The following is a 72,089-nucleotide window of genomic DNA, read 5'->3' as shown; positions in this document are numbered from 1 at the left end:
TTTGGGTTTTTTTCTGGGCAGCTTGCAGGATCTCAATTCCCTGACCAGGGATTGATCCTGAGTCACAATAGTGAAAGCCCAGAGTCCTAACCATGGGCCACCAGAGAACTTCCCTTTATTTATTTTATTGTTGAATATTTTGACTTAAAGTAATGGAGAATATATTAAAAATTCAGATAAAAGTTAAAATTAACTGTAAGTTATGTGAGGTCATTGTACCAAAAAAAAAGTTGGGGGAGATATCTTCCAGTATTCCAGAATAGTAAAAACAATTACTCCTTAGTAAAGAAGAATGAATGAAGTTTCAACATAAGTCTTTATTGTTTCACTATCTTCTTACTGGCTAATGAAAACAAAAATAGCCAAAACTCATTTTTTAAAAATAGGCAAAGTATATGAATATTTTAATAGACATAAAGGTGGCAAATGAGCAAAAGAAAAATGCTTAACGTCATGAAACATCAGGGAAGTGGGACTAAAACTACAGTGAGATATTGTTATACACATTTACTAAAAGGGCCAAAACTTTAAAAGTCCAGCCATACCCATCTGTTGGTAAAGATATGGAAGAACCAGTCTCTCACTGCTGACAGAAATACAAAAGGAAACAACTTTTAGGTCACAGTTTGATGTTTCTTGAAAAGTTATATATTTATTATCCTATAACTCAGGTATCACACTGTAAGGTATTAGACAAGAGAAATGAAATATATCCATATTGAAGAATTGTACTGAGATGTCTATAGCAATTTTGATAGAGCTAAAAACCAGAAACTATTCATATATCCAAAAACAAATGAAAGAATAAACAAATAGTGGTATACGCAGAGTATCATACTCCTCAACAACATAAAAAATGAACTACCCACATCAGAACCATTGATGAATCTCAAAATAAATACACTGCATGAGGAGGACACCAAGGGGAAAAAAGACTAACCACTTTATATAATTCCACTCATAAGTTATAGAAAATGCAGAATATTTTATTATAAAGTAAATCAGTGTTTTCCTGGAAGGCCAGGGAAGGCAGACAGAGATTATTAAAAGACATGAGGTAAATATTGTGTAATGTATAGGTTAATTATCATGATTGTTTGATGGTTTCATGGGTTTACATGAATGTCAAAATTTATCAAATGGTACAGTTCAAATATGGACACTATTGTCTATTAACTATACCTAAAAAGCTTTAACAAACAAAAATTCTTACTGTTTTAGAAAAATAAAGCTTAGCAAACCTCTGTTGACACCACCATATCCCTTGTAATGCCCTGGGATCAGCACCTTGCCTCAATAGTAGCAAACACTGGTGAGCAGTGAAGACCATTTACAATTGAGTCAGTAGGAAGGAATGCAGGCTGGGTCACAAAAACCATGTCATTGGACTAAGAGATCTTCCATCGTCTTCTTGTTTTCCTGTCTGAGCAGCAGTGGCCTTAGGGTGTACAGCCCAGAGAAGCTACAGGAATCCCTAAGACCATCAGATATTTTCTGATGAGGCCCTCAGCTACACAAGACACACAGTTCTGAAGGTCCTGAGAATTTGTGCAGCTCCTCATCCTTCACAGCCGTGGCACCTGGAGCACTGTGGATGCCCTTTTAAAAGAGGAACATTCCAACCAATCTGCTGTAGTCTCCTGTGCTCTCTGCTCCTGGAAAGATTATCATTCCCCCTGTAATCTTTCAACCAGTGACACACACTCCCAGACATACAGAATTGTGGCCATCAGGGCTCATGGCTCCCCTCCAGGACCCGGGGAACAGACTTCCCTCACCACTGCTGAGCAGTATCTCCTATGAAGAAGAGACAATTTTATGCTGTTTCCAGAAGTATTTGAGGTTGTCACACTCTTCCCCTTAGGATATACTCTGTCACAAAAAATTCTAGCATTCTGACTCAAAGCAAGGCAAAGCAAGCCCAAACTGCCAAGAGAACTGCTACCATTCCACCTCCCACCACCCCCATGAGGTACACAAGGGTCGGCATCCCATGAAATCTGTTTCATGTATTTGGGCAGAATCTACTTGTTTTCAAACTACCCCATAAAGTGAATAGAACACTCAAGATTAAAGCTGATTGAAACCATAAGGCCTTTGTTACAACAGAAAACCAGAACACTGGAGGCAGGCTGCTCCTGGGTCCGTGCTTTGGAGGCTGGAAATTCCAACATGAGAGTCATGTCAAACCAACAATATCCCCCCAAAAGGTACTCCATCTTTTCAGGTCACCAGCAGAACTCAAATGGAGTCCTTTGGATCACAGCTGTGTCAAGTCCCTGCCCCAACTAATCAGAAAAGAGGGTATTCCAGCCTCTCAGGAAGTCCCCAGGGGAATGGGGGAACACTGCGATTTCCCGTTCCCAACATACTGGGGTGGGCGAGTGATGCACAGTCTGGGCGCCTGCGGGGTGGTAGAGATTCAGTGCCTTCTGTATCTCTACAGAGCTGATACCACAGAAAGCTGGCAAGGGTACTGGGTAGGTTAACTGGGACTTCCCTGGGGGCTCAGCAGTCAGACCCCACACTTCCACAGCAGGGGGAAGGTATTCGATCCCTGGTTGGGGAACTGAGATCCCAATGGCCCCATGGTGTGGCCAAAAAAAAGGGCTGGGTAGGTTAAGGTGTGTTATGCACCTCCCACATCCCTGAATTTATGTTGATGTAGGAGGTTCAGTTCAGGCAGATGATGCCTTCAAGAGGCATGTCCTTGAGTGTTATTTTACTGAAGGAGGAAATACAACATTTTCTGCACATCTGAGTTGATTCTCCTGTGTGAGTTTTGTAAGCAAGCAGGTAAGTCCTTTGGCTTATGGCTTCCTCACATTTAACACACTCATAAGGCCCATTCCAGTGTGAACTCTCTGGTGTCAAGTGAGGTTAGAGCTTTGGCTGAAGGATTTCTCACACTGGTCACACTTAGGTCTTTCTCCAGTGTGAACTCTTACAGTCACTGAAGCTTCCCCTAAAGGATTTTCCACATTCACTGCATTCTTAGGACCTTTCTCTTGTGTGAATCCTCTGGTGTTTCAGGAGGTTGGATCTTTGACTTAACAATTCCCCCATACGTTTCTTCAGTATAGTTTTCCAATATAGAACAAAGCTGCTGTTTGGCTAAAAGATTTCCCACATTCACTGCACTTAAAAGGCTTTTTCTCCAGTGTGAACTCTGGTGTTTCATGAGGTTGGATCTTTGTCTAAACAATTTCTCATATTCCCCACACTCATAAGGTTCTTCTCCAGTGTGAACTTTCCAGTGGTTACTGAGGCTGTAGCTTTGGCTAAAAGGTCACCCATGTTGGTTGTACTCTTAACACTTTTTTGCCAGTGTCTAATGAGGCTTGAACTTTGGCTAAATGGTCTCCCACATTCACTGCACATGTGACATCTTTCTCTGGCGAGAACTCTCTGGTGATGAACAAGTGTGGAGGAAACCACACACACACATGGCCACATCAGAGTTGCGCTCTCAGAAGAGTGTTTGTGAGATCAGCTTCCTTAATGTCGGTAGGAAGGGATGTCTCCTGATTCCATGGGAGGGTGCTGTTGGCCTACCTGAGTATCTCCAGGGAAGACAGGGAATTGAAACTGCCTGAGAAGGGATGAGTTGGACTGTGAAGAAAGCTGAGCACCGAAAAATTGATGCTTTTGAACTATGGTGTTGGAGAAGACTCTTGAGAGTCCCTTGGACTGCAAGGAGATCCAACCAGTCCATCCTAAAGGAAATCAGTCCTGGGTGTTCATTGGAAGGACTGATGCTGAAGCTGAAACTCCAGTACTTTGGCCACCTCAAGCAAAGAGTTGACTCATTGGAAAAGACCCTGATGCTGGGAAGGCTTGGGGGCAGGAGGAGAAGGGGACGACAGAGGATGAGATGGCTGGATGGCATCACTGACTCAATGGACATGGATTTGAGTAAACCCTGGGAGTTGGTGATGGACAGGGAGGCCTAGCGTGCTGCGATTCATGGGGTTGCAAAGAGTTGGACACGACTGAGTGACTGAACTGAACTGAACTGAGAAGGGATGAGCAGGAACTCCACTTAATCCTCATGAGAAAGAAGACTGTTGGGTTAGGAGACCTTGTGTGCAAGAGCAGAGTGAGGAGAACCAGCACTCAAGCCATTTGAGGTCCTCTTGGTTTTACAACACAGCACTGTAGTACCAGCCTTAATTTTAGGCCTTATACCACAACCTGGCAAAAACACCCTGAGTACGCTTTGCCAATTCAGACACGATTGAATAGTTCCAGGGATGTCTCATGATTCCCTGAGCTGCAGCAGCCCCAAATCTTTCTATGGAGTCCTCACTAGTCGGGGCAGTTCCTTGCCTCAGACTTTGCCATTCAGAACACATCTGGTCTAAGACACATGTGACCCTCTCCACTCATGGGCTGCACTCTCAGCCATCACAACTTTCTTCTATTCACCCAACCCACATTGAAAGTTCAATCCCATTTAATGGAACACTCCAGCCCTCATGACTCTCATAATAACCAGGTTTGCCCTAGACTTTAGTCTCCAGGCTGAAAGAAGCACCCCAGATCCTAAGTACTCACAGAATCCTGGTAAGTGCTTGAAATGGTGAATAAGCACCAGCCCCAGTCTGAGTGACATCTTCAATAATCTTTTGTTTCTGCATTCACACATCCATCTAATGCCTATTCTTCCCTTGGAAGCCTAGCCATCTGCCAGACTATCCTGTCCCTGACACATTCCTTTTGAGGCCACTTACCTGCCTCAGTGTGTTTGTAAAGCCCCAAACCAGGCACTCATACAAAAAACCTAGTGCACAGTCTCCACCACCCCCTGTCTGCCCCCCTAATAGCTTTACCACCATAATCTGAAGTTTGTTGCTGTTTTTGTTCAGTCACTAAGTCCTGCCTGACTCTTTGCGACCCCATGAACTGCAGCATGCCAGGCTTCCCTGTCCTTCACTATCTCCCAGAGTTTGCTCAAACTCATGTCCATCGAGTTGGTGATGCCATCCAACCATCTTATCCTCTGTCACCCGCTTCTCCTCCCATGACAGAACAGAAGGTAATCTGGAGTATTTTGTCCCTCACCAAATGTACATACACTGGAAACTGACTTTATGCTTTGGGGTCAATGCATTTGAATGGAAATAAGATAAAGTTTATTAGCTCATGCTAACAGTGGGCATGTTTTATGTTTGAAAGACTCTACAAATAATCTTTTTTATCTGTAGCCTTGACGTGGGTTGCTAATGCTAAGTTGCGTCAGTCGTGTCCGACTCTGTGTGACCCCATAGACGGTAGCCTACCAGGCTCCGCCGTCCCTGGGATTCTCCAAGCAAGAACCCTGGAGTGGGTTGCCATTTCCTTCTCCAATGCAGGAAAGTGAAAAGTGAAAGTGAAGTCGCTCAGTCATGTCTGACTCAGCGACCCCATGGACTGCAGCCTACCAGGCTCCTCCGTCCATGGGATTTTCCAGGCAAGGGTACTGGAGTGGGGTGCCATTGCCTTCTCCGTGACGGGGGTTGGTTGACGCCAAAAAATAGTATTTTTGGCCTCTGGGAGCATGCTTAGCTTCACCGAGTCTGAAACATGTCTCCAAACACTTGGGTGATCAGCTGCAGAGAGCACTTGGCAGAAATGCAATCATGATCCCTTTAAACAGGGGGCGAAGCTCACCTGTATGTGCCACTTCCCAAACTCCCCTCCTGGCCACCTTTGCAAGAAGCCCAGTCCCCGCTCTCTGGGGAATCTATGGGGACTACATTACCCACAATGTTCAGAGTCGAGCGGCAGCAATGCTACCCAATGAGAGCTTAGAAAGAGGAGGCCGCGTAACGTGAGGGAGGAACTTCCTGCTTCTTCCGCTTGGGGGCCATGTTAGCTGTTCGCGGTTTTGTTTAACCGGTGTGAAAGGTTGGGGAATTCTGGGCCAATCCTGAGGTGACGGAATTGAAGAAGTCCGAGAGAGAGTTTCTGTCCCCGCTGCACAGAGGCGGGTCTCAGGCTCGACGCCGCCGCCGGGGGTGCCCCATCCCAGGCCTCGGATCGGGACCGCCGCGCCCGTCTACTCTCTCCTGTCCTGGCCCCGCTCCGCCCCCCAGAGTCCGATGGCAGCGGCAGCGGCAGCGGCGAAGAACCCGCTTCAGGTAAACGCTGGTCCTCCGAGCCCTGACCCCACCAGATATTAAAAACCTAGGGTCTAGGACGTGAGGCGGTCGTGGGTGGGACCCTGTTTCTGATAGTGTGATGGCGCGTGGGAGAGGGTGACAGGCAGAGGGACACCTGTTAAAAGGGCGAACCGAGCGCTGCGGCACCGAGACTGAATGGGTACCAGCGTCCCAGTCTTCAGGGCCAAGCAGGGGTATCGGGAGGCCTGAGCCCATCGAACCCCGCCATAGACTCATCCCTCAAGAGTTGGCGATTTCCACATTTCCTACGGCTACAGAGGCACTTTTTTTGGAGCCAGCACGCCAAGTGCTGTTGGGAGGGTGTCCCATTTCCTCACTGGCGCTGACCGCCAGCCACATGTTCTCTGGATTGTGGTTTCTTGAGATCTTTTGCTGCCTTGTCCCCAGTTTGGGATCTGGAAGCCTTGGAGAAACCCCACGGCCAGGGTTATATGAAGGGACTTTTGTTTCTGACAGCCATCATAAACAGGTATGAAAGGTCTTGAGTCTTCGTTGTGCGTGCAGGATTTTAGTTGTGGCACGAGGAATCTTTAGTTGCAGCATGCAGACTCTTAGTTGTGACTTGTGGGATCTAGTTTCCTGACCAGGGATTTTACCCCCGGTCCACTGCATTGGGAGCTTGGAGTCTTAGCCTGTGGACCACCAGAGAAGTCCCACGTTGTATTTTCTGATGTGAAGGATGAGGGAGTAAAACAGGATTCAGGTATACTTCTTGCGCATTGTTTTGTTTTGAGCAGGTATGATAATGGGAGCTCTGATGAGGAAGTTGGTAACAGGAGTAATATTCTCCAGAGATATTAGAAACTTCCAAGATGTTTCTGAGAGCATTAGGTGGTGGCATTAATTGAGCAGCTAAATACACAAGTCTAGAAGTCTGGGGTGTGGGACAGTGAGGAGGTGGTGATTATAGTCATGTTGCTGTTTGATCCAATCTCATAGATTATGCATACCTGAAAAGGGAATATCCTTGATGACACCAGGGTCCTGGAATTGGGACTTATGTGACCTGGGCCACATAAGTGGAATATCCAGGCACGAGTGTGTGGATCCCTCTATGCCAGGTCAACAACTTTGATACCTACCTACCCACCTCTTCCTGTAGATGACTGGTTCCAGTGATAAGTGGGACCATTTGAAGACGGTGGCATTAGTGGTGCCAGGGCCTGATTTCTTCTCTGAAATGGAGAGTTTGGGAGGGTGGATGTATGTGGGGGGGGGCGGGCAGTGGGGGGTGGGAGGGAGTGGATAGTTGTTCTTGAGAAGGAGGCTATTTATGATTTCATCTGTCCTCATCTTGCCAGGTCAGTGTGACCTTTGAGGATGTGGCTGTGTACTTCTCCTGGGAGGAATGGGGTCTCCTTGATGATGCTCAGAGATGCCTGTACCACAGCGTGATGCTGGAAAACTTGTCACTTGTAATCTCCTTGGGTAAGACTGTCAAACTCATCTCTCCTTGAACTGTCTCTGCCCTTTTTTTTCCCAGGAGCATTCTGTCCTCACATCAGGACCCTGGACACTGCTTCCTTCCCCAGTTCCCTGGGTTGGTGCTGTGGTTGGTTGGGCTGAGATTTGTGCACTGTGTTCTCCTTCCTTTAGCATATCCAACACTAGCCTTCCTGTCAACTTGCACTCTTATTATTATTATTTTTTTAAATTCTTTTCATTATTCTTTTCCATTATGGTTTATCATAGATTTTGAATTCCTTGGTTCTTGTGTCATCAGAATGCCATGTATTTGATCATTGAGAGGGTGGAATTGGGTTGGAGAGCCCACAGAGTTTCACAGGATGTATATGAATCAAGCAAGATGGCTCAGATGGAGCCTGGCCCTGCATCGTAGCACATAAGAGACATGATGACAGTGCTGTATTCAAACTGCAACAGAAACCTATTGTCTTTGACTAGAGTTTTGATTCCAGTGGCCACACTTCATTTGTGTCTTTCCTTCTTCCCCTTTCTTGATACTTTGCTGATTCATGACTTCTTTTGTCACTTATACTGTTACTTCCAACCTGTGGTTAACCTCACATTTCTGGACTTCTCTCTCACCTGTTTTTCTTACCACTGCATCTACAGTGCTTTCCATATTGGCCTCTGTGTATTGTTTCATGAGGTGTGCACACATTCTTAAATAGTCCTGCAACACCAGGTGCCCTATACAGTTGTATTTTCTTGGGTCTTGACACAGCTTTTTTAAAATTATTATTTAATTTTTATTCTTTTGAGTGTGTGTATGTGACACAGCCTTTTTATACAGTGTTCATGTGTCACCAAAAGACAAGTTCCTTTTGAAAGTTGGTTGTTGAGGAATGAATTGCAGACCCTGTCTCTCTGCTTTGTGTCCACCACATGGTTGTGCCCTTCACCTTATAAGGTCTCTCCCATTCTCTGATCTTGATAGCCCAGTAGTGCTAAGCAGCCCCATCCTCAACCAGAACCAACTCTTTGTTCCTGCAAACAATCGCATGGAGAGGTTCTTGGGTTTATCACACTGAACTTGTGTAGCAGTTACCGCCTCCCACCAAAGTCAGTGTGCACTTCACCAGCATTACTTGTTTTCAGGTTGTTGGCATGGAGCAGAGGATGAAGAGGCAACTTCTGAACAGAACATTTCTGTACGTGGACTGTCACAGGTCAGGATTCCCAAAGCAGGCATGTTCTCCCAGAAGGCCCATTTTTGTGAGCTATGTGACCTGGACTTGGGAGACATTTTGCACTTGACTGAGCATCAGAAGCAGAAACTGTATGATATTGGGGCATGGGAGAAACACTTGTATTTCAGTGTAAAACATCAGCATCGCAAGCAGCACATTGAAGAGAAATGCCTCAAAAGCAGGATGGGCAAAGCCTCATTTATGAACAACTGCAGATTTTTTGTGTTGGAGAAGTCAGTTTCCTGTGGGGAGTCCACACACACCAGGGATAAGTCAAACAGGAGAACTGAGTGTGGAGCAGCCTTTCACAGGGGGAAAACTCGTTACAGCCCTGGAGAATGCACTGAAGACTTCAGTTGCAGACATATACTTTCTCAGCACCAGAGAGTCCCCACTAGAGAAAAATGCTACACGTGCAGTGAATGTGGGAAATCTTTTAGCAAAAGCTACAGCCTCAATGACCATTGGAGAGTTCATACAGGAGAAAAGCCTTATGAGTGTGGGGAATGTGGGAAATCCTTTAGACAGAGCTCTAGCCTCATTCAGCATCGGAGAGTTCACACTGGAGCAAGACCTCACGAGTGTGATGAATGTGGAAAATTATTTAGCAACAAATCCAACCTCATTAAACATCGGAGAATTCATACTGGAGAAAGGCCGTATGAGTGTAGTGAATGTGGGAAATCCTTTAGTGAAAGCTCTGCACTCCTTCAACACCGGAGTGTTCACACTGGAGAAAGGCCTTATGAGTGCAGTGAATGTGGAAAATTCTTTACCTACCATTCCAGTCTCATAAAACACCAGAGAGTTCACTCTGGATCAAGGCCCTATGAGTGCAATGAATGTGGAAAATCCTTTACCCAAAACTCTAGCCTCATTGAACACCGTAGAGTTCATAGTGGAGAAAGGCCTTACAAGTGCAGCGAATGTGGGAAATCTTTTAGCCAAAGCTCTGCACTTCTGCAGCATCGGAGAGTTCACACTGGAGAAAGGCCTTATGAGTGCAGTGAATGTGGGAAATTCTTTACTTACAGCTCCAGTCTCTTAAAACACCAGAGAGTTCACACGGGATCAAGGCCTTATGAGTGTAGTGAATGTGGGAAATCTTTTACTCAAAACTCCAGCCTCATTAAACACAGGAGAATTCATACTGGAGAAAGGCCTTATGAGTGTAGTGAATGTGGGAAATCTTTTAGCCATAGCTCTAGCCTTATTAAACACCGAAGAGTTCACACTTGTTAAAGGCCTGATAAGTGCAGTGAGTTTGGGAAATCGTTTACTCATAAGTCCAGCTTCAGTGACCACTACAATGTTTACATCGGAGAAACGCTTTGTGCGTATTTGCATGTGGGAAATTAATCTTTAGGCTCCTAAAACAGAATAATGTCACGTTGGATGAACGCCTTGTGAGTATGGCAGACATGGGAAATCATGTAGCTTAAGTCTAGCTTCAGTATGCTCCAGAGAATTCAGTGGAGAAAGGCCTTATAAGTTCAGCAAATGTGAGAAAGCCTTCAGCTGAAGAACGTATCTCACTGGATACCACAAATTTCAAATGGGATAACTACCTTCAATGTGCAGGTATATATGATTTCTTTGTTGAGTGCAACAACACTGGAGGAGAGCCCTTATGAAGATGCCATTTGCCTGTTTTGAACCTCATTCATCCAAACATCCACTTAATTTCAGGTATGTGGGAACTGTGTTGCAGTTTTTAACCTGTCCAGAACCCGTGCCAGATTGATGTCACTGCCAGTTCTGTAGCAAAAATCATATCACCCCTAACCACCAGGCAGATTTCTATTGTGTGCAGCATTCACCCAGCCTAGTGTGTTCAGGGAAGGAAAGCCCAGTGCTGACCCATTTGTGGGATGATTCATGAGCAGCTTGAGCACTTAAGTCTTTGCCAGTTTTTTTCCCTCCATGAGTTAAGACATGGACCTTACCCAGTTTTGGCCTAAAGGACTCTGCTGGTGATTTGAAAAGATGGGCTACACTTTTCAAGGATATTATTGGTTTCATTAGACTCTAGTGATGGGATTTTCCAGCCTCCAAGACATCAAACCGGGGAAGTCAGCCTTCCCTTGCTCTTGTTTGTAGAATAGTAAAGGTCTTACTGTTTAAGCCACCATTTATCTTAGCAGTTCCTTCACTGTATGGGGTGGTTTGTTGTTAATTGGGTTTGCTAGCCTAAAGAAATGAAATGCTCTGGTGAGGATCCCAAATTGTGTGCCTCAGTGGAGACGGTATGATGGCAGAATATGCCTCTCCAATTGTGGCCTAGGTTGTATTGCTGCTCAAAGCCTTCAACAAAAAATTGTAGGGCTTTTGGTCCTAATTTATAAATTGTATGCCATGCTATTTTTCAGGTTCAGAGTTCAAACTGAGGAAGGGGCTGTTTCTGATTGCTGTGACTACTCTCAGTGCTTCTGAGAGCAACATAAATTTGTTCTCTTGTTCACAGGCGATACTGCATCTTGCTCAGCACTGTTGAAGGAAATCTGTTCCCCAAGTTCTGCAGTGGAGCCCTGTGCCTTGATGTCCTGAATTCTGTAGAGTAACATCACTGATTTTAAGATTATAGAAACACTGGATTAGTGAAGGAGACTGCAGCATACTGATTAGAATGTGCGTCTTTCAAAAGGTCACTCAAAATGTTTAGTCACTATGGCTTTGGGGGATAAGCAGGTATGGAAATTCTCAGGACTTCCGAAATCTTTTATCTGTATAACTTAGGGCCTTGTCAAGGAAAATAATATAAAGGTTTTGTGGATTCCTCTGGCCTTTCTGGGCTGTTCACCTAAGGCCATTGTTGTGCCTTAGAACAAGGATAGAGAGGAGAGAGCTCCTTAGTCAGCTCTGTGAGATTTGTGACCCATCCAGTATCCATGTTGAATGAAGTTTCCACTTCAAAAATTGCTCACAAAAATTGCTCACCTGTTTTTGCTGCCACTGAGGCAAGTACTGAACCTGTCCGTTGAGTCAGTATGGTTGCCAAACCTGATGTTCTAAATGAGGAAATCCTGTCTCTATTTAAACTATACAATTTGGTGATTTTTTACATTTATGTAAGTCCATGAAACCATCAAACAATCATGATAGTTTCGGTCACCCCATACTTACCTTGAATCTCTTTGTCCTCCAAGCAGCCATTAATTTGCTTTTCATTATAACAGATTAGTTTGCATTTTCTAGAATTTTATATAATTGAAATCATGAAGTGTTTAGTCTTTTTTTTTTCCTTTGGGTACCCTTATATGACATGTTTATTTTGCAATTCATCAGTGGTGCTTATATGAGTAGTTCTTTTATATTATTGAGAATTATGTTCTATCACTGTACCACAATTTATTTATTCATCTGTTTATGGATATTATTTCTAGTTTTGGCTGTTACAAATAAAAGCCATATAGAAATTGGATATAGTTCTTCATATTGAATCGTTTCCTTTCTCTCATGCTGATACCTCAAAATGCAATACCTGAATAAGAGTGTAGGTGAATATATAACTTTTCCAGAAACACCAAATTGTCTTTTAAAATGATTGCTCCCTTTTGTATTCCTGCCTGCAGTGTGAGTTCCAGTTCTCTTATATCCTTGCTAAAGTGAATATGATTTGCTTTTAAAAATTTGACTGTTTGATTAAATGTATATAGCATTAGAGCACTGTGGTTTTAGTTTCATTTCCCTTATATTTCATAATGTTGAGCATAGTTGGTATATAGGAGATACAGAAGAAGGGTCAACATATTAAACAGTTCAAAAGACTCAATAAGCCAAATCTGGATCATGGCAAATTCTAATGAACAAATGGCAAGTGAATAATATGATTAAAAGAAAATGGTAAGTGGGGGATTTCCCTAGCCATCCAGTGGCTAAGACTCGGCACTTCCACTGCTTGGGGTATGTGTTCAATCCTGGTTGGGGAACTAAGATTCCCACCAGCTGCATGGCCTGGCCAAAAGAAAGCCTCCAAGGAAATTCCAATAGATACTTCTACTCTAGGAGAACTTACCCTACCCACTGCCCACTAAGAGTAACTGAACTAATCAGTTTACCTTGAATACAACAGTTTATGGCCAAAGTTCTCAGCACGGCATTTTTTTTAAAAAAGGTGAGTGGTACATAGAGGTTAAAAAACTTGCAAGACACACCTACTTATTGCCTAAGATAAATTTTATATCCAGACTGCAGTCAGTCTACATTAAGTAATGAATGCAACTGACACAATTCAGCACTTAAAATTTTAAATATTTTGATTTTATGTAACAAAATTATTGGAATTATATAAGGATCTTTACATTTTAGAAATACCTCCTGAAGAGGTTATGTGTGAAATGACATGGTGTCTGTGATTATAAATAAAATAAACCACTAAGTGCATAGGGATAGATAAAATAAGAACAACCATAAAAAGATAAATAGGGAATTCCCTGGCAATCCAGTGGTTAGGACTCCATGCTTCCACCGCAGAGGGCCTGAGTTTGATCCCTGGTTGGGGAACTAAGATTCTGCAAGCTGTGTAGTGTAGGATAAATAATGACAGACGTTACTTCCTAGTGGTCTTCTATTTTTGGATATATGTGAAAGCAGCCATTACAAAGGGTATAGTATGTGCTGTTAACTTTGGTGAGAAGGATAAATTTAAAAGGCCAGGAGGAAACTGAGTTTTGAAACTCTGACTGTAAATGTCAAAATGGATATTTTAAACATAAGCAAACTTGTCACTTCCTGATCTTGTTTTTATTTTAATAGCTATCATTTTTCGTGTTTATGTGGCCATATTATTCCATTTTATTTTATCTGATACACAAAATCCTACATAGATTTCAAGGTCATTTGTAACTTTAAAGTAGAAAAAATAGTATTAACATAAAAAATGAGAACAGGAAAAAGCCTTAGATATCATGATTCCCACTTTCCTTCTTAAGCAGATAAGTAAATTAGGGCCCAGAAAGGAGAAGTGAGTGACTTGGAGAGCTTGTTAGTAGCAGACTTGGAAATAAACCCAGGCTTAGTAACCCCTTGGTCCAGTGTTTTGTGTTTTTTCATATTCACAGTTTTAACTTTTTTATTTAAAGTTTTTATTTTTTAGAGCAGTTTAGGTTCATAACAAAATTAAGAGGAAAGTGTCCTGCTGCTGCACATGCATCACCTCCATTACCAACATCCCCCACCAGAGTGGTCCTGTTATAATTGAGGAACCTACACTGATTCATTTTCGTCACCCAGTGTTTATATAGTTCATATGAGGGTTTACTGTGGGTGATGTATATTCTGAGTTTGAATATATTTGAACAAATTTATAATTGGTGGCTTAGTAGTAAAGAATCTGCCTGCCAATATGGGAGACACGGGTTCAATCCATGGGTTGGGAAGATCCCCTAGAGGAGGAAACGGCAACCCACTCTATCAGTATTCTTGCCTGGGAAATTTCATGGACAGAGGCGCCTGGTAGGGCGTGGGGTTGCAAAGGATTGGACACAACTTAGTTTCTAAACAATAACCAGTGCATCACTATAGGATCACATAGAGTAGTTTCACTACCCTAAAATTCCTCTATTCTGTGTATTCATCCCTCCCCACATTGCCTGGGAGCCAGTGATCTTTTATTACATCTCCATAGTTTAGCCTTTCCCAGAATGCCATATAGTTGGAACCATACAGTATATGGCTTTTTCAGATGGCTGTTTTTACTTACTAACATGCATTTTAAGTTTCCTCCATAAAACAAATCAAAAAGTTTCCTCCATCGTGGCTTGATAGTGCGTTTCTTTTTAAAACTGAATGATGTTCCATTGTCTGGATATACCACCATTTATCCATTCACCTATTGAAGGAGACATCTTGGTTGCTTCCAGATTTTGGCGATTATGAATAAAGCTACTATAAACAATTATGTACAGGTTTTTGTGTGAACATAAGTTCTAGAGTCCTTTGGGTAGATACCAAGGTGTCCTATTGCTGGTAAGAGTATGTTAGTTTCCTAAGAAGCTGCCAATGTTTCTTCCAAGGTGGCCATACTGTTCTTACCAGCAGTGAATGAATGAGTTCCTGTTGTTCCACATTGTCACCAGCATTTGGTGTTTCAGTGTATATATAGTTTGGAGTTTAATAGATGTGCAATGGTACTCATTGTGAAGAATTTTTGCATCAGTGCTCATGGTCTGAAATTTTCTTCTGGTATCTTTTGTTTGGGTGTTATGGCAATGCTAGTCTCTAAGAATGAGTTAGGAATTATTCCTTTTGTTTCTGTCCTCTGAAAGAGAATTTGCATAATTTCTTCCTTAAACATTTACTGGAATACACCAGTGAACCCATTTTAGTATGTTGTATTCTGTTTTAGGAAGTTATTAATTACTGATTCAGTTTTCTCTGTTGCTTTATCTTTTTCTATTCCTATTACTCATAATTTACAGCTTTTGCAGTTGTCCTACAGTTGAGTATTCTGTTTTGTCCCACCCCCAGTTTTGGTGGTTTCTATTGAGATACTCTCAAGTCAGAATCTTTTCTTCACTATATCCAGTCTACAAATAAGCTTATTGAAAGCATTCTTTACTTTTGTTACAGAATTGTTTATCTGTATCATTTCTTCTTGGCTCTATGGTAGAATTTCCATTGCAGTTAATATTGCATGTCTGTTCATCTACTTTATCCAGAAGAGCACTGAACATATAAATTGTTTTAAATTCCTGGTCTCATAATTCCATATGTCTGACTTGTCTTGAGTCTGATTCTGATACTTGCTCTGTCCAGACTTTTTTTTTTCTTTTTCTCTTCAAACTTTGAAAAAAAATTTCATTATGCCTTATACTTTTTTCTTAATAGCTAAGTATCATGTACTCAGTAAATGGAACTACAATCAACAGGTGATTTTAAGGTCTGGGGAGAGGGGAAGTGTTCTGTAGTCCTATGATTAGTTATCAGTATTTCTTTTTCTTTTTGCATTATAACTTCCTCATTAACCTATGGGATCCTTAAGAATGATTTCTATTTTTTTTTTAGGAACGATTTCTTAAAAGTTCCAAAACATAGGAAGTTTTGTTTGTGGTTTAAAGTTTTAAGTTAAAAAAAATAATTTAAATTGACACATAACATAGATCTCAATGTATTTGCCTTTTCAGTCTCTCCTCTGCATTAGGTGGAACAAGGTGGCTGGAGTTGTGCATTTTCCTTCTTCCAGGTCACTTAGGCTCTGATAAAACATAAGGCTCTGCTTTAAAAGTTCCTCCTTCAGCACACTTTGTGTAAAAAACAAAATGCTTTGAACTAGTTGAATATGGTTCCTTTTCCTTTCTCCTGGCTGAGATCACTCTTGGAGATAAAAATGTCAATAGAGGTGTGGGTTTTCCCCCCATGATTTGGTTCCCCTGAGTTTTTGTTTCTCTGAAGCTCAAACAACCGCACAATTGCATGCATCTCACGCTAGTAAAGTAATGCTCAAAATTCTCCAAGCCAGGCTTCAGCAGTACGTGAACCGTGAACTTCCAGATGTTCAAGCTGGTTTTAGAAAAGGCAGAGGAACCAGAGACCAAATTGCCAACATCCACTGGATCATTGAAAAAGCAAGAGAGTTCCAGAAAAATGTCTGTTTCTGCTTTATTGACTAGGCCAAAGCCTTTGACTGTGTGGGTCCTCACTAGGAAGTCTATCTAAGCCCGGTCCCTCTTTGTCCTGTTTGTATCCCTCTCGTCCACTCTTTCGCTTTCCTCTACAGTGTTCTGAATTGGCTGAAGTACTTCAGTGTGTCTTGAATTTGCAGTTTCTTGTGGAGGAGACATTCTTAGAAAATGGATGTTCAGTCTGGTTGTTCAAATCTCTGGCATTCTCAGACTTCTCAGATTCCAGGTGGGAAAATAAAACTTTGCTAGATCATTCTTCCCCTCTGCACATACAGACACTCCCATCTTTTAACTGACCCAAGAGCTGCAAACTATGATTTGAAAAAGTCTGCTAGACCTCACTTGAAATATATTTGTAGGTTAACAAAACTCAGGTGAAAGGAAAAGAAAACTTTTGAAAAGGATGTGTTGATGATATCTGGGGAAAAAAATTGTCCTAACATAGGATGAAAGAAAGATAGCCATTAATCTTTTTTTTTTAATTTTTATTTTTGCCATTAATGCTTTACAAAGATTAGGCTCTTTATTTTTTATTTATCCTTTATTGAATTACAGTTTACAATGTTTTTTGGGCAGTCTGTTTATATTGCTACATAAATTCTTAGTGAAAGATATTTTTGAAGGAAAAATGATTAAAATGTGATTTTGAATAATGGCCTTGACTTTCAGGTTACCAGATAAGAAGAAGCAGGAAACTCAAGAGAATTTGCTTTCAAGAGTCTTCAAACATTTTTTTATGTATGTAGATGTTTACAAATTATGTATTTTTAAAGTTGCTCATCATATTGACTTTCTGAACAAATTAAATTGATTTAATAATTTTATTTGACAAATGGAATTACCTTTTGCTGATTTTATCACCATGTTTAAAAATGTGTAATCACAGTATTGTAGTTTAATAAGACTTAAGATTTAGTTTCTAATGATTTCAGATTTATAAATTACATGCATTGAATTTATGGGTCAACTAAGTTATTTCCACAAATTATTCTATTTCCTTAGTTCAATGTCTGAACATGAAGCATTCTTCATTCTGTCTCAACCCCTCTATCTTTCCTGAATGTTCACTCAGCTTCCCAATACCAACTTATCTCTCTCACTGGAATACTCTGCCTAACACTCAATATATAGTAAGTTTTTCTCAAGGTATCTTTTCTTCAGCCTTCAGACTAGGTCAAGTCCACTACTTGTATTTTGTCATAATCACCGAAACTTGACCTTCCAGCATTTACAGTAATTTAGATTATGTAATAATTGGTAAGACTGTGCACTGGCTCAACTGTCTTTTTGTTTTTTAAACCAAAGCTAAGATGCCACCAATTATAAAACAGGCCATTCTTTTACAGTGCATGCATGCTCAGTCGAGTCAGACTCTTTGTGACCCCACAGACTCCTGTCCATGGAATTTCCCAGGCAAGAATACTAGAGTGGGTTGCCATTTCCGTCTCCAGGGAATCTTCCCAACCCAGGGATCAAACCCCAGTGTCCTGTGGCTCCTGAATTGGCAGGAGAATACTTTACAGTAAGCCACATAACCTGTTGTGCTCTTAAATGCTCAAATGAATCCCTGCCTTTTCCTTCTTAAATTGCAGCACCTACAACTACATCATTTATAATTTTTATTCACCTTACAAAGAAGAAAATATTTTGAATTGCTGACCCCTGGTTTTCCACACTGCCTATGACCCTCTCCAGCAGACCCAGAAACTCCCTTAGTCCGAGTCAGGGAGATGGTGGTGTTTTGAATTGTTAAAAATATGTATCACATAACATTATTTTGCTATTTATAAGTGGCAGTAAGTACATTTACATTCTCCTTGTGTTAAAACTATTAAATCAATCTTTAAAACAGCCCTAGTGGGAATTCCTTGGTGGTTCAGTGGTTAGGTTTCAACATTTCCCCCACCAGGGCCCAGGTTCAATCCCTGTTCGGGAACAAAGATTCCATAAGCTGTGTAGCTCGGCATAAAAATTAAAAAATAAAACATAAAATGCCCTTGTATCACAACTCAGAGTCATACTTGGCATAAAGAGAGCACCCACCTTCATTCAGAGGTGCCATTTGTGGGGTTCAGTCATGTTTATCCATCTTCCTTTCTCTTTTCAGTGGGGAGGAGGGAGAGTGTGACATTCAGAAGTGGCTAGATGGTAGTGTAAATTCAAAATGACCTGCATATCAAATCAATACACATTCAGAAATCTTTCAGAGTCCCTTAGAGTCTGACCTTAGAGTCAGTCAGTCCCATGTGCTGGAGTCCCAGTATCTATAACTAATCTCCGTGTTTTTCTAACCTTCTCTTTCCCTATTTTTGCTTGATGGTCCAGTGACTAAGATTCCATGCTCCCAATGCAGGAGCCCCAGGTTCCAGGTTTAATCCCTTGTTGGGGAACTAGATCCCACATGCCAAAAGTAAGACCCAACACAGCCAAGTAAATAAATAAAAATTTTTTAAAAAAGGAAAGAAGGCTTCTATTTTAAAAAAGTGAATTCTGATGCTTACAGACAACTCACTGGTGTGGAATGTTGGTAGGAGAGTGGCAAAGGAGAAGGCTCTGAGTTTCTCTCTCTCTGGCTCTTGTTTGTGGGGAGTGGGGTTAGGCAGGGACCAGCAGTGGCAGAGGAGGGGGCATTCTGGACTCTCTATTCTAAATTTTACTGTGAACCTAAACTCCTCTTTAAAAAACGCAATACAGAGTTGAATTTTTGTGAACACTTCTTTCAACATACACGCTTTCAGTATTTTCACCTAACATCCCCAAATCGCTCCCAACACTGTTCTCTCTTGCCATTGACACCAGCGACTTATTTGGTGAACATCACAATGCTCACTTGCCATCTATCATTGTACTGGACTTCCTAACAGCTGTACGGAAGGAAAAATTCTCTCCCCTCTTAGTGTCTGTGGCTGGGCCCAGAGTTGAAACTGACAAAAGGCAGATTAACAGGAGTAGGGCATACATATTTTATTAAATGTTTACGTGTCCATGGGAGCATTCATGAAAGAATAAAGACCCAAATATGCCAAGAACAGTAAGCTTCTACACCTCTTAGTCAAAGGATCAATTTTTGAAGAATTGAGAAGGAAAGGGGGTTTGGGCTGTGGGTATTTCATGGTGAAGAAATAGAAGATAGGGATGAGATTAACAAGGTTTGTTAAACTGAGCACAGACTGCTCAGTCCCCAGTTCTCCCTTTCACAACCGTGTTTCCTGTCTCTGGTGTTTAAAAATGTCTTCCTCCGGGGAAAGGGAGGGTGCATTTCACATGGGAGCTTTATCTCCTGCTCTCAGGAAGACAGAGGAGAGAGCGTCCTCCTCGCACCTGCTGCGTCATAGCTGCCTGGAATTCAAAATAATTGCTGTGCCAGGGCTTCCCTGGTGGTCCAGTGGTTAGAGAGTCCACCTGCCAATGCAGGGGATGTGGTGGGGGGTCCCTGGTCTGGGAAGATCCCACTTACCACGGAGCAGCGCAGCCCATGTGCTGCAGCTACTGAGCCTGTGCTCTAGAGCTGGTGAGCCCACAGCCCACACTCTGAAACAAGATAAGCTGCCGCAGTGAGAAGCCTATGACCCCAGTGAAGAGCAGCCCATGCTCACTGCAATGGGAGAAAGCCCACGCACAGCAACAAAGATCCAGCACAGCCTTAAATATAAATAAATTAATCTTTAAAAACTAACAAGCAAAAAAAATTTGATGTACCAAAGTGTGGGGGACACTTAGGGGTGAAATGTCCTGGTTTCCTTCAGAGCAGTAGGGGTGAGGGACTTGCTAGCCTTGGTTTCTTGGGTTCCTGATGCTAGATACTTCCTTCATTGTTGCCTTTCTTGATGCTCCTACATAGCACTGCTTGCCAGCATCATCTCCTCCGCCTCAATGTTAAAACTTGAAGTGCTCCACCCTGGGCCCTAAAGTCCATAACTGAAATGATTTTAAAAATAACCTTAGTGATCTAGTTTGTTTTAAGGCATTACGACCCCCAGATTTTATCTCCTTCCAGAATGAGCTATACAACCATCTGGTTGTGTTTTCTGACTTGGATGCTTCATAGAAATGACGTATTAAAAGTGGTCCAGCACGAAAATCCTGTTCTTTCTTACCCTGGGTGGGCCACAGACTGTGCCGTGTCTGAATGGATTCCACCACTCTTCACCTAGTGACTCTGTTCTAGACTCCAGAAGTGTGCCCTTATCCTGTATTTCCACATGACATAGACAACCCACTGCCCAGTCCTGTCCATTCTTCCTTCCAGTTGTATCTCCAAACACTTCTAGTTCCTCAGCTACCCCCTTGTTGCTGTTGTTCAGTCACTAAGTTATGTCCAGCTCTTGGCTGACAATATTGAGTATAGCACTTAACAGCAGCATCTTTTAGGATTTTCAATAGCTCACCTGGAATTCCGTCACCTCCACTAGCTTTGTTCCTAGTAATGCTTCCTAAGGCCCACTTGACTTCACAGCTACCCCTGCCACCAACTAATTTATTTAACCACTCCTTGAAGGAATCCATGTTTCCAGTTTGGTGCTCTGATGAACAAGAGGTGCTAAGGCCATGCAAGTTCAAGATTTTTCGGGATGATAAATGTTATTCATCAGGGAAGGATTGGGGGAGCTCCTCCAGACCACCATCCTATTTGATGCCTCACTTCCTAGAAGAACTCACATGATCCCACAAAGGACTTCCTTCCTGCAGGCGAAACTGCTATCCAATGGTCCACGGCCCAAGGCCCTGCAAGTTATTAGCCTCAACTAAACAAGAACACTCATCAGGTATTCCAAGGGCTTCCTGAGAGCCAGGCAAGGCCAGACTTTTCTTTGGAATGTGCAGGTTTTGCACATTGTAGACCTGCTGAGTCAATCATCTACTACACTATTTTAATTTGACTGGGATTGAGTTTCTGGATTGTGTGGTACTTGGAAGGTTTTTTGTTGTTTGTGTTTGTAAACCACCACTGTTTTCCATAGTGGCTGTACCACTTGACATCACCACTAAGATGAATGATTGGATCTTCCCTTGACCTCAGCATTTTGCTACTGTTCTGTATTTTGTTTCAGGCATTCTGAGGGATCTGCCTAGATTTTCATTTGCATTCCCAGGAAATGCCTCATAGCTTTTCATATGCTTATTTGCCATTTAATTGTATCTCCTTCTCTTGGGTAAAATACATTATGTGTGTTTTATCTATTCTGTATTTGGATTTTTTTTTAAGATAACACCATGACGTTTTGAGAATTTTTCATATTCATATCTGACGTGTGGTTTGCACATGTTTTCTCTCCTGGCCTTTGTCCTTGGTCCTTTCATCCTCTTCACAAGGTACTTCAGAGCCTAGGCTTTTAATTTTGACAACTTTCAGTGTCTGCATTTCTTTTTATGGGTCACACATCTGGTGTCAAATTTTAAAATCACTGGGCCTGACCCTGGGCTTCTCTGGTGGCTCAGTGGTAAAGAATCCGCCTGAGATGCAGGAGTCACAGGAGACACAGGTTCTCTGCCTGGGTTGGGAAGATCCCCTGAAGGAGGAAATGGCAACCCACTCCAGTATTCTTGCCTGGAGAGTCCCATGGACAGAGGAGCCTGGTGGGTTACATTCTGTAAGGTTGCAAAGAGTTGGACATGACTAAAGTGACTTAGCATGCATGCACACCTGACCCTAGATCCCCAGTTTTTCTCTTGGGATTTTTTTTCCTCTAAAGTGGAAAACTACAACTAGAGAAACCTTGTGTGCAGCAAGGAAAACCAGCACAACCAAAAAAAAGGCCTCTGCTCAAAATGACAGAATTCATTCATCCAGGAAATCCCTGCTGGTTCAGTGGTTAGGATGCGGTGCTTTTACTGCTGAAGACCCGGATTCAATTTCAGGTTGGGAAACGAAGATCCTGCAAGCCATGTGGCTCTGCCAAAGTAAACAAACCTCACCTTCCCACAAATGAAACCATTAATTCATTGTTTTTTATGAATCCTTATATTTTTTTAAAAAAATAAGGCTCTATTTATTTATTTTTATTTTACTTTTTGGCTATGATAGATCTTCATTACCCTTCATGCGGGAGTGCGGGCTTCTCATTGCGGTGGCTTCTCTTGTTGCAGGGCACCAGCTCTAGGCAAGGGGGCTTCAGGAGCTGCGGCACATCTGGTCAGTAGCTGGTGCCTCATTGTGCTTAGTTGCCCTGTGGTGTTTGGAATCTTCCTGGACCAGGAGTCCAAGCTGTGTCCTCTGCATTGGCAGGCAGACTCCACCACCAGACCACCCGAGAAGCCCCCTTGAAAGCGTCTAGCTGTACGCTGCCTGCTGCAGAGTTTATTTAAGCCCTTCCGGGAGCCTGGGAACTCTCTGGCCCCACTCTGGGCAGCCCGCCTGAGGGTCCAGGGCTCAGAGGTGGGCCCGGAGGAGGCCAGGGCTCCCGGTGGCCCGCGGTGTGCCCCTGCCACCCCCGGGTCTGGGTCCGTCCCATTGACGTTCTTGCCGGTTGTCGGGTGCCACCTGACAGCCTCTTTTTTATCGTCCCTTCCCTCTACAGTAGTGGTCCCCAACCTTTGTGGCAGCAGGGACCAGATCTATGGAAGAGAATTTTTCCACGGACAAGGTAGGGGTGGGGGTGGTTCAGGCGGTAATGAGGCAGGGGGTAGATGGGTCCCAGGTAAGCATTGGAGATTCATTCCCTGTGGACTGAAACTGCAAGATGAGAATAGCAGGACAATTTAAGGAGGAGGCTGGGCCCTGCCCAGACCACACATTTCTCAGGAGACCTGTCTGACCGCATGTACACAGAAAGTCTCCTCGGAGGTCAAAGGGGAGTGATGTTAGCTAATGCCAGGCTATCCACGGGCCTCTTCGCTGGAACCCATCTTGGCTAAGACGAGTGCGCACATCCAGGAGGATTCTGAGATGCACTAAATACGACCTGTGAACCAGGCAAATCAAAATGATCCGCCGAAGGAAACCCGGAAGAAATGCCCCAATTAAGTAAGTCAAACTGCCGCGAGGGTTCGACTCAGTGACTCCGTCTCCCTCAGTCGACCGGAGCGTTTATCCGGGCGCACTGTACTCGCTCCTCTTAGTAAATACTCGTCTCACTACTTTCCGTCTTTGCAGGCATTCTTTTCTGCAAAGCGGAAGGGTTAGGACCCTTGTCACAGACCACTGGTGGTCTAGGTAGTATCCGGTGCTTTCACCGCGGCAGCCGTCCTCAGCCTCTGGCTGGGAATCAAAGCCCGCGAGGCCCGCGGGGCAGGCGGGATCTGCTGGTTGTTGCTGGGCGGTGGGCCTCCTCCTCTCTCCGGAGGTTGTGCCGGCAGGTTCTCGAGGCGGAGGCCGACACCTGCCCCTCGGTCCAGGCCCGGGTGTGGTGCTGCCCCGCTGATCGACCAGCCTCCAGGCCCGGGTGTGGTGCTGCCCCGCCGATCGACCAGCCTCCACCGGAGCCGCTCCGGCCGCCGCGGGGAGCGGGAGAGGGTCTCCCGGGACCGGAAGTGGGAACCGGGCCAGGCCTGGCTGGGAGGCCGGGGGCGAGCGGGGCGCGCGAGGCTGCAGACTCTCCTGGTCCCGGTCTGTGGACTCCGTCCCCTGCAGACACGACTCCGAGCGCTGGGCCTCCTGGGCCCCGCGTCTCCAGGGAGGCAGGGACCCCCGGGGCCCAATGGGCTGTTTGGTTCGCTCCTGAGACGGTGCTGCGTACGCGGCTTTCAAACCCTGTGACCTCTCAGAGCTGGGCCTCTTTACATCTGTTTCAGCATCCGCTGGGGATGTGCCGGTGAGGGGGTCCTCCGCCCACAAAATTTGTCTTGATTTTTAGCGAGGGGACTGCTGGTGCATTGACGAGGAAAGCAACTCACCGCGTGGGCACTGGGGCGTGCCCCCTACCCTGGCAATGTGCCCCCACCCACCTGAGTCCTTACAAGGGGCCAGGTCTTATGTGTGGCCTGGCGACACTTCTGCACTGCCCTGAGACTTTCCCAAGTACTTTCCCAAGTGTACTCTGGCCTCAGACATGTTGCAGTGGTGTTTCCTCTTCTTTCATCCCCTAAATCTCATGCCTGCCCTTTCATCACATCTAGACTGGAGTACGCTTTTACCCGTTTTTAGTTATTATGTAATTTATAACCCAACCCCCTGCACTATTTATTACACTAAACTACCCTTTCTCCTTGGAAATTTTCATCCTATTAATTTCTTCTCTTCATTCCCTGTCTTCCTGACCTTTTTCCCCCCACCTCAGGGTTTGCACAGACTGTCACAAAGGAGGCCCTACAGAGCAAGGCCAATGCATGTGATCCAAAGATGTCACTGTGAAGAAAAACCAAGGTCATGATGGCAGAAGAGGTCACCGAAGGACATGATCCAGGGGAGGCCAGCCAGCCAGGAATGCAGCAGATACGGTGAGGAAAGGCCAAGGTGGCCAGGGCACACAGTGGCCAGGTCACAGGGCGAAGGAGGCCAGTGCCCATCCCTCCTGCTTCTTGTGGCTCTCCAGCTGTGAAGGGACCCAGCCTCATGGCAGGAGGAAGCACAGGAAGCCAAGTGAGTCCAGGGAGGACACCCCATGGGCTGGAGCAGCTCCCTGGAAGCGTGGAATGGACCTGGGCAGGCGGCGCTGGGAGCTGCTAGCCCGGCCTCCCAGGCCCGCCGGCAGCAGCAGGGACACAGCCGCATGGAGCGGACTGTAGGACGCAGGCAGCTGGCGCCCAAGGTCATGAGGTCAGAATCCTCCCTCACTTATTAACCACAAAGGCCTCCTTGTTTTTTTGTCTTCTCCTGCGCACCACACACTTGGACTAATGTGTGGCACACAGTGGTGACTGGTGTGTGTGCGTGTGTGCTAAGTCACTTCAGTTGTGTCTGATTCTTTGCAACTTCATGGATTGTGTAGCACACCAGTCTCCTCTGTCCATGGGATTCTCCAGGCAAGAATACTGCAGTGGGTTGCCCTGCCCTCCTACAGGGGACCTTCGTGACCCAGGGATTGAACCTGCGTCTCTTACGTCTCCTTTGTTGTCAGGTGGGTGCTTTACCTCTAGTGCAACCTGGGAAGCCTGGTGATTGTAATAGGTGTGTTCAAAAGCAACAAATGCACACTCTAATGTTCAAATTGCCGTTTTGGGTGGTTTTAAGTTTTTTTTTTCTATTGTGGAAGTTAGTTAAGTTTTGAGGGGGGACTTCCCGGTGGTCCATTGGCTAAGACGTTATGCTCCCAATGCAGAGGCTTGATATCTGGTCAGGGAACTAAGATCCCACATGCTGCAACTAAAGATCCTGCATGCCACAGCAAAGATCGCCCCTGTGCTGCCACTGACACCTGGTGCAGCTAAAGAAAGGTAAGTCCCCAGGCCACTTAAAAGCAAAAGTGTTTTCTTCCTGAATCCCCTTCCTCCCCATTTAAGTACTTTGCTGGAGTTAAGCTCTGTCTTATTTCTGTATCCTTCCCAAATTGTTGTGATGTGCCAGGGACTATTTCTTAATTTTGTTGTCAAAATTCCAACTTCCCAAACAAGTAAATTACTTCAATAGAGTCCATAAGCAGTTTTTCCATTCTTAGGTGGGATTCTCATTATAAAGAAGTACACCTTATTACTACAGTGACCTTAAAAGTCTTGCCAAAATCAGCACTCAATTCTTTCCCTTGGTGTTGCACTTAGTATGTCTGGCAAAAAATTACAAGTTTTGACTTTTTTTTCTGTGATTTATGTTGTGCAGGGACATCATCCACATTGTAATTACAGTGATTGTAGTGAAGTAACTCGTAGGTACTTTTTAATACCACACGAAAATGATACCAGGTTCTTTCTCCCCCTACTCCTTTGACGAGCTAGTAATATTGAATTGGCACAAAAATTTGTTTAGGTTTTGCTATGAAGATGTTATGCAGAAACCTGAATGAACTTTTTGGCCAACTCACTGTGTGCGGTAGGTCCAAGCCACTGGCAGCAGTGATGGATGCTCTCAGCTGGGATGCCCCAGGCACTCACTGCAAGACCTTATAACTTCATTGAGTCCTACTGCCATTCCCCCTGCACCAGGGCCAACACTGCCCTGGTGCAGTACTTGTGGTTCTTACTATGACTGTAGGAAGCACTTCAACAAAATCTGATGGGAAACTTGAAGAACAAGACATTACTGAGAGACTGTTGAGGGTGTCCTGGGGGCATGCCACAGTGAGGTGGTGAAGGGAAAGGAAGGAAGCAGACTTGAAGCTCTGCCTTTATTAGTTTCCAAGGGTGGTGGTCTCTAGGGTTTCATGGTTTTCACTTGTTCTGAGTAGGTTTAGAGAGCTCAAGGGTGTATTAGGGTGCAGAAGACTGGAAGGGAGGGCTTCTTACACTGGAGCACATACAAATACTTGAATGCTTTCCATGCTATGCTGAGTGGGGGGTAGTAAAACAGATAAATCATCAGCAACTTCCAAAACACCTAGCTTACAAGCATGGGGACTGGGTGCAGTCAGTATGTTTAAACAGCTTCAGGGAGAGACCAAATGAACCACATCTAGAATGTGGTAAATTCTATTGGAATGATGGATGAAATTTATGAAACATAGAAGCTTTAAAGATGTATTTTACAAGCAGCTTGGGATACCTCAGCACTGTATTTTGTGTGAAAGTTACTTGGAACAATGAAGGTTCTTTATCTTAGTCCTGAGATGTTAGGTATTACAGTCCACTATTATAGTGGGCCTAGTGGAGCTAGATGAAAGCAGAATGCCTGTAAGCTGAAGCTCCCGTAACTCATTCTTTTCCAGCGGTTATAACATAAGGCTTTATTTGTAACAGCCAAAACTGGGAACAAGCCAATGTGCAATTAGGTGGGTAAACAAACTGGGGTACATCTCTAGAGGAATACTCAGCTGTGAAATGAAGTTACTTACATAAGCAACATTGTGAACTGCATGGGGAAGAAAGCACAATCTCTTTGAAAAAGTAAACAGTTTAATGATTCCAATCATAAAGTTTTATAAAACAAGCTAATTTACTGTGAAAGAGTAAAATCAACAGCAGCTGTGAGGGCAGAAGGGAGAGTTTTTAAGAGTACAAATAAGTTTCTTGGTAGCCTAGAGGCTAGAATCCTGTGTTTCACTGCCACAGCCCCAGATCAACCTCTGGTTGAGTTGAGATATCCCAGAAGCTATGCAGTGTGGCTAAAAAAAAATGAAAGGGAACAAGTAAACTATTTGTTGTAGATATGTTTTTTAATAGTTTTATGGGTGTACAAGTAAACTACCATATTGTACAATTTTAATCAATTATATTTCAATAAAACTTTGTAGAAATTTGTTTTATGTAGAAATTTTCCTTTTCTTCATAACCAGAGCTTTGGAAACCTGCCTTTCCCTGGCAGGCCCTCCATCAGGGAAAAAATATACTGGTAAAGACTGTTTTTGAGTCAGCAGGAAGCTGGTCACAAAAGCTATATCCCTGGGCTCCAGCATCTCCATTCGTCCCCTTGTCTACTCTTATTGTCTGTGCAGCATGATGCTTAGGGTGAAAAGTCCAGAGGCTATGAGAATAAACAAAGCTTTATTTGCTCTGACAATGTTCAAAGGAAGAACACATAATGGGAGTGAACACACTCATCTAACACACCACAGTCACTGGGACATTTGTGGAGGTGCCTTTAGAACAGGCACATCCTTTCCTTGCCACAGCCTCCTCCAGTGCATATAACCACATCCAGCATTTCTGTGTGAAGTAAGATTCTGGCTTCACCCTTGAAATCATTCAGTAACACCAGAAAACCCAGTTCGAGACCTGAAGGCACATGATTTTTGCAGTACCTGGAGCTTCTCCACAACAGTGCTCAGCATTATGTGTAATACTGGGGAAAAGGGAACTGATTTCTATGCTTCTCATACAAGCACCAGGTGACCTCTGGGTGCACCAAATTCCTTGCATCCAGGCCATAAACTAGGGCCCTTTACTAAAAGCTCTCTCTCTTTCCTAGGAGACTTTGGCAGCTATGCAAGCTGGGCCTCTAGTGGAAGGTGGTAAACCTACTGCTGTCAATGTTACCCACACTTTGCTAAAACTGGATTGAGCCCTAATTTGTCAGAGGGGAAGGAATACGAGGTACACCTGAAAATTATTCATACTGTTTTGTAGAGAATGGGACAGAGATGAGACATCTCCCTCCCCTGATCAAACTGCCAGGACTGATACAAAGTGTTGAAACCTGGAAGCTACTGGCTGGTAGGGCAGAGGCTTCTGCCACAGAAACCAGAAGGGATATAACTGAGGAAACAGAGCCAGCAGTGAAATATGCAGAAAGGCTCCTAAAAGCTTCCCACCAACCTACAAACTCAAAGGGAATGTTTCTGCTGTGTATGTTCAGCTGTATAATGCTCAACTTCTAGGAGATGGCCCTTCACAAAGAAACCCATGTTTCCTGTTGGGCTTAGACCTTTAAGATGGTTTTCCCAAATCTGCTGCATAATTTTCTTGTTGAATACAGACACTGGCTGTGACTGGTTTTCTCACAGTCATTGAGTCATTTGTGAGGTTATCTGGTATGCAGTTTTCTGTGTTGAATGATGTGGGAGCTCTGGCTAAAGGATTTCCCACATTCCCCACATTCATAAGGCTTTTCTCCTGTGTGAACTCTCCGGTGCTGAATGAGATTGGACTTTTGGCTGAAGGATTTCTCACACTCATCACACTTGTAAGGTCTGGCTCCAGTGTGAATTCTCTGGTGTTGATTGAGGGTGGAGCTGTGGCTAAAGGATTTCCCACATTCCCCACACTCATAAGGCCTCTCTCCAGTGTGAATGCGCAGGTGCTGCACAAGTTTGCATTTGTAGCTGAAGGATTTTCCACATTCAGTGCATTTATAAGGCCTTGCCCCACTGTGGATCTTCTGGTGTTGAATGAGATTGGAGCTTTGGCTAAAGGAATTCCCGCACTCACCACACTTATAAGGCCTGGCTCCAGTGTGAACTCTCTGGTGTTTAATGAGAGTAGAGCTGTAGCTGAAGGATTTCCCACACTCGCCACACTCATAAGGCCTCACTTTACTGTGAATCTGTAGGTGCTGCACAAGTCTTAATTTGTAGCTAAAGGCTTTCCCACATTCATTGCACTTATAAGGCCGTGCTGCAGTGTGACTTCTGTGGTGTTGAATGAGTCTGTAGCTTTGGCTAAAGGACTTCCCACATTCGCTGCACTCGTAAGGCCTTGCTCCTGCGTTATCAGGTCTCTGGCAATTGATAAGGAGGGAACTTTGGTTAAAAGGTTTCTCACAGTCATCACAGTCCTGGTAGTTTTTTCTAGTGAGAATCTGCTGATCCTGAAAAAGTGTGTATTCACAGCTAAACAGTTTCTCATACTCGCTGCACTTGTACTGACTTTTTCCATGAAGAAAGGGCTCTGCACACTGAAAGCTGCTCTGTGGCTTTGTCCCTTTGAGTGTGGCCTGATGCTGGAGGAGATTCAGCATAGCCAGGAAATCCTTGCTCACTTCCTCACAAGTGAAGGGCTTTGCTGATACGTGAAATCTGTAACTTCTCACACATGCCTTGTCTGTGTCCCTTCTGGATGGCTTCTCATTGCTGGGCTCTGGGTAGAGGTCAGGGCTGAACCCTGGTTGCTTCTCACACTCCTCACAGGGGTGTGAGTTTTGCTCAGGATGCAGGCCTTGGTGCTCAGGCAGCTGTAGACCGTCTCTCCTGGCCCTGACACACCCCTCACAGGGCTGAGTCTTCTCAATGGATGGGTCTGGAATTACAGTCTTGCCCCGTGATGTTTGTTCTACAGGAACACTCTCCACAGAAAATGCCACTGCCTCCTCCATTCCATACCAACAACCTGAAAGCACAGACGTGCGGGTGAGATGCATGTCGTCTGTGGTGGAGGGGGCAGCCTCTACATAATTCTGTGTGAGACTCAGCACAGCCCATTGGATTGCTCTCAATATGAGGCTGATGTGCAGTATTGGGGCTCTGAAAGTCTTAAGAATTAGGAAGGCCTCATAAGATAAAGGATGTAAGGGGGGGGTGCAGAAAAGAAACAAACATCCAGTTCAAGTTCTCTACCAACACCCTTCATGAGAGCCTTGGCTGAGTGACATTTCAGTGCTATGTGTGAGTTTTATCAACAGTGGCCTGTGACAGTGGTTGGATTTTTTGGCAGCACAGTTAGAGGTGGCAGGCTCATGAAGAGGTAGCTTAGCCCAGCCCTGTTGACCCTAGTGCCTATTAGCCAGGCATTTAGGGAAAGGAGGCAGAACCTATGTCTAAAGTGAGCAGAGTTGAGCACAAGGTACTGGGGTGGGTGTGAGGGCCTTACCCAGTGAGGTCACAAGTGCAAAGTTCTCCAGCATCACATCGTGGTACAGGCATCTCTGATTCTCATCCAGGAGACCCCACTCCTCCCAGGAGAAGTACACAACCACATCTTCAAAGGTCACACTTCCCTGCCATGATGAGGGAAAGATGAAATCAAAGTCTCCCAAAGACCACAACCCCTCACCGACACATCTACCCATGCCCACCTTCTCTCCAAATCAGGGGAGACGAAACCAGACCACTGTCTGCAAAAGGGCCCACTGATCACTGGGGCCAGAAGTCATCAAGAGGAGGTACACAGACAAGAAGATATGGCACAGCTGTCAGGCAATGTCCCTAACTTGTGGATAAATCATGTATGTCTCACACTGGGGCCCTGAGACTTACTCCTTCTGCAAATGCACATCCTTCTTAATATGGTACATCCCTCACATCTCTAGACACACAGCCACACATGTCCCAAGCCACCATCTGACCACTCCACAGCTTAAATGCCTCTCTGGTGTCCCTATAAATTATGGTAGTTCAATCATCTCCTACTTTACCCTCGTGGGGAGGATGGCGTCATGTCCTATGGTTATAGAGATGACCAAACACAGGAGACCTAATGTTGGTCAGATGAGATCAACAGCAATTTATTAATCATCTACTCAGTCTGGGAGAGGAGGAAACCACACACACACAGAGCCAGAGTTGGGCTACATGAATGAAAAGAGTGAACAATGATCCTCCAGGGGCAGGCAGGGAACTGAAACAACCTGAGAAGGAATGAGCAGAAAGTCCACTTAATCCCTGTGAGAAAGAAGACTGCTGGGCTAGGAGACCTTATGTGTAGGAGCAGAGTGAGAAGAACCAGCGCTCAGGCCATTCGAAGTCCTCATGGTTTCACAACACAGCACTTAAGTAACACTGGCTTTAATTTTAGGCTTATACCACAACCTGGCAAAAAACATCCAGAGTATACTCTGCCAATTCAAACAGGATTCAAATACTCCCAGGGACTTCTCATGACTTCCTGAGCTGCAGCAGCCCCAGATCTTTCTCTGGAGGCCTCATTACTTAGATGCAGGTCCTTGCCTCAGACTTTGCATTCAGAACATGTCTGGTCTCAAGACACACGTGGCCCTCTCCACTCCTGGGCTTCACTCTCAGCCATCACAACTTTATTCTGTTCACCCAAGCCACATTCAAAGCTCAGCCCCATGTAGTGGACCACCCCAGGCCTTGTGACTCTCACAAATGACCACACTTGCCCAGGACCTGGTGCCACTAATATCACTCTCTCTTCAGGTCCCATGAATCACTGTATCCAGTCCTCAGCTGTAAAAGGCAAGTGGGCCAATAGTTATCATCTAAGTGCAAGGCCTTGCTGGGGGTGCCTAAGCCCTGCCAGTCAGGCCCCATCCCTAGGGAACCCGGAGGGTACCTCCCAGGTACAATCACATGGGCTCAACCTGTACTTGTCAGTCCAATGCTGAGGATGTGGAATCATCAGCTCCCACTACCTCTCCACATGCACATCTCATCTGCAGGCACAGGTGTCCCAATCATCTCTGTGACTCATCACACAGCTTAAAAGGCCTTGATAAAGAGAACCCCCTACTGCTACAGCCCTGTGCAAGACCCAACCACCTGAGGCAGCCTAAAATCTAAGCCCCCTTGTCTGCCTCTAATCTGTGCTTTGGTCTCAGGCACCAGAACCATGTGTGGATCTTAAGATACCCCATGGCCCTCTTCTCAATCTGTTTGCACTTTATGTCCCTTTGGGGTTCCCAGGTGGCTCAATGGTAAAGAACCTGCCTGCCAATGCAGGAGACATGGGTTTGATCCCTGGTCTGGTAAGATCCCCCTGAGAAGGGAATGGCTACCGACTGGAATATTGCCTGGGAAATCCCAAGGACAAAGCAGCCTTGTAGTCTACAGTGGATGGGGTTGCAATGAGTCAGACACAACTAAGCATGCATGCACTGATGTCCCCTACTATCAGAGCCCTTCTCTTTTCTACTACCCTTATTCAAACATTTGCAGTCTCAATCTTTGGTTTATTAAGGATTAAAACTCACTGGTACTTTCCATGTGAGTTCCCATGGTCTTTTCTCTGTGCCTGAGTCCTAACTTCCTCTTATTACAAAGACACTAGTAGTTTGTGCTAGTAATCTCACTTTAACTTAATTACCTCTTTAAAAATCCGACCTCCAAATACAGTCCCATTCTGAGGTCCTGGGAGTTAACACTTCAACTTAAAAACTTCAGGGGATGTAATTCTGCCCATTACATGGGCACGAATGTCCCCATTCACCTCTAAATTCATGTAGCAGTGTGAGTGAAATACACCATGCTGCATGAAAGGTCACCACAAAGTTCTTGTGAGTCAAGAAAATGTTGAACAAGAGCAGCTCCAATCTCAGGGTCCCTTTGCCCCAATTACTCCTGGACCTCTGCATTCACCACAGTCCACTATTCCCTTGGGAGTCCTGGCCACTTGTTAAGACTGTCCCCTCCTCCCACAAATGCCACCTCCTCCAACCATGTGCCCCAGAAAGAGATACAGAATTAACACTCACCTTGTTCTTTCTGACCTGAGAGTAACATTACCAAGGACAAGAATTCCCTTTCCTAAATGTGACACTGAGCTCCTTCCACCCAGTGGTTACCACCTATGTGGGTCTAATGCTGAACTGTGTCAGATTTCTATATTTTCTGAAACATAGAAACCTCCATTCTATATTTTCTGAAACATGTCAGGCTCTTAAACATGGCCCAAAACAAAACTCCTGGTCTCCTCACTGGAAATTGTTCCCACTCCCTCCACTGACTGCTCCAGTCCTGTGAATGGAGACCCCCACGTTCAGCTGTAAAGACAAAAACCTTACAAGTCATCTGTGAGGAGGCCTTACAAATAAATAGCTGAGAAAAGAAGCAAAAGGCAAAAGAGAAAGGAAAGATTTACCCTACTGAATGCAGAACTCCAGAGAAACAGCAAGGAGAGATAAGAAAACCTCCAAAGAAACAGAGGAAAACAATAGAATGGGGGAAGACTAGAGAGATCTCTTCAAGAAAATTAGAGATACCAAGGGAACATTTCATGCAAAGATGGGCTCAATAAAGGACAGAAACAGTACGGATCAAACAGAAGCAGAAGAGATTAAGAAGAGGTGGCAAGAATACACAGAAGAACTATACAAGAAAGATCTTAATGACCCAGATAACCACGATGGTGTGATCATTCACCTAGAGCCAGACATCCCGGAATGTGAAGTCAAGTGGAAGCACTGAGGGAAGCATCACTATGAACAAAGCTAGTGGAGGTGATGAAATTCCAGCTGGCTGTTTCAAATCCTAAAGATGATGCTGAGAAAGTGCTGTATTCAATATGTCAGCAAATTTGTTTGGAAAACTCAGCAGTGGCCACAGGACTGAAAAAGGTCAGTTTTCATTCCAATACCAAAGAAAGGTACTGCCAAAGAACATTCAAATACTGTACAATTGTATGTGAACTGAGAGTTTCCAGATGTACAAGTTGGGTTTAGAAAAGGCAGGGGAACCAGAGATCAAATTGCCAACATTCGTTGGATCATAAAAAAAACAAGGCAATTAAAAAAAAAATCTACTTCAGCTTCATGGACTATGCTAACGCCTTTGTGTGGATCATAACAAACTGGAAAATTCTTCAAGAGATGGGAATACCAGACCACCTTACCTGCCTCCTGAGAAATCTGTATGCAGATCAAGAAGCAATAGTTAGAACCGGACATGGAAAAATGGACTGGTTCAAAACTGGGAAAGGGGGACTTCTCTGGTAGTCCAGAGGTTAAGAATCTGCCTTTCAATGCAAAGGATGCAGGTGTGACCCCTGGTCAGGGAACTAAGATCCCATATGCCGACATGCCTTGGAGCAACTAAGCCTGAGCCCATGCGCTCCGCAGCCCATGCACTACAACAGCGAAGATCCCATGTGCCCCAACTAAGACCAGATGCAGCCAAATAAACTTTTAAAAAAACAAACAAACAAAACTGGGAAAGGAGTCAAGGCTGTATATTGTCACCCTGCTTATTTAACTTATATGCAGAGTACATCATGCGAAATGCTGGGCTGGATGAAGCACAACCTGGAATCAAGCTTGCTGGGAGAAATATCAATAACCTCAGATATGCAGATGATACCACCCTTATGCCAGAAAGCAAAGAGAAACTGAAGAGCCTCTTGATGAAAGTGAAAGAGGAGAGTGAAAAAGCTGGCTTAAAACTCAACATTCAAGAAACAAAGATCATAGCATCTGGTCCTATCACTTTATGGCGAATAGATCGAGAAACAACGGAAACAGAGATTTTGTTTTCTTGGGTTTCAAAATCAATGCAGACAGTGACTGCAGGCATGAAATCAAAAGATGCTTGCTTGCTCCTTGGAAGAAAAGCTATGACAAACCTGGGCAGCGTATGCAAAAGGAGAGACATCACTTTGCCAACAGACAGAGCTAAAGCTATGGTTTTTCCTAGTAGTCATTTGAGAATTTGACCATAAAGAAGGCTGAGTGCCAAAGAATTGATGCTTTCAAACTTTGGTGTTGAAGACCTGAGAGTCCCTTGGACTGCAAGGAGATCAAACCAGTCCATCCTAAAGGAAATCAGTCCCGAATATTAAATGGAAGGACTGATGCTGAAGCTCCAACACTTTGGCCTTTTCTGTGAAAAGTCAACTCATTAGAAAAGACCCTGAGGCTGGGAAAGGCAACAGGAGAAGGGGGTGACAGAGATGAGATGGTTGGACAGCACCACTGACTCCATGGACATGAGTTTGAGCAAGCTCCAGGAGACAGTGAAGGACAGGGAAGCTTGGTATGCTGCAGTCACAGGGTTGCAAAGAGTCGGATATGATTCAGCAAGTGAACAAAGATCCAACAACTTCACCTCCACAATTGTGTCTTACACACATCTCACCTGAACTAGTGTGGCAGCCTCCTCTCACCCTCCCACCTAAGATGGAACATGCTGGGCAGGGTAACGTAAGGTCACCTCCATCTTATGATCCAAACCTCCCCTTGTTCCTACCACCTCCAAAATCAACACCCATATTCCAGGTCTGAGTCCTACCTCCCTGCTCTGTTCTCATCAGAAGGAGACTGACATTTCCCTGAATACTGCCAGGCTGGCCTCACCTTCAAGCATCTTGGACATGCTGGTAGGTGTGCCCATGACCACTTCAGTTTACTGATCTCTGGGACTGGGAACACTTCTATATAGTAACCTCCAGCCTCATCCTGATGTTTCTCCAGGGCCCTGACACCACATGGATAGGGTCGCAATCAGTGAGCCCTGGCAACCCTACCCTTACTGTGAAGATTCCAAAAGTGCTTCAGCTGTTGTGGGAACGACAAGGTAAGGAAGTGGAGGCAGGCAACCAGGGTGGAGCTTAATGGGTTCGGCTGTGCTCACCCTGGAGCAGAGAGCCCTCCGGCTGCCTAAACCCTGCGAGATTCAGTCCTCAGCCACAGGACTCAGTCTCCCTGTGCTTCAACCCTCTGAAGCTCGTTTTTCATCTAAAGAACCTCCTGGGAAACTTCATGTTTCTCCTTCGTTGAAATTCTCCAATGGTTCCCAGGGTTTTCAGAATGAAGAAATAACCCCTGAGCCTGCCAATCCAGGTGCCATTTCATTAATTCACTATTCCCTAAAGAAACAGGTTTCCTGAATGCTCCCAGCTCAGTCCAACCTCTAAGCCGCTATACTTGAGGCTCCCTCTGCCCATCACCCTCTCCCACACACCATCACTGTCTGTCAGATACAGGGCCCCACTTATGACTGCCTCACCATCCTGGATCCCAGGGCTGCAGGCATGTGAGCAGGTGCCCCACACTCTGGGCTTTAGTGTCTGGTAGGGTGAGGGTTACCTGATGTGGGTCCCTCAGTGCCGCCGCCGCCATCGGACTCTGAGGGTGGAGCAGCCTAGTGCTTCAGATCTGTCTCTGTGAAGCAGGCGCAATGATTTTTCTTGCTCACGTCTCCTTCTCAGTCTGGGTCACCTTGGAACCGACCCAGTGTTCTGGAACCTCTGAATAGGAAACAGATTGCCACTAGGAGGATGCTGGAAGTCCTGTCCCAACACGATGGCACACACAGAAATGCCCCTCTCCTGGACCTTCATTGGTTCCACGCTGATGTGCCTTTGCTGGCTCAAAGTCCTCTGGGCACTGTGGTTCTCACAGCAGTGAATAAAACACTGAATTAAATAGTAAATAAAACAGTGAATTAAAGCAGTGAATTAAAACTCCTCCACCTGTATGTACAGACTCTGCCTGTAGTGCAGGAGATACAGAAGATGTGAGCTCGATCCCTAAGTTGGGAAGATCCCCTGGAGAAGGAAATGGCTTTCTTGCCTGGGAAATCCCACGGACAGAGGAGCTTGATGGGCTACAGTCTATGAGGTCACAAACAAGTCAGACACAACTTAGTGAGTAAACAACAACAGTATTTTAGCTACTTACTGAATTTTTAATTAAATTTTTATTCTTGCTTGTGTTAGGTCTTTGTTGCTGTGTGTGGGCTTTCCCTGGTTGCAGAGAGTGGGGACTACTCTCTAGTTGCTCTGCATGGGTTTCTCATTGCAGTGGCTTCTCTTGTTGCTGTACATGGGCTTAGTGGCTCCAACAGCGTGTGGGATCTTCCTGAAGCAGAGACGGAACTCACATCCCATGCACTGGCAGGTGGGTTCTTACCCACTGTGCCACCAGGGAAGTCCTGTCTGCCTTTTTAATAAGTGGTAATGCTGTCTCAGTGATTCAACTTCACTTCAAGAAACAAGAAGAAATACCTCAAAACAGTCGAACCTCACACCTAAAGCAACTAGAGAAAGAACAACCCCCCTCAAGTTAGTATAAAAAAAGAAATCATAGGGGCTTCCCAGGTGGCTCAGTGGTAAAGAATCTGCCTGCCAATTGGAGAGACATGGGAAGACCACCCCGCCCCCCCCCCCCCCATGCTGCAGAGCAACAAAGCCTGTGTTCCACAACTGCTGAGCCTGTATGCTCAGGAGCCTGCAAGCCACAACTACTGAAGCCTGCATGCCTAGAGCTCACACTCCACAACAGAAGAAACCACAGCAATGAGAAGCCCACGCACTGCAACTAGAGAGTAGCCCCTGCTTGCCACAACTAGAGAAAAAGTTAGTGCAGCAAAGACGACCCACTACAGCCAAAAATTTTAAAAAATTTAAAAAAAAAGAAATCATAAAGACCAAGGCAGAAATACGTGAAATAGCAACAGCATATATGTGAAGAAAACAACTGCAAAGATCAATAAAACTAAAGGTTGATTGTCTGAAAAGATAAACAAAATCAATAAATCTTTAGCCAGATTTACAAAAAAAAAAGGGGGTGGGGGAGGAGAGGACTCAAATCAATAAAATTTGACATGAAAAAAGAGAAATTAAAACTGACACATGGACGAATTCTTGGAAAGGTATAACTTTCCAAGACTGAACCAGGAAGAATTAGAGAATATAAACAGATCAAACTGCATGTAATTAAATAGAAGGTATAATTAAAAATCTTCCAACAAACAAAGTCCAGGATCAGGTGGCTTCACAGGTAAATTCTATCAAACTTAACAAAAACTGCAGAGAGGGGAATACGCCCAAACTTGTCCTATGAAAGTAATCACCCTGATACCAAAACCAGACAAGAATACCACATATAAAAAATTATAGACAATATCACTGATGAACATAAATGCAAAAATCTTCAACAAAATACTAGCAAACAGAATCCAACAAGACATTAAAAGGATCATACACCTTGACTGAGTGGGATTTATCCCAGGAATGCAAGGAAAAACTGGGATGCAACTAAAGAAGATACACAAATCAATCAATGTATACACTATATTAATAAATTAAAAATCAGATGATCATCTCAGCAGATGCAGAAAAATATTCTAACAAAATTCAACAGCCAGTCATGGTTTTAAAAAGAACAACAACAACCTTTCCAGAAAATGGGCAGAGAAGGAATCTACCTCAACATAATAAAGGCTGTATAAAGCAAACCCACAGCAAACATCATTTTCAATGGTGAAAAGCTGAAAGCACTTCTGCTAAGAAAAGGAACAAGGTAATGATGTCCACTCTCACCACTACTATTCAGCATAGATTTGCAAGTCCTAGATACAGCACTCAAAAAAGAAAAAGAAAAGAAATACTAATTGGAAAAGAGGAAGTAAAAGTGTCACTATTTGTAAATGATGTACTAGACAAAGAAAATCCTACAGATGAAACCAGAAAACTACTAGAGCTAATCAATGAATCCTAAAGTTGCAGGATACAAAATTAATGCACAGAAAGCGCTTGCATTCCTATGCACTAACAACAAAAGAGCAGAAAGAGAAATTAAGGAAATAATCTCATTTACCATAGGAAGAAAAAGAATAAAATACCTAGGAATAAACACACCTATGGAGGTAAAAGACCTGTACTCAGAAATCTATAAAATACTGATGAAAGAAATCAAAGATGACACAAAGAGATGGAGAGATACATCAAGTTCTTGGATGGGAAGAGTCAATATTGTGAAAATTACTAAAGTACACAAAGCAATCCACAGATTCAATGCAATCCCTATCACATGACCATAAGCATTTTCCACAAAATTAGAACAGAAAATTTTACAGTTTGTATGGGAAGCAAAAAGACTCCCAAGAGTTAAAGCAAACTAGAAAGAAAAATGGAGCTGTAAGCATCAGGCTCCCCGACCTCAGACTATACTACAAGGCTATAGTAACCAAGACAATATGGCACTGGAACAAAAACAGAAATACAGATCAATGGTACAGGAAAGAAAGCCCAGTGATAAATCCACACATCTATGGGTCACTTAAGTCTATGACAAGGGAGGCAAGAACATATACTGGAGAAAAGAGAAGTCTCTTCTATAAGTAGGACTGGGAAAACTGGACAGAATGAAATTAAAACACTACCTTAAAAAAAAAACAAGAAAAACACCACCTAACACAATATTCAAAAATAAACTTAAAATGGATTAAAGACCTAAAATGTAATACCAGCTTCTAAAAGACTCTTAGAGGAAAACTTAGGGAAAACACTCTTTGACATAAATCACAGCAAGACCTTTTCTGAAGCACCTCACACACAGTAATGAAAATAAAAACAAAAAATAAATAAATGGGACCTAATTAAATTTACAAGCTTTTGCACAGTAAAGGAAACCACAAACAAGAAAAGATATCCCTCAGAATGGGAGAAAATACTTGCAAACAAAGCAGCAAAGGACTAGTCTGCAAAATACACAAATAGGGACTTCCCTGATGGTTCAGTGGTTAAGAATCTGCCTTGCAATGGAGGGGACGTGGGTTCAATCCTCAGTTGGGGAACTAAGACCCCACATGCTGCAGAGCAACTAAGCCCAGTCAGTACCACAACCACTAAGCCCACGTGCCACAACTAGACATGTGTGCCACATCAAAAGATCCAGCATGATGCAATGAAGATCCCATGTGCTGCAACTAGGACCCAACATGAAGAAACAAAACAAACCAAAATATATAAACAGCTCATGCAGCTCAAAATCAAAAGTCAAACAAATGGGCAGAAGAACTAAATAGACATTTCTTGAAAGAAGACATACAGATGGCTAAGAAGCACATGAAAAAATACTCCAAATCACTAATTATTAGTGAAATGAAAATCAAAACTACAATGAGGTATCACCTCACATCAATCACAATGGCCATCATCAAGAAATCCTCAAACAGTAAGTGCTGGAGAGAATGTGAAGAAAAGGGTTCTTGCACTGTTAGTGGGAGTGTAAATTGATATAGTCACTATAGAGAACAGCATGGAGGTTCCTTGAAAAACTAAAAATAGAACTACCACTATGACCCAGCAATCCTGGGCATATACGCTGAAAAACACCTTAATTCAAAAAGATACATACATACATACATACATACATACATACATATATATATATGATAATGTTCATTGAAGCACTATTTACAATATCCTGGACATGGAAACAACCTATAGATGTCCATCGACAGATGAACTGGATAAACACAATGGAGTATTTACTTAGCCATAAAAAGGAACAAAACTGGATCATCTGTAGAGAGGTAGATGGACCTACAGTCTGTCATACTGAGTGAAGTCAGAAAGACAATTATCATAAGTATGTGGAATCTAGAAAAATGGTACAGGTGAACCTTCTGCCAGGGCACAGAGATGCAGTCACAGAGAATGGACGAATGGACATGAGCGGAGGGGAAGGGGAGAGATAGGATGAATTGGGAGATTACATTTGACATAAATACACTACATGTGTAAAACAGAGAGCTAGTGGGAACTTGCGGCACACCACAGAGAGCTCAGCTCGGTGCTCCATGATGACTTGGGGAGGTGGGGAGGATGTATGTATTCGTATTGCTGATTCACTTTCTTATACAGCAGAAACCATCACGACACTGTACGGCGATCACCCTCCAATTACCAAAAAAAAAGATGATGTAGTAGATTCAGGCCTCTTTCCTTAATGATTAGAAAACTGGGGTTATTAAAAAAAATTCAAAGCAGCATGGGATTTCAACCATCAAACTCCCCAAATCTGAAAAAGTTGTACGTTATTTAATTTCAGAGCAACATCTCTGAATAACTATTTCAGTTCAGTTCAGTTCAGTCGCTCAGTCATGTCCGACTCTTTGCGACTCCATGAACTGCAGCACACCAGGCCTTCCTGTCCATCACCAACTCCTGGAGTTCACCCAAACCCATGTCCATCGAGTCGGTGATGCCATCCAACCATCTCATCCTCAGTCGTCCCCTTTTCCTCCTGCCCTCAATCTTTGCCAGCATCAGGGTCTTTTCATTGAGTCAGCTCTTTGCATCAAGTGGCCAAAGCATTGGAGTTTCAGTTTCAACATCAGTCCTTCCAATGAACACCCAGGACTGATCTCCTTTAGGAGGAATAATTATTTACACAACAGTTTTTGCTAGGGAACTGTAGACCAAAACCACCTGCCTTGGCCAGGCCTGCTTACCTGAGTTGTCTCACAAGAGGAAGTCTTGAAAAGGAACGTGTACTGCAGGACAAAACTAACCCAAAAACTAACGAGGAGAATTAGGGAAGGGCAAAAGAGGGAGGAGACGACCAACCCTTCAAAGACCTTCTCAATGGAACCCACCTCAGCTGAGAGATGCTCGTGCCACCAGGAAGGCCCCTGAGTCAGGCTACGGGCCAGGCGAGATGACTGGCCAGAGCCATACCAGACGCTAACGCCATCACCAGAACACCTGAGACTGTGAGCCATGTGGCAGAGCAGTCCCCCTGGGTTCCCCTGCCCTCCTGCTCTCGGCCAGGGCGCCCCTTCCCAATAAAGTCTCCTGCACATGTGTCTCCTCACACAATTCATTTCTGAGTGTTAGACAAGAGCCCACTCTTAGGCCATGGAAGGGGTCTCCCTTCCTGAAACAGATTCTTTTGTAGCCTACAACTACTGAGTCACTTCAACTGTTTTTCAATAGTCAATGTAAAATTCCCAACAGATTAACTGGCATAGTTCACAAGATTATAAACATAAAAGGAAAGTTTATTAAATACATGACTGAATATCCTAGAGGGAACTTTCTGAGCCCAGATGCCATATTTGGAAAAAGAGGTTCTCCCTACCCAGCAGACAAATCAGAACATAGAGACAGAGCTGTCACTGATAATCAGAACAAAGTGACAAAACGTTGAGAAACATAAAGACACAAGAAAGGTTTTTGTCGGCCAGTGGCTTGGGTTTACAATCAGAGTCATCCAAAGGAGAAAGATAGAAGTGAATAAGTAAAAAAAAGCCAAACATGCTTACCAGGATCAGGATGGTACATGTGGCTCTGACTTCATAGGCAGGTCCAGAAGAAAGTCTACTGCTGAGAATGTACTGGACTTACTGCTTGTACCTGTAAAGAACAAAGACAATGGAGGCATTAGCCCAGACGACAAGGTCCAAACACACTACATCAATATCACAGACACTGACAATACTTCCTCTCAGTCTATCTGGAAAGTCCCAGGAAGATATGCATACATACCCACACCCCATATTTCTGTTTCTGCTCCTCACCACGCTAACAGGAACATCAATCTATACCAGGAGTTTCAGGATCCAGTCTAGGAAACAGCAGAAGTCAGAGTACCCAGTGGATGGAGCTAAGACTTTGATCCCAAAGAGGTATGCAGACAAAGCTTAATGGCCTAAAAACTACTCAGGAGGCAAGTCATGCTGGGAGAAAGTCCCATATTCTTTCCGTGTTTACATCCAGTTTCATTCAATGCAAAAGCTGCAACCAGATGATCCCTTTAAAGAAAAGACCAACTTGTTAGCAAAGACCAAGTGATCCAAAGATGTCTCATCTCATGCCCAAATTGGAATTACAAAGTTATAAAGAGTGAGGAATTTCCAAGGATCCCAACTCAGTCTGAGTGAAGATAATAGCCAAATTAAAGTTAGTAGAAACTACTCCATCAATTTATAAAGTATGTTAGAGACTGATTGTATTTGAATCAGAGGAATCGGGTGACAAAGAAAGATAGTGGGTAATTCTAATGCCAGAAAATTAACTTAGTCACATAACAAATCATTTTAATTTAATAATAAGAGCAATCTTTTATAATAACAAAGCTATTTGGTATAGACTGTTTTATAGTAACAAAGAATAATCAACCTCGCATCTATCACTGAGAGACTAAATAAATCATGCTGCATCCTCATAATGAACATTAGGTAGTTGTGGACATGATCAATAAATTTTCTCTACTGCTGAGCCTTCAGATCATAATCTTACATTCTAGAAAAAGTAAGAATACCATATTCAGAATATCTTAAAGACAGATATCTTAATAAGAATATCTAATACATATTCTTACCTACTCTTACAAGAAAGAATATCATATCCAGAATATCAACAATAAGAATATGTACATTCTTACTATATATTTAAGAATATCAGTGCTCACTTCGGCAGCACATATACTAAAATTGGAACGATACAGAGAAGATTAGCATGGCCCCTGCGCAAGGATGACACGCAAATTCGTGAAGCGTTCCATATTTTTTTGAATCAGTTCTAATGAGATGGATGAAACTGGAGCCCATTATACAGAGTGAAGTAAGCCAGAAAGATAAAGACCAATACAGCATACTAATGCATATATATGGAATTTAAAAAGAGGGTAACGATAACCCTATGTGCAAAACAGAAAAAGAAGACACAGATGTACAGAACAGACTTTTAGACTCTGTGGGAGAAGGTGAGGGTGGGATGTTCAGAGAGAACAGCATTGGAACAGTGAAACAGATCACCAGCCCAGGTTGGATGCATGAGACGGGTGCTCAGGGCTGGTGCACTGGGAAGACCCAGAGGGATGGGATGGAGAGGGAGGCGGGAGGGGGGATCGGGATGGGGAACACATGTAAATCCATGGCTGATTCATGTCAATGTATGGCAAAAACCACTACAATATTGTAAAGTAATTAGCTTCCAACGAATAAAAATAAATGAAAAAAAAAAGTTAAACTAAAAAAAAAAACAAAATAAAAGAATATCATATAGCAATACCACAAAAAACATTTATTAGTAAAGAGGAGAAGTGAGCATCAGGATTTAAGGCAGAAAAGGACAGGCTAATTCTACCATCCACCAAAAAAAGATGTCCTTTTCATCATAGGGGACTGGAATGCAAAAGTAGGAAGTCAAGAGATACATGGAGTAACAGGCAAGGCTGGCCTTGGAGTACAAAATGAAGCAGGGCAAAGACCAACCGAGTTTTGCCAAGAGAATGCACTGGTCATTACAAACACCCTCTTCCAACAACACAAGAGAAGATTCTACACATGGACATCACCAGATGGTCAATACCAAAATCATATTGATTATATTCTTTGCAGGCGAAGATGCAGAAGCTCTATACAGTCAGCAAAAACAAGACCGGGAGCTTACTGTGGCTCAGATCATGAACTCCTTATTGCCAAATTCAGACTTAAATTGAAGAAAGTAGGGAAAACCACTAGACCATTCAGGTATGACCTAAATCAAATCCCTTATGATTATACAGTAGAAGTGACAAATAGATTCAAGGGATTAGATCTGGTAGATGGAGTGTCTGAAGAACTATGGACGGAGGTTCGTGACCCTGTACAGGAGGCAGTGATCAAGACGATCTCCAAGAAAAAGAAATGCAAAAGGCAAAATGGTTGTCTGATGAGGCCTTACAAACAGCTGGGAAAAGAAGAGAAGCAAAAGGCAAAGCAGGACAGGAAAGATACCCCAATTGAATGCAGAGTTCCGAAGAATAGCAAGGAGAGATAAGAAAGCCTTCCTTAGCGATCAATGCAAAGCAACAGAGGAAAACAACAGAATGGGAAAGACTAGAGATCTCTTCAAGAAAACCAGAGATACCAAGGGAACATTTCATGCAAAGATGGGCACAATAAAGGACAAAAATGGTATGGACCTAACAGAAGCAGAAGATATTAAGAAGAGGTGGCAAGAATATACAGAAGAACTATACAAAAAAGATCTTCATGACCCAGATAATCATGATGGTGTGATCACTAACCTAGAGACAGACGTCCTGGAATGTGAAGTCAAGTGGGCCTTAGGCAGCATCAGTACGAACAAAGCTAGTGGAAGTGATGGAATTCCAGTTGAGCTATTCAAATCCTAAAAGATGATACTGTGAAAGTGTCGAACTCAATATGCCAGCAAATTTAGAAAATTCAGCAGTGGCCACAAGACTGGAAAAGGTCAGTTTTCATTCCAATCCCAAAGAAAGTTAATGCCAAAGAATGTTCAAACTACTGAACGATTGCACTCAGCTCACACAATACAAAGTAATGCTCAAAATTCTCCAAGTTAGGCTTCAACAGTATGTGGAATGAGAACTTCCAGATGTTCAAGATGGATTTAGAAAAGGTAGAGGAACCAGAGATCAAATTGCCAACATCTGTTGGATCATAGAAAAAACAAGAGTTTCGAAAAACATCTACCTCTGCTTTACTGACTACACCAAAGCCCCTGACCATGTTGTGCAAATGCAGTCTAGTTGATAATTAGGACTCCCCTAACTACAAAGCTGCTAACCCCTGGGAAAAGATAAACACCAGTCTTTGGTTATACAAGAAGGACTGGACAAGAAGAACCATTTTTCTGAATTGGTTCCATTGCTGCTTTGTCCCTGAAATCAGTATACTGCAAGTAAAGAACTGCCTTTTACAGTTCTTGTAAGGCCCATTACATACAGCACTTTATGGAAAGATTATCAGTGCTACAGATAGATGAGGATTCTGATCAAGAAATCACCACAAAAGTCAGGAAGGATTATACTTAAGTTGCTCTTGTTATAGAAAAAGCTGTGAAAGCCATAAAGTCTGAAACAATAAATTCCTACTGGAGAAAAATGTGTCCAGATGACTTCACAGGATTTAAAACAAAGGCAGTCAAGAAAATCATGAAAGAGACTGTAGGTATGGGGGCCAGGGGAGGGGGGCAGGTGGGAAGGTGAAGGGTTTCAAGACATGGATCTTGAAGAAATTCAAGAGCTAACTGACACCATACCAGAGGAATGAGCAGTAGACAACTCGATGGAGATGAGTGCTTCTGAACTTGTGATAGATGAGGAAGATGATGTCAATGCACCAGTGCCAGAAAACAAAATGAACTTAGACAATCCAGCGGAAGGGTTCTGATTATTCAAGACTGCTTCTGACTTCTTTTATAAGATGGGCCTTGTATGATATGGGCACTGAAATTAGGGCAAACACAAACAGTGGAAGAAGGATTGGTACCATACAGAAACATTTTTTGAGAAATGAAAAAACTTTAAAAGTCAGACAGAAACTGGCTGATCCACGTTGCTGTATGGCAGAAACAAACACAATATTGTAAAGCAATTATCCTCCAATTACAAATAAATTTAAAAAAGAAAATGAAATTAAGAAAACAGAATAATCCCTTTAGTCTTAATACTTGCTACAAAAAAAGGCAATTCAGACATTTTCAATGTTAGGAATTGCCATATCTTTATAAATAGTTCCCATTCTTGAACTGGAATAGTCTGCAACAAAAACTAGCAACCACAACATAAGCAAAATAACTACTTAAATAGGATATCATGATAAAATGTTTTCTGAATAAACAATCACATGAAGGAATACATCTCTATTAGCCAATGCAGCCATAAATTAAAATGTTAATGAGGCAAAACTGGTCATGATGACAATAAAACAATATCAAACTAAAAAGTTCTTATTAAGCTTAATTCATTTTAACATATTTCAACAAAAACTCTCAAATCCATTGCAGCAAACCGTATTAATTAAACCAGGAATCTATTACCATTTTTTACTCCTATGCTTTAATTTGTACATGCTCACCCTTAATTTAAGGATAACCATGAATAAAACATGAAAATCAGGAAAAACTCTTATAACCAACCATTCATTAGTGCATAAGCCAGGCTACCATGGACCAATCATATTGCTGCTTCATTATTAACACGTGAATCATTATACCTGTAAATATGAATTTTTTCACATCTTATTTTAAAATTAAGGTAGAGTTGATTTACAACATTATATAAGTTTCAGGTGTACAACATAGAGACTGACACTTTTTAAAGTTTACACTTGATTTACAGTTATAACATACTGACTATACTCTCTGTGTACAATATATGCTTGTAGCTTATTTTACACCTCGTAGTTTGTACCTCTAAGTATGCTACTTCTATCATATCCCTTCTCCTCGCGAGTAACCACTAGTTTGTTCTCTATATTGTGAATCTATTTCTTTTTGTTATCTTCACCAATTTGTTTTCTTTGTTTAGATTCCACATAAAAGTGATATCATACAGTGTTTGTCTTTCTCTTTGAATTGTTTCACTAAGCATAATATCCTCCAAGTCCACCCACGTTGCATGTGGAAAATTTTCATACTTTTGATGGCTGCATAGTATTCTATTCCATTAAATATATGCACACAGTATATATAATACATATATAGAAGATATATGCATTTATAGATAGATATCCCACATCTTTATTCATTCATCTGTTGATCATCATAGGTTCCTCCCATATTTTTCTTGGCTATTGTAAATAATGCTGCTATGAACATTGGGGTGCATGTATCTTTTCAAATCAGTGGTGTTTTTGTTTTTTTTTAAATAAATACCCAAGGCTGGAAATGCTGAATTCTATGGTAGTTCTAGTTTTAGTTCTTTTAAGGAACCTCCATATTCCTATTCACAGTGGCTGCAGCAATTTACATTCCCATTAATAGTGTAGGAGGGCTTTCTCTCTTTTTTCACATCCTTGTTATTTGTGGTATTTTTGATGACAACCATCTGACAGCTGTGAAGTGATATCACTGTGGTTTTGATCTGCCTTTCTCTTTATTTTGGGGGCTCCAAAATCACTGCAGATGGTGACTGCAGCCACAAAATTAAAAGATGCTTATTCCTTGGAAGGAAAGCTATGACCAACCTAGATAGCATATTAAAAAGCAGAGACATTACTTTGCCAACAAAGGTCCGTCTGATCAAGGCTATGGTTTTTCCAGTGGTCATGTACGGATGTGAGAGTTGGACTGTGAAGAAAGCTGAGCGCCGAAAAATGGATGCTTTTGAACTGTGGTGGAGAAGACTCTTGAGAGTCCCTTGGACTGCAAGGAGATCCAACCAGTCCATCCTAAAGGAGATCAATCCTGGGTGTTCATTGGAAGGACTGACGCTGAAGCTGAAACTCCAATACTTTGGCCACCTCATGCGAAGAGTTGACTCATTGGAAAAGACCCTGATGCTGGGAGGGATCAGGGGCAGAAGGAGAAGGGGACGACAGAGGATGAGATGGCTGGATGGCATCACCAACTCGATGGGCATGAGTCTGAGTAAACTCTGGGAGTTAGTGATGGACAGGGAGGCCTGGCGTGCTGCGATTCATGGGGTCGCAAAGAGTCGGACACGACTGAGCAACTGAACTGAACTGAACTGAATGATTAACAATGTTGAGCCTCTTTTCACGTGCCTGGTGGCCATGCATAAATATGTTACAATACTGTAAATGTATTTTCATTTCCTTCTGATTTTCTCAAGAGCATTTTCTTTTCTCTACCTATAAGTATAAAATACATATAAAATAGAATATATATGCTGGTCAACAGTAGACTATTAGTAATTATGTTTGGGGGAATCAAAAGTTATATGCAAATTTGTGATTGTGTAGGGGGTTGGCACCCATAACCCCTGCAGTTTAAGGGTCAACTGTATCTACAAACTATAAATCTGTAAAACTCCTTTACATTGACTATTAATTACTACTACTATGAAAAAAACCCCCAAAACCTCATTTTGGAGAAAGGCAAAGGACCGAATCATCACATGGGAAAGGAGAAATAAAAAACAAGATATTTTTGCATCTTTTTCTATCTGAACTTCTTCTCCAATAACTTTCTTGTTTGTAAAAAACACATTCCACCTAATAAAGGAAAACGGAGGGTAGAACCATCACCTATATTGATGGTACAGGCAAAAATCATTATTGGCAGGACTTCCCTGGTGGTTCAGTGGCCAAGACTCTGTGCTTGAGCCTCAGGTTTGATCCCTAGTCAAGGAACTAGATTCCACATGCCCCAAGACCCAGTGAAGCCAAATAAATAAATATTAAAAAAAAAAAAAAAATCTAGAGACTTCCCTGGCGACCCAATAGTTAAAAATATGCCTTCTTTAAAAAAAGGAAAAAGACTGCCTCCCCAAACAGGGAACCTAGGTTTGAGGAAACTAAGAACCTACATGCCACAGGGGAAGTAAGCCCAAGTGCCACATCTACTGAGCCCTTGCACCACAACTAAAGAAAAGTCTGTGATGAACAGCCTACACGCTGCAACTAAGGCCTGTCACAGCCAAAACTAAATAGAGAAATAACATAAATATTGAAAATAAAATAAAATACCCTGGTAAATTTGAATACTGTTTGGTACTGCATAATATGGAGAAACTGTTTATAGTTACATATGATAAAGATACTACAATTAAACAAACAAAAAAAGTCCTAGCCTATTACAGATACTTAATTTTTTTTTTTTTTTTTTCTTTTTGGCCATACCTCATGGCTCGCAGGATCTTAGCTCCCTGACCAGGGACTGAACCCACACCCTCAGCAGTGAAATCATGGAGTCCTAACCACTGGCCCACCAGGGAATTCCCTTATTTGAACTTAGAGGTAGTGATATGGCTTCTGGAGTTTGCCTCAAGATAAGCAAACTGCTGAGGGAAATAGAGCAGGATTGTAAACGAAATTATTTTGGCTGTCAGTCAGTTCATTTGTAGCTATATGATGACTTCTTGTGGGTTTTTTCTTTTTTCCTATTACAGTGTCCACTTTTCCAGGATTTTTTAAGATTCTGTAATATTACTTACAAAATTTTTATATTAGTAATCAAACATGTTGAGCTTGTTTTCCATTTGCTATATGCTACCCTTTTATTCTGAAGTGTATCATATCTCAACAAATGTCATGTTCAGATACCAGTACACTGGATTCTCCTAATATTATCATACTGTGCTCAGTTAACTGCTTCAGTCATGTCCAGCTCTTTGCGACCCTATGGACTGTAGCTGGGCAGGCTCCTCTGTCCATGGGATTCTCCAGGCAAGAATACTGGAGTGGGTTGCCATGCCCTCCTCCCAGGAATCTTCCCGACCCAGGGATCGAACCTGCATCTCCTGTGTCTCCTGCACTGCAGGCAGATTCTTTACCCACTGAGCTACCTGGGAAGCCCTAATATTATTATACTGTTCATCAGTTTTCCTTAGCAAAGTTAAACATACTGAATCCCTTCAACCTCAGGAGAGGTTAAGACAGAGAAGTAAGTCAGTCATGCCGGTAGAGGTGCAAAGTGGGGAAGAGAAGACCCAACTATGTGGATTATTTCATAGTTCTCAACAAGTTTTCACTTGTATTACCATCAGGTCATCAAACTTAGACTGCTGTTGAAGCCTCCTACACTGTTGGTGGGAAGGTATATGTTAGCCAAAAAGTTTATCTGGGTTTTCCCTAAGATCATACAGCAAAACCCCAAAGAACTTTTTGGCCAACCTGATAGATTGGTACAGCCACTTTAGAAAACAGTATGGAGGTTCCTTACATTATGATCCAGCAATCCCACTCAGGCATATATCTGGAGAAAACCATGGTTCCAAAGGATACATGTACCCCATATACCTGTCATGGTATTTCCATGTCATGTGAATAGCACCTCAATAAAGCATTACTATTTTTTTTTTTTTTAATATGCATGGGACTTCCCTGGTGGTCCAGTGGTTAAGAATCCATCTTGCAATGGAGGAGACACTGGTTCAACCTCTGGTCTAGGAAGACCATGGAACATGGAACACATGCCATGGAACAATTAAGCCTGTGCACCACAACAAGAGAAGCCACTGCAACAAGAAGTCCATGAACCGCAACTAGAGAAAGCCCGCAGCAATGAAGATCTAGCATAGTCAAAAATAAAAAGTTCAAAAATAAAAAAAAAAGAATAAAAATGTCAACTGCGGCAAAATCTTCTGAGAGGAAATTTAAACAAAATCTTAAAGTTACCATTGGATTTAGGACTTTGTTAGTGACAATGGAGCTGTGAGGCTAATACACAAAACTTCAAAAAGTAGAGCTATATAGTCAGCGTAATCAGGAGAGAAAAAAAACAATGCTCTAAGAGTTCAGTTCTAGGGTCCTGGTGGTCCAGTGGTTAAGACTACACGCTCGCAATGCAGGGAGTCCAGGTTCAATCCTGATCCAGAAACTGAATCCCACATGCTGGAACTGAGAGTTTTCATGCCAAAACTAAGACCAGACACAGAAAAATAAATTAAATATTAAAAATAAATAAAAGTTCAGTTGTAAAAGATGACAGAGACAATAGAACAAGAAATGCACTGGATCACTAACGGAGGAAAAACTTTTAGAAGGAATAAGTGTTTATAATGTTAGTTTAAAAAGAGACTGAAAGAGAGAGCAGTAAGAGGTCACCAGTCATGAGATTTGATCAAGAACCAGTCCGCAGACAAATTAAGACACGGGGGCATGGCCCTTAGCTGGCATTCGAGTTAAATTGATTTGTTTTAGGTTAGGAAGCAGACTGTTTTCACATGGTGAGCTCTGCTCTTTCTGTGGGTGGCAGGAGCTGAATATCAACAGAGGAGGAAGTCACACCAGGGAACTTAATGAAGTAACAATTAAGATTTGCTGGCCCTGCTGAAAGTTTAATAAAGAGATTGAGCCAAGAACTGCAATCTGGAGAGGAAAATAACAGGAAATGGAAAAGGTTGCTGGCCCAGGGACAACACGTGCACAGGAGTTCAGTTGAACAGGGTTTTGGAAGTTTTAAATGACAGATCTGAGTTCTCTTACCTCAAAGTACTGAAATATTTACAATTACTAAGGCAGTTCAGGGAAAGATGTCCTAGATTTTCTGAACGTTCCTCAACTAAGTGAAGGTGGTAAGGCTAAAAAGGAAATCTCCATGTGGAATCTTTTTGGCCAATGGGAAACGGTGACATCTTAGAGCAGTGATGATCCACCCAGGACTTCACATCTCTAAAGAGCAGAGAACCTATCTGAGACCCTAGCCAGTGATTCTGAAAATTTTCTCTCTAAACCAGCATATGCTCCAGGGAGTCAATGACGAGCGCATGAAACTGTGCCTACAGTCACTGGGGTAGGATCCAATTCCACTCACCTAATTGGTGGTTGTGGTATAAGGAGAGTTTCAGTTACAAATAAGAATTACGACATCTGCTGCAAACTGCTATGATACACCAAGGAGATGATAGTGCATCCATCTAAAATTGAACTGTAGTTTGTGTTCAGGAAAAATGAAATATCTCCAACAGCCTTAACATTGTGGAAGTCAAATCTAAAGACTGTAAATTTGGGAAAACTACTTCTGCTTCACAAAATGTATTCTCCTTAAAGTTGTTTAAAAAACCCACTCCTGGACATATTAACAGGAGAAAACTATAATTTGAAAAGATACATGCCACTTAAGAAAGTTCCCTAAGTGGCCTGGTGGTTAGGATTCTGGGCTTTACTGCTCTGGGCCCGGTTCAATTCTGGAGGGAACTGAAATCCTACAAGCCAGGAAGAGAGGAAGAGAGGATGGGAAGGAGGAAGGAAGAGAAAGCAAGCAAGAAAAATACATGCACCCATGCACCCCAATGTTTACTGCAGCACTATTTACAACAGCCAAGCATAGAAGCAACTTAAATATCCATCGACAGAGGAATGGATAAAGAAAACGTGGCACATACACACAGATACACGCCACGCACACACACATATACATATATATAATAGAATATTACTCAACCATAAAAGAGAATGAAATAATAGAGATTATCATACTAAGTGAAGTAAGACAAATATCATATGATATCACTTATATACAGAATCTTAAAAAGATGATACAAATTGTTACAAAGAAACTTATTTACAAAATATAAACAGATTCAGACTTTGAAAAGGATTACGTTATCAAAGGGGAAAGGTGCGGGGTAGACAAATCCAGAGTTTGGGATTAACATATCCACTACTATAAATAAATGGAGAACAGAATGGCAACCCACTCCGGTATTCTTGCCTGGAGAATTCCATGGACAGAGGAGCCTGGTGGGCTACAGTCACAGGGTCACAAAGAGTCGGACACAACTGAGCGTGTGCACGCACACACACACACACTACAAATAAAACAGATGATCAACAAGGAGCTACTGTGTAGCACAGGAGCTCTCCTCAGTGTTCTGTAATGACATGTATGGGGTAGCATCTGAAAACGGTGGATGCATTATGCACATGTATAACGGAGCCGCTCTGCTGTGCACCTGACAGTAACACGACGTTTTTAATCAATTAAGCCTCGATCTAAAATACAAATCTAAAGAAACCGAACCTTAAATCAGTCAACCTGGTATCTCCAGGTCGGCACTAGTGAGGTAATCTGCCTGACAGTTCCCGGACGAGGCCCCTGGCACTGAGAGCTCGGAAGCTTAGCCACTTGACCACTTGGTCTAATGTCTTTTTCTTCTTTTTAATATTTTTTATTTGGCTGCATCAGGTCTTAGTTGAGGTATGTGGGCTGTTCATTGCAGCACACAGGGCTCTCTGGTTGTGGCACGTGGGCATACTTGTCCTGGGGCATGCGGAATCTTAGTTCCCTGACCAGAGATTAAAGCTGCATCCCCTGCGTTGGAAGATGGATTCTTAGCCACCAGACCACCAGTTCTAATGTCTTTTTATTAGAGTCCTTTCATGACAACCCTATTTAAAATAATAAAAGTCTCTGGCATTTGTCTTAATTTTCTATAGTATATACTGTAAAATGTACTCTAATGTACAAGTCTGCATATTTTGACAGCACATATAATCATACATACATCACTAAAATATACAGAACTTGGGAATTCCCTGGCAGTCCAGTGGTTAGGACTCAGATCTTTCTCCGCTGTGGCCCAGGTTTAATCTGTAGTCAGGAAACTAAGACCCGAGAGCTGCTCGGTGTGCCCAGAAGAAAAAAAGGGCAACAAGGGAAAAGCAGTAAGTATATACAAGGGAATTCTCATAAGGTTATCAGCTGATTTTCCAGCAGAAACTCTGCAAGGCAGAAAAGCTAAAAACCTCCAACCAAGAATACTCTACCTAGCAAGGTTCTCGTTTAGCTTCGACCAAGAAGTCAGAAGCTTTACAGACAAGCAAAAGCTAAGAGAATTCAGCACCACCAAATCAGCTTTAGCACATATGCCAAAAGAAGTCCTCTAGAAGGAAAAGGCCACAGCTAGAAACAAGAAAATTACAAATGAGAAAGCTCACTGGTAAAGGCAAACATACAGTCAAGGTAGGAAATCACCCACACACAAATACAGTATCAAAACCAGCAATTATGAGAAGTGGAGAGTACAAATGTAGGGTATTGGAAACGCATTTGACTTGAAGAAACCAGCAACTTAAAATAATATATATATATATAAAACATATATTTTAATGTTATATGTATGTATATGTATACATACATAAAAACCTCATGGTAGGGACTTCCCTGGCAGCCCAAGATTAAGAATCTGCCTGGCAAGGACATGGAAGCAACCTAGATGCCCATCAGCAGACGAATGGATAAGGAAGCTGTGGTACATATATACCATGGAATATTACTCAGCCATTAAAAAGAAATCCTTTGAATCAGTTCTAATGAGATGGATGAAACTGGAGCCCATTATACAGAGTGAAGTGAGCCAGAAAGATAAAGACCAATACAGTATACTAACGCATATATATGGAATTTAGAAAGATGGTTAACGATAACCCTATATGCAAAACAGAAAAAGAGACACAGATGTACAGAACAGACTTTTGGACTCTGTGGGAGAAGGCGAGGGTGGGATGTTTTGAGAGAACAGTATCAAAACATGTATATTATCTAAGGTAAAACAGATCACCAGCCCAGGCTGGATGCATGAGACAAGTGCTCGGGCCTGGTGCACTGGGAAGACCCAGAGGAATCGGGTGGAGAGGGAGGTGTGAGGGGGGATCAGGATGGGGAATACATGTAAATCCATGGCTGATTCAAGTCAATGTATGACAAAAACCACTACAATATTGTAAAAGTATTAGCCTCCAACTAATAAAAATAAATGAAAAAAAAAAAAAAAAGAACCTGCCTGGCAGTGCAAGGCACTCGGGTTCGACCCCTTGGTGGGAAACTAGGATCCCACATGCTGCAGAGCAACTAAGCCTGCGAGCAGCAACTATTGAAGCCTGCAGGCTCCGCAGGAGCCCGAGCGCCACAACTAGACTCTGCGCCACATCCAATGAGCCTGCATGACACAACAAAGATCACATGCAAACAAACAAACAAAAGCCTCCTGGTAACTGCAAAACAAACTTCCAGTTATAAAGAATGTAAGCAGTGGTCCTCCACCTTTTTGGCACCAGGGACTGGTTTCATGGAAAACAATTTTTCACAGACCAGGGGAGGATGGTTTCAGGCTGATTCATGCACATTACATTTATTGTGCACTTTATTTCTAATCTAATGACGCTGCACATCTGACAAGAGGTAGCAGTCCACAGCCCATAGGTTGGGGACCCCTGAGTACAGCATAGGGAACAGAGTCAGTAATATTGTAGTAACTCTGTATGGTAACACAGTAACGGAATTTTTCCCGTCATCATTTTGTACTGTATAAAAATATCTAATTATTATATTGTACAATTGAAACTAATATAAGTCAATCATACAAATACGTAAAAAAAAGAAAAAAAAACCACCTAGGTTCATCTCTGAATCCTGTTTCACTCTCTCACTGTTAGAGAGTGAATGTTTATGTCCCCCCACAATTCATAGTTGACACAGAACCTCCCAATTTTATGGTATTAGGAGCAAGAACCTTTGGGAGGAAATTAGATGAGGCCATGAAGGTAGGGCCCACAAAGAAGACATTGACACCCGTATAAAAGTCAGGAAGGCTTGCTCCTCTCTGTTCATTACCACCTAAGGACACAGAACATGGCTTCTAGGAACCAGGAAGCAGGCCCTCACCAGACACAGAACCTGATCATGCAGGCACCCTGATCTTGGACTTCCAGCCTCTAGAAATAAACTCCTGGTGTTTATAAGTCATTTAGTTTACGGTATTTTGTTATAACCACCCATGCAGAAAAAGACACTTTCCTTCCCCATTGGAAAATCCAGTTAACTCATAATAAAAACATATCCAGAATCCAGCCACTTCTAAGCTACCACTCTGTTCCATAAACCCTCAAGTGGACTACTGTAGGAGCCTCCACACTAGTTTTCCTTTCTCTTCCCGCAGTCTCACAATCTATTCTCCACTGTGCAGGCATGCAGGCATATGATTTTAAGGGCTAGGTAAGGGCTTCCCTGGTGGCTGTGTTAAAGAACCTGCCTGCCAATGCGGGAGTCACAGGTTCAATCCCTGATTCAGGAGGATTCCACATGCTGCGGAGCAACTAGGCCCAGAGGCACAACGATTAAGCCCGTGTACCCCAACTACTGAAACCCACGTAACCCAGAGCCCACACTCTGCTACAAGAAGCCACTGCAATGAGAGGCATCCCCCCAAAAATAAATGAATGAACGAATGAAAGAATGGAGCTAGGCAAGGTCATTCCCCTCTTTTTATCCAAACTTCCTATCACCTCCAGAACAGATACCCAATTGCTTAGGCACCAGTTCCAGTCCTGAATTCTGTCCTCTTGTTCCTTCTTCCCACCTATTGGAAAGGAGATCTTAATGATCCCACCTCAGCTCTACCTCTAAGCACTTTCACATCCTGGTACTGGGATAACATTTCCACATCCATTTACATTAGGTGCCAGAAATGGAAACACCTCTATATAACCCTTGGTAGACTCAGGACCTGGGCTTAGGTCCTTAAAGAATCCCAGGGCAGGAAATTACCTGGCGGTGCAGTGTATAAGAATCTGCCTGCCAAAGCAGTGGACACAGGTTCGATCCCCGGTCTGGGAAGATTCACAAGCTGTGACAGTAACTAAGACGATGCACCACAGCTACTGAACCCATGCTCCACAAGAGAAATCACCACAATGAAAAAGCCCATACACCTCAGAAAAGAGTAGCCCCCACTCACGGCAGCTAGAGAAATGCCTGCGCAGCAAGGAAGACCCAGCACAGCCATAAATAAATAAATAAATGTATTAAAAAGGATCCCGAGGCACCACAACACAGAGAATATATGGGTTGGGGAAGTGAACAGTAACAGTCTGGAACACACTACACATACCTATACAGGTTCCACAAACGTTTCGGCAGTCATATTTTAAGAGACAGACTACAGATGAATGAATATAATTAATGTCAGGTTTCACGGGGTTCGGGCCGCTCTGAGAGCACGCCTGGCCCTTGGGCTGAATGCCTAACTTTTGTGCCTCAGTGTCTCACCTTACTAGCTCTGCGTGCTTGAACAAAGATTCAACCTCCTGATGCCCCAACGTCTTCATCCTCCTCCTTCGGCCTGCTCATTCAAAGGCTGTTAAACAGCTTTTGGAAGACTTTTGAAAACCTAACGTAGTTTGGTTTAAAATTTCCCACAGCTCTTAGAATCCTGAGAATATATGCAGAGCCCTCAGCCTGCCATTCCAGGAATAACTCCGCCCCAAACTTTGTTCCTCACCGGGCACAACGGAGCCCAGATTTCCCGAATCCCCAGAGCTCAGTCGCAGCTCCAGGCCTTTGTACATGCCGGTTCCTCTGCCTGTATCCCTCTCCCTCATCTAATCACACCCCAGATAGTAAGCCTAAACTGGAAAACTGAAATGTTTATTCACAAACACTGTCAGAAACAAGAGCACGTGTACTAACGCCTCACCGTCCCGGACAACGGGGACTGGGCTGAGGGAAGAGGGCACTCCGGGCGTTAGCGTCTGGTGGGGTGAGGGCGGGAAGGGCCCGAGGACAAGCGCTTACCTGAGGCGGGTCCCTCCGAGCGGCCGCAGCCATCCAGGCCTTTGGGCGGAGTGGGTCCGGGAGCGGGCCGGCGGGTCTTAAACCGGCCCTGGTGCGAATCATCTCGGGCGGTGCTGCGGCCGAACCTCAGACTCGCTTCTGTGCAGCGGCACTCCTCTCGACGCTTTCTCGGTCCTGTCCCGTCGGCCCCGGCTCACGGCTCCAGAACTTCTGTCCGGATGAACACACCCGAACAGCCAAAATGACCGCCCGGAGGAGGACGCCAGAAGTCCCGCCCCTCGCTAGGAGACACGCACGGAAACGCCTCTGTTCTGAGCCTTCATTGGCTCAGCAAGGCTGCTCAGCAGAGCATTCTGGGTAATGTAGTTCTCACGCTTGGGGTAACGCACACCACCCCTTTGCACCCTGACAAGTTTAGACCCGAGGGGCGCTGGGAAATGGAGTCTACCCGTCCAAGGATTTAGAAGCCTCTTGTTCGTTCTTAAAGGGGCAGATCTCAGGACTTCTGGGGGGTGTTGGGTTGCCTGAAGACATTCACCCAAGATTGGAGATGTTAGTTCAGTCTCTGTGAACTTCATCATGCTGCCTGAGGACACATGTATCATTTCTTCTCAGAGGATACAGAGCCAAATACACATATCATTCCTAGTCCTTCAGATACAAAATGTGTCCGCTGGTAGCAGAAGCTAATAAACATTTCATGGGAGAGAGGCAAAATAGGGCTACGGGCCTAAGAGACACAAACTACTGTTACCAAACCAAACTTGGGCCAGTCACCTGATGCACAGAAAAGCCAAGCCATTGATATTCCCTTGTGGTGAAAGGTAAGTACAGGGTTTACTGCAGGAACTAGCAAGAACAGGCAGCTCATGCTCAAAAGACCTGAAGTCCCCAATGACTTTCAAAGAAGGGATTTTAAAGACAGTATGAGGAAGAGGGTGGCAGGATGTGTGATCAGCCTGAGCACAATTCTCTGGTTGATGATGAGATAATGGTGATATTTTCAGAATCTTAATTATCAGTTTTCTAACTCCAATTGGTCTGGGAGGTTACATGCGGGTTGTCAGCATGCAGTTACCTTCCTCCACCTGGTGGGGGTTTTAGTAACTGCAAAATAGCTCAAGGATATAGCTCAGGATATTATCCATAGCCCCTGAGGAGGAACTATAAAGGTCTTTCACTTTGTTTTATGGTTAAACTATTATTTTGTCACACTTGACTGCCTTCCTTTGTTTCTGCATCTTTGCACTTCTCTCATTTTGCTTTGTGGAATTCTGGGTAAGCCGAGGAGGATAAAATTTTTCATAAACAAGCGTCAGGACAGGAATTCCCTGGCAGTCAAAGGGTTAGGACTCCATGCTCTCATTGCTCAGGGCCTGGGTTCAATCCCTGCTCAGGGAACTAAGATCCCACAAGCTATGCCGCACACCCAGTGGGGCAGGGGGGAGTCAGGGGCTATGAGGGTTGGGGATGTCTCTCCCAGGAAGGTCCCACAGGGTCCTGCTCAGTTTCACTATGTATAAAAAGATAAGAACAAGGATATGTTGTACAGCACAGGAAAATAGAGCTTTTGTTTTTAATAACTTTTTAAAGATTTATTTATTTTTGGTCATGCTGGGTCTTTGCTGCTGTGTGTGGGCTTTCTCTAGTTGAGGCGAGAAGGGGCTGCCCTTCGTTGTGGTGCTCGAGCTTCTCATTGCTCTGGCTTCTTTTGTTGTGGAGCACAGGTTCTATGGCACAGGGCTTAGCTGCCCTGTGGCATGTGGGGACTTCCCAGAGTAGGGATCGAACTCGTGTCCCCTGCATTGGCAGGCAGGATTCTTAATCACTAGACCACCAGGGAAGCCTTGTTTTTAATAAATTTAAATGGAGTATAATCTATAAAAATACTGAATCACTATGTTATATACCTGGATTAGTTTCAGGTGTAAAACAACTATACTTCAATAAAAATAAACTAATAATGAAAAATAATCATTACCCATGTTGCAATTAAATCTATGCACTATGAAGCATTAGAATCAGTTTGATCAGTCTCTGTATGTTTGGTCAGGAAGAAGAGAAAAAACATTCCAGATGGGTCAGCAGGAGTACAAAGGTGGATCTCTGTAGTCACTTCAGAAAATACTTCTAACAGCATAGTAAGTTATTGTGTCTAATTTAGCAAGCATATAATATTTTTATCATTAAGTTTCTTTTTGGATAGCCTGATAGTTATTTCTCAAAAACAGAACAATGAAAGACATGCAGATTTCATACAGATTAACAGGTGTGGTGTTCACAAATGGAGCATGTATGAAAAAGGTGTTCTGAACCCCAAACTGCACGGAGTAACTGAAACTATGATCTCATCACTGGGAAGTCGTTATCATTTCCCCTGGATTACAGAGACTGCTCTGCATGACAAACTGCTACTACCTGAGAAAAAGTTATAAAATTCAAATTACAGAAAGCTATTAATGACTATGTAGTGATTCAGAGATTGTGTCTGAAATGTCTCAGTGGAAGTATCAGTAGATGGTTAAAAATGTGAAAATCTTAGAGAAGTTTTAGCAGTGATGTCTGAGAAGAGATACAATTAAGCTGAGCATGTGACCAGAATAATTATCCTTAAGACATTGTCTTCAAAATGTGATTCTTCTTTTCGCTTTAAGTCATTACACAATATCAGCATTAAGGAAAAGATAAAGGGGGCACCGAGAGTAGGCAGAGTGCAAAGAATAGAGAATAGACAGAAGCACTATGAGCTGTGCTCATTCCTATAATGAAGTATTGAGGCTGAGGTCAAAGTGTATTGAGAATGGTCAGATCCAAGAAGTGAAGGAAATTGCTTAATTTTTTTCTGATGTCTTTTACATCTATTAAGATATAGAATCATAAAACAATTTTTAAGAATGAATCATACCAAAGATCATATTCAGTCTCTGCAATAATGAGTTTTGAGATTGATTTGTTAATTGGCATATAGTTAAGTGAGCACAAGTTTCTCACTATAAATACCATGTAGAATTGTGGAAACAGGAGAGGATGAGGTTTCTCACCAGGTCACCGCACTGTCATAAGCATAAAAAAGTTCACACAGTATTTATGCTTTTGAAAAATGTGATAAGTGAACAAGAGATAATCCTGAGGATCTGAAATTAGGACAGATCTCAAAGTCACTGAACAAGTACTAAAAACTTTGAGTCTGTAAATAATAGGGAACCATCAAATTAAAATCTTGGAAAAGAAATCCATCTAGTATTAATTTACTATAGGAATATAAATGAATGTTGAAAAGAAAAACTCATTCTGGGAGGTATTGCTGTTATGACGTTTTATTAGTGGCAATAAATGTAACTTATTTCAGCAAGATTTATCACTAATGACAACCATATTACCTAAATATTCTGGATCGAAATGATATTTAAATAATTAAATTATGTGCTTCATATCTGCACACATTAAAAAGCATTTTACATGATTAAATACAAAAAGACCAAAACAATTTTTTCAATCACTTTTAAGTGAAGCAGACATCACAGAGCTGAAGAATTATACATTTTGCCACAGGTAAGACTATTTTTCAATGACCAAGTATTGTGTATAAGTTAATTGTGTGTGCTCAGTCACTCAGTCATGTCTGACTCTTTGCAACCCCATGGATTGTAGCCCTCCAGGCTCCTCTGTCCATGGGATTTCCCAGGCAAGAATACTGGAGTGGGTTGCCCTTTCCTCATCCAGGGGATCTTCCGGACCCAGGGATCGAACCCATGTCTCCTGCATTGGCAGGTGGATTCTTTACCACTGCACCATGTTATTTATAATAAATGGCAAGTTATTATCAAATATGGACAATAAAGACTACATGAAAAGGTAGGTCTTGGAATGTTGCTTTTAGGTGCTAATGGCTATCAAATTTTGCTAAACATTACTTATATTAAAAATACTTATTTAATACTTAAAACTAAAAGAGTTAAAAAATAATTTTTAATAAAATCAATTTGTTTTAATTGAATTTTTTAAGGAATCTTATCATTTCTCCTACATGAATAAACGCTCAGTGACACATCATGTCTCTTCCGGAAAATCTCTCTCCTTTGGTGTTTCCATCAAAACCTGTCAGAAGTTATCACATGCTTTCCTGGCTTTATCTTACTTACACACACCCACACACAGAATTCTTGATATCCCTTCAGTTCTTCCAGTCTTCAAAAGCTTCCAGAAGTCAGTAAATTTTTAGGACGTTTTCCTCTCCATTTGAAAGCAACTTCAACCAGCCAGTATGCTTAGACAATGCAAATAAATTTTTTGGAGATCAACTTAAAGTTCAAATTAACAGTGAGTTTTGTAACAGTAAACACAGATTTTAAAAAAAGAAAAATAAATTCTCTGAGGCAAAAAAGGAGAGTTTCATCACCACACCCACTTTTTCTTAAGGCATTTACTTAAGAAAACTTGTCTTTTCTTCCTTTGCCCATTATGATATGTTTTTAAAAGCTATATAAGCCTTTTGCCAGCTTTGCATTCTGGAAAACTTTTGCTCCGGGACCTGAGAGATTGCTCTTTTAAATTCAATCATTATGTAAGAGGGTGCCCTTATCTTCCAGTTTCTGTAGAAGAGCAGGAGCCTAACTTCAGCAGGTGTCTGGCTCTAATTTATAAAACTACCTCCTGTCATAAAGGTATAAGAAATGTATTTTTCCTTTAGATAAAGACACTTAGCAAATACCAATGGTCACTCCAATTACAAGGTAAATTTAGCATGAATGATATGAGAAATGGTACTGTCAAATCCTCTTACTGGAGAACTAGTTCTCATTTATCTCAAGGACTTGTATGTAATACATTGTACTACATGGTCACATAAAAGGGTGAGGTTCCTTACTGACTTCACAATCTCCTCACTAGATTGCCTGTAATGCATATCACATTCTGCCTCAACGCTTGTTCAACAGAAAAAAAAATGTTTTCTTTCTCTTCCTTTTATGTGAAGAAGTTTTCTGGGTTAGCAGGACATTTTATTTCAAATTATGTTTCTACAACAGTTCCTACCTCAGAACACCAAAACACTGAACAGTAAATAATCATGCTGTACAGTTATAAACTTGGCTGTTGTATATGTGTGTGCCTTTGTGTGAAAATCTAAAGCATCACTGCCTAAGTATTCATCAGGTAGAATACTGGGTAGATATTAGGCTTATGTCATAGGTCTGTCCAAATGAGGTCCCTGTCAGGAGGGCAGAAGTAACACCTATGTACAAGGGCAGCATCAGTATCAATTCTTCACAGACTCAGAGAGTAAGCCCCCAAGTTAATATCATGAGAAGAAGAGCAAAAGATTAGTCCATAAAATCAAAGTACATAAGCAAAAGACTTTACTCAAAATGATGCACTTAATTTCAAATAAACAAAAGTAGAGATAATCAGATGTACTTAGAAGCAAACTACTGCTTAATCTAAGCACTGTATTGAACACGGAAAACCTGGAATTTAAGTCAACTTGTGCGAAACAATGGTAGTTGCAATTATATATGGATATCTATCCCATGGCTGAGATGTGTGGATAAATTGTGAGTAGATTTATATAAATAAATCTTTATTAGAGTTCTATTTTGATTATTCTCCTTTGAAAACTATCTCACTTCAATTGTGTTAGAAAATGTATTTTCCCTCAGTTAACTTACTTTCAGTTATGTCCATTTCAAATTTTCATTGTTGAAGATTTATCATACCTTCCCATCTGTCTGAGAATCTGGATTTTCATAAGTCTAGATCATAGTTTCACTCTTTATAGCTTGCTTCTTATTCTTTCTCATGAACTGCTTCTCATTCTCTATACCTTGAAGAATTAATTGACCTAAAATATTATAGTGTTTCCCATGTTCACAAACTATATAACTCTAACAGTCTCTCATTTTCAGAACTGTGCCACTTCCTGATATTTATGTGTCATTTCTACCATAATTCATCTCTCTCATTTTCCCTCTCTGTCCCTCTTCTCTTTCCTTTGTTTTACCCCATGTGTTTGTTCTCTATCTCTGATCCAAGATCACACCTTGTCAGAGATAATTTACTAAATGTATGCAGTGACCTTGTATTCAGGTTCCATAAAAAGGGAACACAGGAAAATGATGAGCCATCTAGAGTGGCTTCCCAGACTTGGAATCTTCTCCATATGGATTTGCTCCTGGCAAAATGAGGAAATGTTACTGAGCTGAAGTCAAGACAGGTCCTAGATGTCAGACATTCTCTCTCTCTCTGTTCTTCATACTATTTAGTGGAATCCAGAAGAATGGATGTGTGTTTAGACACATAATGAAACTTAAAATTTATAATGCCATTGTATTTCTGTTTTGTGCTCTTCCATCTGCCTTCTGAAAACTTCTGTTGCCTCTTCACATTGCAAAGTCATGTACATTTCTATCATGCACTCTTGTAGATGATGCTAGATACCACAGTACATGGTTGGAGAGGGCCACCTGAACACAAACTCAAGTCCATGGGATTGTCTACAGGACCAGGGAGGTGACGCAGGCTAAGGATCAGGCCGCTTTGCTGTACTAGGAAATAAAGAGCACAGAATGGGGAAGGCCTCGCAAGGTGAAGGACACAGCTATGGAATGGGATATCTGGAGGAGAACAGGGCCTACAACCAGTTTATCTGCAAGTAATTTCCAGAGGGCTCCCGTTTGCTGGTGACACATGACCACTAGAGTAGAAGGGTAAGTCCAAGACCAAGAATATCCAATTGCAATAGAATAGTCTGTGCTCAAGGACTATTCAGATAGGTGCACACCTCATGACACAATATGTAAAAGTCAACATTGGAGAGCACTGCAGAAGGAGCAGTAAGAAAAGCAGGTGAGAGTCCAGAGAGGTGAGGATTAGTCCTGCATGGGATGTAGAGTAGAACAGACAGAGTAAACAAGCCATCAAAATGTCAAGAATGGGGAAGCAACACCAGAAATGAGGTGTGGCTGCTAGAACTGGCACAAAATACTAAACAAACACAGTAAGCTTCTCCTATAATTTGAACACAGCCTGGATGTCATGCCCTCCCCGAGATGCCATTTAAGACCAGGAGCCTCCTGATGCATCTTGCTGTGACTGGATTAACAGTCATTTGTGAACCACTGAATGCACTCCATCCTACTCCCGAGATGAGCAAATATACATGGCAACCACGGGATGCAATTACTTAGAGAAAGACGTTACAAAGTGCAGCCAGTACTAGGCCAAAATAACTCAGCACACAGTAGTACACAGGAAAGAAAACTACTACAGAAAACTTCAGAGAGTCTTGCAAGAAAAGACGATGGTCCACGTAATTAGTAAACATGTCAATGATGGCAAATCCTGGCATGGGCAAGCATGAGGAAATGTCAGCTATAAGAGAGAAATAGGATCTAGGGTACTAGAGTGCTTTAGATCTGGACAAAGTCACCAGGACAGGCAGAGGGCAAGCAAAATAGAATCCATTACAGTGACCAGTAGATGGCTGACCCTGAATCATTCTTTGTGAGGCTTCATGGAAGCAGAAGTTGGGGCTTTTCAAGGAGAGAAGAGGGCAGTGCACACACCTTATCCAACCAACCCCAGCACCTACTTAGGGACTTGAGGAAGGACACACTGTCCGTGGTTCTGATGTAGGAAGGGCAGACCAGGCTCTAGGGTGAAAAGAGAGAGCAGGGAATACCTCTGGACACAGAGGTAGGTGTGATGACCTCATCCAGGAAGGTTTTAAGTTCAAGGTTCCCCAGCATCAAGGTACAAGTGTCCCTGAACCTCATCAAGGTGAGCCCACTCCTCTCAGGAGAAGTATAACTGAACAAGGGATCAGCAGCTGCAGCTCATGGCTCTAGAACATGGGCTCAGGAGTTGTGGTGCCCCGCTTAGTGCCTTGTGGCACGTGAGATCTTCCCAGACCAGGGATCGAACCTGTGTCCCCTGCATTGGCAGGTGGATTCTTAACCACTGGACCACCAGGGAAGTCCTTAATTTAAGGTCTTAAAATACAACCTTGCAGAAAGCACCCAGGTTTGCTCAGCAAATTCAGACAGGATTCAATACTAGCTTAGACCTCCCACAGCACCCATTGAGGGTGGAAACATCTAAGCCTTCTATGGCCTCTCTTCCTGCATGGCTGCTCCTTGCCTAAGACTAAGCCACACAAACCCACCAGTCAATCTTGGATGCCCATGGCCCTCTTCCATTTCTGTGTAGCTCTCGCTGTCCTTCAGCAATGACAGCCTTCTCAAGTCACCCCAATCCCACTAATTACCACAAATGACAGTATTTGCCTCTGTCCATATCCACCAGGCCGAATGAATCACTCCAGACCCCATTAAAATCCTCACAAAATCTTGTTGAGTCCCTAGTGAAGTGAAGAAGCAATAGCTCTGGTTTGCATGTCATCCTGCCTCAATCACTGCTATGTCTTGGCATCCAACTCATATTCACTCTTCTCTTGGAAGCCTTGGCCACTTACCAGGCTCTCATGTCTGACACACCCTACCTTTATGGCCATATACCTCCCTCAACTGCATTTGAAAAGTGAAAGCGATAGTCATTCAGTTGTGTCTGACTCTGCAACCCTATGTACTGTAGCCTGCCAGGCTCCTGTCCATGGAATTCTCCAGGCAAGGATACTGGAGTGGGTTGCCATTCCCTTCTCCAGGGGATCTTCCTGACCCAGGGGTTGAACCCAGGTCTCCTGCACTGCAGATTCTTTACCATCTGAGCCACCAAGAAACCCAATACCATCACTCAGGTACTCAAGCAAGAGCCCCAGTGCTCAGCCTCTATCCTCCACTTCCTGCTCCCTGAACAGCATTAGGACTGTAACATGAAGATTATACCTCCTAGATGTGACCACAGCTCACTCACTTGGGTCCACATAGTAGCTACCACATTTTGGATAGCTCCACTTGAACCCCTCTTTCGATTTCCCAGTTTGTGAGTCCAGCTGCCAATTTGATGCCTACACTTACTGGTCCCTGAAATACCTCAGACTCTTAATATGGTCAAAATAAAGCTTCTGATAAACCCAGTGATTATTACTCACACTATCAACTTCCTCATCTCAGTTGGAGCTTCCATCCCTACAGATCTAAGACCAAACACCCTGGGGTAATCTCTGATTTCTCTGTTTCACTTCTCACCATCCAAACTAGAAAACCTAGTTGCCCCTTTTCAGAACATGCATCCAGACTTCAACCTCATCTGCTCTGCACTGCTAAGTCGCTTCAGTCGTGTCCAACTCTGTGCGACCCCATAGACAGCAGCCCACCAGGCTCCCCTGTCCCTGGGATTCTCCAGGCAAGAACACTGGAGTGGGTTGCCATTTCCTTCTCCAATGAATGAAAGTGAAAATGAAGTCACTCAGTCATGTCTGACTCTTAGCGACCCCATGGACTGCAGCCTACCAGGCTCCTCAGTCTACGGGATTTTTCCAGGCAAGAGTACTGGAGTAGGTTGCCATTTCCTTCTCCAATGAATGAAAGTGAAAGTGAAGTCACTCAGTCGTGTCTGACTCTTAGCGACCCCATGGACTGCAGCCTACCAGGCTCCTCAGTCTATGGGATTTTTCCAGGCAAGAGTACTGGAGTGGGTTGCCATTTCCTTCTCCATCAACCTCATCTACTAAACCACAACTCTGGCCCATTAACTCTCACCTAGACTATGTCAGTAGCCTCTACCGGGATTTGCCTCACTCCTCTCACTCCCATGGTCTGTTCTCCACTCTACATACAGTCAGAGATAACTTTTTAAGACCGTGATAATATCACCTCCCTCCTCTGATCGAAACCACCCAATACCTCCAGAATAGATGCTCAATTTCTCAGGTGTTCATCCTCTATTTCTTTTTGTGTTCATACCAGATAAGGAAACCTGTGCTTCCTCAACACTCCCACCTTAATTTTAATACTAAGTATTTGCACATGGCGGTACCAGCTCCTGGGTTAACTTTCCACACTACTTTACGATGGTTTCCAGAAATGGAAATACCTCCATATAACCTCTAATATGGACTTAAGACTCTGGGCACGGCATTTCTCTAGGGTGCCCAGAACCAAGGATTGGGAAAACGCACCTAAGAGTCCCCGGACACCACAAACCAGAAAATATCTGAATGAGGGTTAGAGCCAGAAAGGAACTAAGACACCCTCTACATAACCGTTTTGTTCTCTAAGTACTTCTGCAGCCTTGGGACTCTGTGGAAAGAGACAGACCTTAGAAAAATGTAACAGTGGGGACAGAAAGGTTGAGGCTCATGCCACCCCACACGCATCCTTGCCTAGCCCGAGCCAGCTGACCTCAGTTTGGTCGTCTGACCTGTCTGACCTCTGTGCCTCCGTGCACTTTGTCACTCCTTACCAGCAGTGTGACCTTGAACGAAGATTCAACCTCCTAGTGCCTCAGCGTTCTCATCACTCCCCTCAAATCTGTTTTTCCTTTGAATAGCCTTGGGAAACATTTTAAAAGCAAATGTAAATCCTGTTCCCCTTTTTGTCCAAAACTCTCCACACCTTCCTGCTGCTGCTGCTGCTAAGTCGCTTCAGTCGTGTCGACTTTGTGCGACCCCACAGGCTCTGTGCGACGGCAGCCCACTAGGCTCCTCCATCCCTGGGATTCTCCAGGGAAGAATACTGGAGTGGGTTGCCATTTCCTTCTTCAATGCATGCATGTATGCTACGTCGCTTCAGTCGTGTCCGACTCTGTGCGACCCCATGGACATCAGCCCACCAGGCTCCTCTGTCCATGGGATTCTCTAGGCAAGAATACTGGAGTGGGTTGCCACGTCCTTCTCCCCACACCTTCTTAGGTCCCGACAATAAAGATACAACCCTCAGCCTGACAGTCCGGGCATGACTCCGCTTCTCATTGTCTGGGTCCTGCAGACATGAGATGGATCCAGGTTTCCTGAATCCTCCAGCCCCAGTCCGGCCTCCAAGCCTCTGCAACTGCGGGTCCCTCCGCCCATCACCCTGTCCCACTCGCCATCACACAGTCCATCACACACAGGGCTCCCACCCACGACCGCCTCACCGTCCTGGAGCCCGCGGCCTGGGCTGCGGGCACGTGAGCAGGAGCCTCGCACTCGGGGCTTTCGTGTCCGGTGGGGTGAGGGCGGTGCGAGCCCGGAGGACGACGTTTACCTGAGCCTGGTCCCTCAGCGCCGCCGCCGCCAGCGACTCTGGGCGGAGCGGGGCCAGGAACGGCGGGGAGACTCGGGCGAGGTGGTCCCCGGGCGGCGTCGCCGAAGCTCAGACCCGTCTCTGTGTAGCGACGACAGCCCCTCCCATTGAACGTTCTCGGTCCCATCGCCCGGTCCTAACAGGCCTCCGGACCTGAACAGACCTAGAGCAGTTAAAACGGCCGCCTTAGGGAAGAGGCCAGAAGCCCCGCCCCAACGAAGTGTTCTTTAAACGGAAACTGCCTGTTTCCTGATAATTCATTCGTTACCCATGCTGCCCTTTACTCTGAGCATCCTGGGTAATGTGGTTCGGACACACGCGCAAGTCACAGGCAAGGGCTCTCCCTATGAGACTTTCAGGAGAAAAAGAAAAGGCTAAGCTCCACAATGAGCGTCGCTGGAAAACGATGATTCCAGTTCTAAGGACAGAGACGCGGCTTTTCTTCCTCATAAAGGAGCCACACTAGAATCTGTGGGATCAGTCTGCAATGGATCACCCAAGTGTTTGTGTTGCTAAATGCAACTTAGTCCACTGGCTCCACAAAGCCGATCTAGTGCCACCTGGTGGCGATGAAAGAAAGTACAAAATTTACTGCAGGGCACCCAGCAAGGGAGCGGGGGACAAGACTCACATCTACTCCCGCGGGGTCTTTGAGTCAGGGGTGCTTTTTTTTGTTTTTATTTTTTTTTTAATTTTTATTTTATTTTTTTAATATTCATGTATTTGACTGTGTCTGATCTTAGTTGCAGCATGTTGGCTCTTCAGTTGCAATGCATGGGCTTGCCCGGCAGCACGTGAGATCTTAGATCCTCTACCAGGGATGGAACCTGTGGACCCTGCATGGTCAAGTCCCAGTCTCTCTTTATTGATTCTCACGAAGATTTGCCCGCAAATCCCAGTCAGGAACTGAGCCTGAAGGCGCTCCAATAAGTCACCTGCAGATTCTCAGGTGGAAAACCCACGTTGACACCTCAGTGTCTGCAGCACTGGCCGCCCTGAGGGCGGTTCCACGGCATCAGCTTGGACTGTGAGGAGCGCAGGGTGGCTGGGCGCAATGTGTCACCACTGCCACACCCTCCTAACGGGGAACGGGCGCCTCGGCTCCTCAGCTCCTCTAAAGACCAGGCGACAGGATCTCTCCTTATCCCTGCCTCCAGGAGGTCAGGGAGGGTAGAGGGTGGGTGGCTGTCATTTCTCTGTGAGTCAAGGCAAAGGGATCGGATGTGAACCCAACAACTAGGCTGCAAACCCAGTCTGCCTGACCCAGGCTTGGAGAGACTGACCCCTGCCCTCCTATTTCCCTCCACACTGGGCTTTTGAGATGTACTGTCCAGCCTGATGGCACTTAATCCATCTAACAGTCCTGCTCCAACCCACCATCCCCCATAATGGAGCAGGAAAATGGGCAAACACTACAAAGCAAGGGTTTATTATTCAGTCTGGACTTCAGAAATTGATGAAAGACATATTAGGGGCCGATTAATCTTTATTTTCCCCCGCTTGGGCAGTGTGGCATGAGGCTTGTGAGATTTTAGTTCCCCAACTAGCGACTGAACCTGAGCCTCAGACAGGGAAAGAGCAAAGTCCTAACTGCTAGACCATCAGGAAATTCCCAGGGTATATTAATCTTAAAAATGTATGGTACATGTGTCCATTACACTGTGCATAATAAAAACTGAAAAAACTCAGGACACATTCTTCCAGCACTGAAAGCAAATCTTAACAATCACATTATTCAACAAGTGAAGATGGATGACTCTTCAATGTACATCTTTGTCCTACTTGTTAAAAAAAAAAAAAAACCACATGAAAATGCCAAAGTTCATAAAGTAGGCAGAAGATAAAAGTGGGTATTTCACAAGATAGAGCAAATGAAAAAAGAGACCAAACATCTGGGGAAAAATGCTAATCATGAATTCTTACAGAAAAACAAAACAGTGAGACAGCATGATAAACTTACTAAAAGGGCTAAAATTAATAACGACTGACCAAATTAAGTATTCACTAGGATGTGGAGAAACTGGAACCCTCATACACTGCTGGAAAGAATGTTAAAAAAACACAATTATTAGGTCACAAATTGTTAGCTTCTTCAAAAGCTAAATAGTCACGTGCCTCATGATTCAGACACAGCAATAGTCTTTGACCAAAAAATAAATGAAATAAATATCCTTATAAAAACTGTATACAAATGTTTGCACCAATTTATTTTCTACAGTCAAAATCTGGAAATATCCAAAATGCGCATAAACAAGTGAATGTTTCAGTTCATTTCAATCACTCAGTCGTGTCTGACTCTTTGCGACCCCATGGACTGCAGCATGCCAAGCTTCCCTGTCCATCACCAATGTCCGGAGCCTGCTCAAACTCATATCCATTGAGTCAGTGATGCCATCCAACCATCTCATCCCCCGTCGTCCCCTTCTACTCCTGCCTTCAATCTTTCCCAGCATCAGGGTCTTTTCCAGTCAGCCAGTTCTTCAGATCAGGTGACTGAAGTATTGGAGTTTTGGTATCAGTCCTTCCAATGAATATTCAGGGTTGATTTCCTTTGGGATGGACTGGTTTGATGTCCTTGCAGTCCAAGGACTCTCAAGAGTCTTTTTCCAACACCACAGTTCAAAAGCATCAGTTCTTCAGCACTCAGCTTTCTTTATA

At 43.2% G+C, this 72,089-nt stretch overlaps 2 protein-coding genes and 1 non-coding gene across 3 annotated transcripts; 2 read left to right on the top strand and 1 right to left on the bottom strand.

Moving 5' to 3' along the window:
- Positions 1 to 5,449: 5,449 nt before the first annotated feature.
- Positions 5,450 to 12,246, top strand: LOC122420720 (zinc finger protein 154-like). Its single transcript, XM_043436120.1, is given in 4 exon segments — positions 5,450 to 6,122; positions 7,466 to 7,592; positions 8,727 to 10,054; positions 10,056 to 12,246. Coding segments are annotated over 4 exon segments (1,623 nt in total). The 5' UTR covers positions 5,450 to 6,083; the 3' UTR covers positions 10,185 to 12,246.
- Positions 12,247 to 27,601: 15,355 nt separating this feature from the next.
- Positions 27,602 to 59,071, bottom strand: LOC122420722 (zinc finger protein 501-like). Its single transcript, XM_043436122.1, has 5 exons — positions 58,252 to 59,071; positions 42,564 to 42,654; positions 36,596 to 36,924; positions 30,709 to 30,835; positions 27,602 to 30,228 (listed from the first exon to the last, which is right to left on the bottom strand). Exons 3-5 carry the CDS (start codon positions 36,626 to 36,628, stop codon positions 28,928 to 28,930), a joined length of 1,461 nt encoding a protein of 486 aa, XP_043292057.1. The 5' UTR covers positions 36,629 to 36,924; positions 42,564 to 42,654; positions 58,252 to 59,071; the 3' UTR covers positions 27,602 to 28,927.
- LOC122421870 lies at positions 43,704 to 43,810 on the top strand. Its single transcript, XR_006263671.1, has one exon. It is a non-coding gene; the product is annotated as a U6 spliceosomal RNA (small nuclear RNA).
- Positions 59,072 to 72,089: the final 13,018 nt, after the last annotated feature.

This window comes from Cervus canadensis, chromosome 18 (genome assembly GCF_019320065.1).
Source record: "Cervus canadensis isolate Bull #8, Minnesota chromosome 18, ASM1932006v1, whole genome shotgun sequence".
Lineage (NCBI taxonomy): Eukaryota > Metazoa > Chordata > Mammalia > Artiodactyla > Cervidae > Cervus > Cervus canadensis.
The sequence above is the reverse complement of the archived record's forward strand: the minus strand, read 5'-3'. Positions and strand labels throughout refer to the sequence as shown.

Bases quoted from the DNA above. Each gene is read 5' to 3' on its own strand.
- LOC122420722 (XM_043436122.1), bottom strand. From the start codon at position 36,628: ATGGCGGCGGCGGCACTGAGGGACCCACATCAG. The intron at 30,836-36,595 runs GTAACCCTCACC...TCATCATGGCAG, and splicing joins CACTGAGGGACCCACATCAG to GGAAGTGTGACCTTTGAAGA. The intron at 30,229-30,708 runs GTAAGGCCCTCA...CTGTGCTTTCAG, and splicing joins TGCACTTGTGACCTCACTGG to GTTGTTGGTATGGAATGGAG.